This window comes from Perca fluviatilis, chromosome 15 (assembly GCF_010015445.1).
Source record: "Perca fluviatilis chromosome 15, GENO_Pfluv_1.0, whole genome shotgun sequence".
Classification (NCBI taxonomy): Eukaryota; Metazoa; Chordata; class Actinopteri; order Perciformes; family Percidae; genus Perca; species Perca fluviatilis.
In genome coordinates this window covers 249057-321145 of record NC_053126.1, presented here as the reverse complement: position 1 = coordinate 321145, position 72089 = coordinate 249057, and the positions used below count along the sequence as shown (strand labels likewise).

Genomic DNA, 72089 nt, shown 5'->3' with positions numbered 1-72089 from the left:
TGATGGAGGACATGTTAGTGTCTCTGATGGAGGACATGTTAGTGTCTCTGGTGGAGGATATGTTAGTGTCTCTGGTGGAGGATATGTTAGTGTCTCTGATGGAGGACATGTTAGTGTCTCAGATGGAGGATATGTTAGTGTCTCAGATGGAGGATATGTTAGTGTCTCTGGTGGAGGACATGTTAGTGTCTCTGATGGAGGACATGTTAGTGTCTCAGATGAAGGACATGTTAGTGTCTCAGATGAAGGACATGTTAGTGTCTCTGATGGAGGACATGTTAGTGTCTCAGATGGAGGACATGTTAGTGTCTCTGGTGGAGGACATGTTAGTGTCTCTGGTGGAGGACATGCTAGTGTCTCTGGTGGAGGACATGTTAGTGTCTCTGGTGGAGGACATGTTAGTGTCTCTGATGAAGGACATGTTAGTGTCTCTGGTGGAGGACATGCTAGTGTCTCTGATGGAGGACATGTTAGTGTCTCTGATGGAGGACATGTAAGTGTCTCTGATGGAGGACATGCAGCAGTTTTTAGACCAGTGGTGTTTCACCACGGCTCTGTGCTCTGTGCAGGACGATGAGCTCGTCTTTCATTCTGTGTTTTTATGAGATTATTTATTTATTACATGTGGTTTTAATTTGTTTTGTGCATTTAAGAACAATATGATGTTCTAGTAGAGAAAGAAATGTCTTTCTGAAACATAAAGGTTTTGTAAAAATCTCTGTCTCTCTCTCTCTCTCTCTCTCTCTCTCTCTCTCTCTCTCTCTCTCTCTCTCTCTCTGTCTCTCTCTCTCTCTCTCTCTCCCCTCTCTGTCTCTCTCTCTCTCTCTCTCTCTGTCTCTCTCTCTCCTCTCTCTGTCTCTGTCTCTCTCTCTCCCTCTCTGTCTCTCTCTCTCCCTCTCTGTCTCTCTCTCTCCCTCTCTTTCTCTCTCTCTCTCTCTCTCTCTCCGTTCAATAAACTGTCTGTACACTACAAAGAACTACAAAGTTCTTAATGCTTGTGTACATGTAGGGACCCTCATTATCTACTGTTGAAGTGTGGTGATATTTGGAGCCTTTTTAGTGGTACAATAAGTGATCTGTTTTTACTTTCCCTGTGCCCCGAATACTAGTGTTGTAAGCTAATCAGCGGTCCGTGCTAGCTTCAAGCTACAAACCCATTAGATTAGCATGAAAACATGTCCCAGAGAACAACAGAGTGGCTACACATCTGGTATTAACCCCTAAGGTCATTTTTGCGCCGGAATTGTCCTTTAAGAGCAAATATGAGGTTTAACCAGCTAGTTTAAATATCTCACGGTACTGTAATGTGTCAACAGCATCTGTTAGCATGTGTCTTCAATTATCTCTCGTTTTGCTTAACTTGATTTATTATTGCATGACTGTTTACTGATGATACTTACAGATTACATCTCCTCAAGAGATTGAGAAGAGGTTATGCGTCACAGCCACACTGTTAATGACACTGATCGACACAGACATGAACTGCACGTTCAGTTAAGAGAAGAACAGATCAGTCACCAGTGGAACAACATACACAAACAAACATTAGAACTAGAATCAGATTAAACACTATTTCTTCAGGAAGTTTCTTACTGTTGTTGCAGGGTCGACCGCCATCCGTTCCTCCTGCACAACACAGAGAGTGATTGAAAAGGATATTAAAGTAAAATGTTCATGCATTGCATATTTAAACTGTAGTACACAATACATCATCTGCCCACCTGGCTCTGCTCATTACATGAACCCATGAACATATTCAAAACACAATATCACACTTTCTGACTTCATTAGTATATATTTACCCCTTGAGATTCCCAATCCATGACCTCACCATCATCATCATCATCATCAGGAATGCTGATGCTGATTCTGAAGGTGGATACATTTGCAGCAGCAACACTAGAAACCTGCACCAAAACACACACAAATAAAACTATAAGTCAAAAAATATGTTTCAGATTCAAGAAATTATTATTATTATGTAAACTTCAAATAAAGCCTATTATCAAAGACTTCACACATTTACACAGAAACACAGATCAGATCAGAGAGAAGAAATATCAGAAACTAAGTAATAAGAGGAATATCCAGCTGTGTAGTGGAGGGTAGAAAGACAGACACACACACACACACACACACACACACACACACACACACACACACACACACACACACACACACACACACAAACACTCATATCTTCCAGTTTCAATATGTAGAAGTTACACTGACATCCTGCACTAATCCAGACATATTCCTCCTAAGTTATACTTACTCTGCTATAAATTCTCTCTCTCTCTATATATTTTTTTTTTTTTTTTTTTTTTTTTTTTTTTTTTTTTTTTTTTTTTTTTTTTTTTTTTTTTTTTTTTTTTTTTTTTATATATATATATATATATATATATATATATAGAAAAGGGAGAAAGAAAAAAGAGACAGGCTGTCCGGAGGACCCGTTTGAGATCTGTAAGTTTGATCTCAAACGGGCCGTTTGAGAACTGTAAGTCGTATAACTTATGTTGCCAGTTAATTTAAGCCTGCATTAGTCTATAGTTCTTACACATTTTTAGTTTCACCTTCACCTGCTAGCTAAATTGCACGTGGCTGTTGATTCAATACAACGCCCTTGATATCATAGTGTATATATAGTATAGTATCTCTCATATTCATGCCACGTTAGCATGCGAGTAGGCTACACAGAGCAGCACTTAGACGCTAATCATTCAACAGTTCATATAAGTACACGCAGGAACTTCTCCGACTACTGACCAACAAACTGACTCCCTCTACTATTGTACTTGTCTGTTCATTATTGATTAAAACATAAAAAATTGTAATTCCATACCGAGTCGGCCATGTCTACCGTCTTCAGACGAAGAGGAACGCGTCACGTGGTGTCTGGCTTCTCACGGATTTTACAACAGATCCGATCTCATATTCAGTGTTGAAATCAATGGATTACATGACGATACTTCTCTGTTTCACGAGTTTATTCACTCTGGCTAAATTAAGGCAACTCTATGCATTTTCCAGAAGCCCCGATATGAAATCGAAAAAAATAGCTATTTGCGTGATCAGTCACAATGGAGTCGGAACCGGCACGACAGAGCCAGGACAGGAATAAGTTTCTATCTTGGAAATCCAAACAGCATTTCACATTAAAGAACGAACAGGGAGAATGACATATAACTGTGCAGTGCAACCTCTGCTTGCCAGCAACCAACCTGAAGAAGCATCTTAAAGTAAGTTATTTTTTTAATTAGCCAAGGGTCGTCTGCTGTAGTTTTACTGTTCACCTTGCTATTTTAACATTGATGTGTGACTTTACATTCTCCTACGTGCTGATTTACTAGCTCCAGAGCCGTTTAAAGACTGACTAGTCCCGTTTGACATGCTAGCTAACGTTAGCTAAAATTAGCTCGTGGTAGCAAGACTGCGGTTAGATTTTTGTAGTATGCAGTTCGGGACTACCAATACAATAATCTATCTGCTTTTTCAGGTACACATTCAGCTAGTTGGAATAAAAAGAACACACCAGTATAGGCCTGTTTAGCAAGCTGGATGTGATAGCTGCATTCCTACACTTATAAAACGCAATTCAATGTGGAAGTAATCCTGAAGTAATCCAAGTATTCAGAATACGTTACTCAGATTGAGTAACGTAACGGAATACGTTACAAATTACATTTGTGGGCATGTATTCTGTAACGAAATACGTTTTGAAAGTATCCTTCCCAACACTGCTCATATTGTACTAAAATAGTTCACTGAAACGTGTTTCTGAAAACATTTTAACCCCTTAACGCCTACTGTCGCTAATTTGCATCAAACCCTTTCCATTCCGACTGCAGGCGAGACAGCGTGTGTATTCCCCCCAATGCCGGTGTGTTTACATTCGATACATACCTAGGAACCTTTTGCGCGCACTGGTTTCTCGAAGGACCGGTCGGAGTGGGAATTACATCCGGTTCACGCAAAATTAACGTTGACTGGAAAAGTTGCGTAATGAAATGTTGACAAGTAAACGTGTGGCTGAGGGGGCGCCCTAGGATGATCATGTTTAATAAACACGTTTTATTTCGCCTGTCATTCTAATTCTGTTATTAATGGGAAGTAGACCTAAGGGCGACAGGGCTCCCCCAACACATTTGATTGCCCTAGGCAATCGCCTTGGTCGCCTGTAGGAATCGCCGGCCCTGGATAGAGGTATACTCCTCAACGCAGCAGTTGTGGGCTTTACTCCAACCTACGGCCCTTTGTCATTCCTTCTGTTGCAATTTGTCCTACCTTTTTTCATAAAATGACTAAACTATACCCCTCTCTCTTCCATTTCATGTATTCAACTGTCAATAAAGGCCTAAAAATGCCCCAAAAATAATCTTTAAAAAAAAAAAGGTTCTCCCAACAACTTTAGAAACATACCTGTCCTCCTCCTGAGGTTCCTGGTGATCATTCAGTCGGTTCATCGGGTCATGTTAATCCACAATCTCTGAGAGAAAAGACAGAAACCGTCCACTGTCCATCGTATTTGTGCGTGGCTTTATAGATGTTGGACAGTGGAATGAGAGTTTACTGTAATGGAGAGAAAGGAAATCATGAACAATGACCCTTCCTGTTATTTCCCTTAGCCAGACCTTCCGTTACAGACTACACCTAAAATGCCAACCAGTGCTCTCCATTACTTTACATCACTCTCACTCAATCACATACATTCACTCTTTGTTATATTATTTTATAAGTTTGGGCCAAAGACTTCTGTTTCAATAGCTGTTCCTATGTCCTGAGATTAAAAAGACTTACAGGGCCCGTAATCAAACTTCACATTGATACTTGACATTATATTTAGCACCAGTCGACGGCCTTTTTCCAAAGTAATGAACTCTTTAAAGGTGTCTGAAGTAGCAGGGTAACTTAAAGTGAAACTGTGAAGAGTGGTTTTGTCTGCTTGTTTGCTCGTCTTTTCAACTAAGCCAATAGATAAATTATAAAATAAATGTGGATTGTCGTGTGCCACTCCTATTAGACCTACCTAGAAACCAGCTGTTTACCTGTAAGGGGAGGGCATATTGGGTTTGGGTTTGTCTCTTTGCTAGCTCATCTTTTCAATTTAAAAACCTGAAATTATCACAAGCAAAGAACCGGTATCTGTAGGCAACAATCATATATTTATATATGATATACAGTACAGGCCAAACGTTTGGACACACCTTTTCCTTCAATGTCTTTCTTTATTTTCATGACTATTTACATTGTAGATTCTCACTGAAGGCATCAAAACTATGAATGAACACATATGGAATTATGTACTTAACAACAAAGTGTGAAATAACTGAAAACATGTCTTATATTTTAGATTCTTCAAAGTAGCCACCCTTTGCTTTTTTTGATAACTCTGCAAACCCTTGGTGTTCTCTCAATGAGCTTCATGAGGTAGTCACCTGAAATGGTTTTACCTTCACAGGTGTGCTTTGTCAGGGTTCATTAGTGGAATTATTTCCCTTATTAATAAAAAAAGCAAAGGGTGGCTACTTTGAAGAATCTAAAATATAAGACATGTTTTCAGTTATTTCACACTTTTTTGTTAAGTACATAATTCCATATGTGTTCATTCATAGTTTTGATGCCTTCAGTGAGAATCTACAATGTAAATAGTCATGAAAATAAAAAGGAAACGCATTGAATGAGGTGAAGGTGTGTCCAAACTTTTGGCCTGTACTGTACTGTATATTCTGAGTAAGTAGTTGTCCTGAATTGTCTTCAGAGATGAAGATAAAATCTTTACTTCCCCAAACAGGGAGATTCAGGTGATCAAGGGGCAGATAAAATTATTAAAGTCAGATATGCATGGACTATAAATACAAATGCATGAGTATCTGTGTGTGTGTGTGTGTGTGTGTGTGTGTGTGTGTGTGTGTGTGTGTGTGTGTGTGTGTGTGTGTGTATTTTTTGGGTTCAGGGTTGTTTTTTCAGAATGTCAGAAAGCAGCTGGTTGGTTGTTCAACATCTTTTTCAAACAAAGGATTTCCGGCCCACATGTGCTCAGAGACAATGGGCCTGAGACAAAGAAGGGCCTACATGCTAAGTGGAGAGTCTGTTTTAAGGCCCTATTTTAACGATCTGAAATAACATTACGGCACTCAGGGACAGTGTCGATATACCAGACGAATATAATAAGATTTAACAGAAGTATATATTATATCCAAACAACCTTAGTGATAAAGTTGAAGATTATATATAATATTTATTTAAAAAAAAAAAACAACTTATCTGTCTGACATTTCCCTCTGTTTCACCCAGAGTGGCGAGGACCTGTATTTGGACCAGGATGGCACGGTTCCAGCGCGTTGCCCTCTCTACTGGACCCAATTCAGTACATAGATCCAAGAGTTCAGCTTTAGAAAATTGAGGCATCAATACTAGAAAAATTTAATCTTATTCTCATTTACTGAGCATTGTCTCTTTTCTTTAATGACATGAACTACATTACATTACATGTCATTTAGCTGACGCTTTTATCCAAAGCGACTTACAATTGCTATATATGTCAGAGGTCGCACGCCTCTGGAGCAACTAGGGGTTAAGTGCCTTGCTCAGGGACACATTGGTTGATGTATCACAGTGGGAATCAAACCCAAATCTCCCACACCAAAGGCACATGTCATATCCACTGCGTCATATCCACTGCGCCATCACCACCCCTACATTCAGAACTACATTCTGGTGAGGGAGTTTTCGTTAGTAAACAGACTACATTTTAAGAGATATTCTGATGAACTCACACTAAGGTGGAGAAAGACTGCTCCATTAGTGTATCCGGAATAAATCATGTATTTTGTAGGATGGTTGCTTGACATAATCAAATGCTTGTCCTGTCTGACTTGCTTGATCCCGACTTGCTCGGATGTCATGCACACGTGGGCAACGATAACCTCACGAGATCAAGGCGGCCGCAGGTCTGATGCTGCGTTCATGGACATCAGAAAAACATTTTTCCGAGTTAAAACGTCACCATTCACGTCACTTCCTGTGGGAATCAGAGGAGGGAAACTGGGGCTAGATTTAGCTGACAGAGTTCCCCAGTTGGTGACGCGTTGTCGACAGCTGACGTCTGATGGAGGCGACTTTGGTTCACTGGGCATATTTTAATGACAATAAACTGTTTATTGTGGACAAAAGCCTCTGCCAAGAAACATAACACAGACATAACATGTTTCAAATTATTCATAAATAGGACTATATTTATAAACTAACATGTTTTAGATTATTCATAAATAGGCCTATATGTATAAACCAACAGCTTTTCCTGTTGGTTGTCCTGCAGATAACACAAACAAACACCTGTCGATGTGCTGTCTGGATGCTTGTATAAGAGACCAGCAGCAGATCTTTTGTTATTGTGGCCTCCATGTTTTCACCACCTGATGCTCTCGGCTACGGCCAACCGTTGGTGGCAGTCACGCAACAAGTTGTTATGCCAAACGCCCAATATAACAGAAGAAGAAGAACACACATCCCGACCAGGTGAACGCTGCCAGTCAGAAAAACAACATTACCATGGGGGGCGGTCCCTGTTATTCCCAGGTGGCATGAATGCAGCATGAGAGCAGGCAGCACAGTTGCTCTCCACCGACTGCAAGACCCAGTCTCCAAAAAATATATGAGGATTGGAACAAAGAACTTCAAATAAATAACTCCGATATAATCTGGAAAGATTGCCTAAATATAACCAACACCATTACCACCAATGAGAATCTGCGTCTCATACAATATAAGCTCATGACACGGATATACTACACTAAATCAAAAATAAATAAATTTGATGCCTCTATATCCCCTGTTTGTGTAAAATGTGGCACACATAAGGAGACAATAATACATGATTTCTGGGAATGTGAGAAGGTCAGTAAGGGTTGGTTAGAGATCCAAAAATGGATGATCAAGACCTGTAAAATTAAAATTGATTTCACAGTTTTTAGCAGTATCTTCCAAAATACTGACGAGCTAAAATACCCCATAGGATGGATGGTTCTTTTCTCCTCTTTGGTATATAAAAAATTAATTTTACAGTATTGGAAGGATACAGAGGCCCCATCGTTACAACAATGGAAAAGACTAATGAAATACTATTTAAGTATAGAAAAATCAATGTTCAAAGACCGGAACAAAAGGCAACAATTCAACAAGGTGTGGCAGGACAGGATATATATACAGTACAGGCCAAAAGTTTGGACACACCTTCTCATTCAATGTGTTTCTTTATTTTCATGACTATTTACATTGTAGATTCTCACTGAAGGCATCAAAACTATGAATGAACACATATGGAATTATGTACTTAACAAAAAAGTGTGAAATAACTGAAAACATGTCTTATATTTTAGATTTCTCAAAGTAGCCACCCTTTGCTTTTTTTGATAACTCTGCAAACCCTTGGTGTTCTCTCAATGAGCTTCATGAGGTAGTCACCTGAAATGGTTTTACCTTCACAGGTGTGCTTTGTCAGGGTTCATTAGTGGAAGTTTTTCCCTTATTAATAAAAAAAGCAAAGGGTGGCTACTTTGAAGAATCTAAAATATAAGACATGTTTTCAGTTATTTCACACTTTTTTGTTAAGTACATAATTCCATATGTGTTCATTCATAGTTTTGATGCCTTCAGTGAGAATCTACAATGTAAATAGTCATGAAAATAAAAAGGAAACGCATTGAATGAGAAGGTGTGTCCAAACTTTTGGCCTGTACTATATATATATATATATATATATATATATATATATATATATATATATATATATATATATATATATATATATATATATATATATATATAGCCTTGTAAATTTAATTGCTAAGAAATAAGAACTAGGTATGGTGACTGAGAGCTGGAAACCAAGTGGATGTGTGTGTGCGTGTGTGTGGGGGGGAGGATGTGGGTGGATAATGTGGAGTAGAAGAATACTGATACCGGTAGGAAATGTATCCTGTTTGGAGTGTGAAATTACACAGTATGTTAATATACTGTATGTATTGCTTCTTGATGGAAATAATAAAAATAATTATAAAAAAAAAAGAAAAAAAAGACCCAGGCATAGTGCCCTTTATTTAGAGAGTGTGGCCAACTAGGGAATCTAATGCTATCCTATATTCCATGCAGTCAGGCCGATTAAATATCAAGAACACATTTTTATTTAAGATTTGAGTTGGAGGTGTTTATGGAACAGTTATCACTCAGTACAAGATATATGAGTGAAAGAATGTCATATAGCCTACTGAAAAAATGCCCAACTGTTGCGCGTTTGGCTTCAGTGAAAGACAGGGTAGCAGCAAAAGCTTTCACAAGTCTCCCCGTGAAGCAAAAAGGTGAAAATTATGGGAGCTGTTGCAGCGGGCACAGTGCCAGGATTCTAGTTTTGGATGGGCCAGACCAATTGTGGGTGGGCCTTAAATTAAAAACCTTAAATTAAAAATCTCTGTTTAACCTAATACAAATGACTGACTAATATACTGTTATATTATATGTGCTCACATAATAGAGATTTTAATAGCTTGATGCTATTTAAATAGGTTGTTGCATTGTAAAAGTTTTCGGTGCAATGGGCGGACCTATCCGCGATCGCTGTCCATGGTTCTGACCAAAGAAGAGCGCTTTGGAATCTCCATTACGCACAATACCTGGCTGTGCTATAGCGCATCGCATCTCTCTATAGACTGTAAAAGTAGTCAGTGATAGGTTGGATATTTCAGCCTACATGTTTCAAATGTATTTCATATCTTGTATGTAGGGTACCACACAAGAAGGTTAGTCTGGGGACAACCTTCACCCACAGGAACAGCTTAGAATGTGTAGAATCTATTATGAGTTTGGGTACAACTTTCACACAGAGGAATTGGAGCCAGGAATGTGTGACTCTATTAGAATCATCTGCCATAAAAGGTGCAATTTAAGAGTAAACTGTTCCAACTGAAATAGATATCTTAAGCTGTGTGAGCACAAAAAGAGTTTAAAAGGGATCCATTTGGATGTACATTTCGGTCACCCTTGAGCAGACACATGAATGCTCATGGTTGTCTCGTTGTCATGAGAGTTTGTTCACTGTGTAAATAAAGCTGCATTTGATTTGTATTCATTGGAGTGGTCGTCATCTTTGAGGTCTCCCAACATCATTTCTGAGTCATCACCCGATATCATTTGGCGTTACTGAGCACGTGCAGATTCAGCGAAAGGTGAGTAAATATCTATTCTTGTTGAATGGAATTTGCTCCCTTTTGTTGCATATCTGTTAAAGAACCGGGTGCGGGAATTTAAATGAGGGAGACATGATTTGGCTGTGAGATTATTAATTGGGTTACGCTAAAATTAATGAAGAAATTTGAAAATGTTTAAATGGTGTTTGAATTGTTGAAGCTGTTGCTATGATCAAATCTAACCTGTGACAAAGTGTTGCGAAGAAGAATTACGTAATTTAAAAGCTTTATCGACTAGATAGAGCTAAATGTAGCTGACTTTTGAGTAAGGATAATGCGGTTCCTATTAATTACTTTTGTTGGTACAGAGATCATACTGAAGTATTTGGGATACAACCTATCTAAGTAGGGTAAACATTTAGATGAAGAATAGTACAACTGCTATACCACAAGCACTAAAACTTAGATACAAAAAGACAAATTATGTAATTTTCAGGAATAACTCATTTTGATTTCAAAGACAAAAGAGACAGTACCAGAGTTTTTTCAAATGCTTTCCGAGATTATTGTGATCTGACATATCGTTAAAAGACAAATTAAGGATTGTGTAAAACAAATAATCAAAATTGGGTTTTAGTTAGTATATAGGCCTAAAAGTCCAGTTGAAATGATTATCTGCTTAGTTACTTAGTGGGTTGCCTTCTGCATTGTTACTTTTGATACTTTAAGTACAGATTTTTTATGATGCTAACTTTCTTAGGTTATATTTTTGTAGCAACATTTTGAATCAATGTCATAGGTTACAACATAGAAAGAGAATCAATAAAACAAAAATGATGATAAGTAAAGTACAAATAATGCTTCTGGAGGAGTTGTGTTTTGTGTTTATTCAGGGCCTTCGATGTGTCAGAGCGGGCCGTCTCACTTCCCCAAGCTGCAGGACCAGTAAAAAGCTGGACCGGGACCATGAATCCTGGGCTGTGTATTCTATTCCATTCGGTGGGCAACATGGGCCCCCTCCATCAGACACCTGCACCAGAAACACATCTGGTGTTACAAAACGAGCTGAGAGGGAGAGGCCGCAGATTTTCAACTGCCTATGGTTGAAATGGACACCCGGAAGGAAAGTAATGTCACTCATGTTCTAAAAGTACTTTGGTGAAACATTCAACAGATGAACTGGAGTTGCAGTTCAGTACCGAGACTGAAAAGCAAGAATGTGACAATGCAAGGGGCCAGGGTGGAGATGACTGAGGTCTCCATCACGTATCAATAGACTCTGTCTGAAGGGAGAACAGATGAACAGCCTGCAGACGGACTGAGAAAAGGAGGGGGAGACTGGATTTTGCTCTGACCCAGCGACGCTGAGGAGGTACTGCACTGACAAGTACACATTTTGGAAACACCCATACTCTAAAGAAGTAATTATTTTAAAATAAGGTTATTACATAGGTAAACACATAGGTAAACACACCTATATCAAGGGTTAAGAGATGTCTCGTCAAATTTGTATTGAATTTTCCGGTGACAGCTTCGTCCAAGATTAGTGCTACATATGTTAAATGGAAATCAGGTCATCACAGCCAATTGAGTATCAAAATTAGTATCTTTTGTAACATACATAGAGGTTTCGAAATCTGACGTGAAGGTCACTATTCTGCATAAGCTGAAAAGTGGTGTTACTGTAACTGTTAAAAGTTAAAACAACTTACACTAACTCCAGAGCAGAGCTGTGCAATTCATTGAATTTTAATAGTGATTACAATTTTGGCTTATTGATTAAAAGAGGTAAAATCTGAAGAGTTTAAGATAATTTTCACATTTCAAAATGTTTACAATGATAGGTTGGAATGGTTATTTGAGTTGAATAATTGCAATTATTAATAATTTATATCAATATAAATTTGTATGCATTGGGAAATTGGGAAAATGTTGTATTGACTAAAATAGGCATGGGTTTATTTTAGATAATATATTGCTGAGTGTCATGTTACTGTTAAGCATCTGTCTAGTTTATACAGTAATGTTAAACAGATGAGGTTTAAAGAGGGGGGGTGTTGGACATAATGAGGACATCACTCCACTCAATGACAAAAACGCAATGTATATTACTTCCTTTAAGAACGAATGCGACAAGGGCATTTTACATAAATAGTATTAATATTACTTGTATTGATTTCGGAGAAGTAAGAATGACAGTTGAATACAGGTCACCTACTGACGAGGTAATTGTAGGAAAGCCTCAAGTGTTAGTAGAATCAATTCCAACAACAGAGTTTTGTAACTCTGGAAATGTTTTCTTCCAAATGTTAATCATGTGCATTTCCAATCAGCTCATCAACGGAGACACAGGTCTGCATCTTCTTCATTGTATGATACTTCCACATCAAGTTTTAATGAGGGTCCCATTGGACGAGTGGATTAAAAGATGTGAATAAAAAATTCAATGTAACAAGGTTAAGAACATGTAGGAAATGATGGAGGAACTATGCTATCATGACAAAGAATAATGTGATCGCCCCAAAGATTCGGCTGGCAGCAATTTGATGAGGGGATCACAGAGGAATTTTGTCCTGGTAAAGAAACAGCCACCAGGTTTTTTCCTCTGCCATGATTAGCATTGTTTATGTTTCATGTAAGTGATGTATTGGGATAATCATCATTCAAAATGCATTCCAGGGGTTCATATTGTTACATATCACATTGTAGCACTGTATCTCAACTAGGATAAAAAAGGGAGGATTGATAGGTTGGATATTTCAGCCTACATGTTTTAAATGTATTTCATATCTTGTATGTAGGGTACCACACAAGAAGGTTAGTCTGGGGACAACCTTCACCCACAGGAATAGCTTAGAATGTGTAGAATCTATTATGAGTTTGGGTACAACTTTCACACAGAGGAATTGGAGCCAGGAATGTGTGACTCTATTAGAATCATCTGCCATAAAAGGTGCAGTTTAAGAGTAAACTGTTCCAACTGAAATAGATATCTTAAGCTGTGTGAGCACAAAAAGAGTTTAAAAGGGATCCATTTGGATGTACATTTCGGTCACCCTTGAGCAGACACATGAATGCTCATGGTTGTCTCGTCATGAGAGTTTGTTCACTGTAAATAAAGCTGCATTTGATTTGTACTCTTTGGACTGGTCGTCATCTTTGAGGTCTCCCAACATCATTTCTGAGTCATCACCAGATATCAGTCAGGAATCTAATATTTCCCCAAAACATAGTTTAGTTCTGCTCGTATAACATGAGGCCGAATATTTTACAATTCTGTTTAATTGTTTTAAGTTTTCAACTGTCATGTAAAACAACAACACTCAAGTTATTTCCTACCGAGACAAACTGTTACTTTAGTGTGATTCATGTTATTAACATGTTTAAGAAAAGGAAATAAATCACATGAATAAGCCCTAAAGCATCATTGGCCATAACAAGAGAAAAGAACTTAACGTAACAAGCTGTTAGAAATAAAAATGCACCTGGAGCGAGTTATGAATCAATTATTTGTATCCATATATCTCATATAATGACATAATACAATGCAGCCAGAGTAGCCTTTACATACATTACTGTTATCATCCTCGGCTACACAATTAAATTACACCATTAAACACAAAAAAAACACGGAAAGAGTAATTTCTTCTTTTTCTCTCAGACAATTAGCCTACTAAATTTCAACATGTACCGAAATCATCTCTAGTGTTTTTAGGTTGCCTCGCAGTCACACACACACTGACACAACGCATTTCAGAAGCCATTATGGCTAACTTATCAGGCTAAAAAATAACAACTTGAAAACAACTGGGTAGGCTAAATTACATTCATATTACATTATACGCCAAACGTGAAAATAGATAGGCATGGGAGAGAGCATGAGAAGAACATTCATTCATTGCAAATACATTTTTTTTAACAGAGCAGTAGGAAAAGGCATGCTGTGGCCTACCTATCTCTCCAAAATTACAGGAGTAGTCGGCGGGGTTTGCTTTTGAAAATGTCAATGATTTCATCAAAGTCAAGAGTTACTGTAAGCTCTCTCTCAAATGTCAACAGACAGAGGGACATTAGGCGAGAAGTAAGCATGGTGCTCCTATTTGGCGTTTTAATCCGGTTGACACTGGAAAAGACACGTTCAACTGTACAGGATGTCATTGGCAGTGTTATCAGAGCTTTTAAGAAAGCATGGATATTCGGGAAAACGTCCTCATTGCATATGTCCATCACTTCAATAAGACTTTTGAGATGTTCTCCTCTTTTTTTCTTCCTCTCTATGAGTTGCACAAACACTGCGAGCTCCGACTCTGATATGGTTATGTGGAAGTGCTTCCCTGCATCATTGAGAGAGGTCGCTATAGTGGCCAAGGTGGTGTCATTTGTATCAAGGCTATGGGACATCAGGATTGCCGCAGATGCCATGAGGCCATAGGTGTCACTGTGGAATCGAGTGTTCAGTTCATTAAGCTGACAGTCTATTAGCGCGTTGGAAATGTTGCGCAAGTCACTGTCACTCCTCACCTTTGTTGATTTCCCCAACGTGCATGTGACAATACTTCCCTTATATCGGCCTGGGAGCTTCCTTGAGCGGGGGGGCAAACTGGGTACATCCCAGTTCTCGACATCATGATCCTCTATCATCTTATTTGTTGTTGCCAACATCTCTGGGAATGCACAGTCACCGGAGCGAATGTTTGTCAGTTCTTGTTTGACGTTCTCAATCAAATCAACCGTGTCTGTCACTGATGTGGTGATGGACTGGAGGCTTTTAGACGTGAAGTCTGATTTACTGAACAACTGTTTAAAAAGTACAAGGAGGAATATGAACTTTTTTGTTCTGATCTACTGAAGGAGTGACTGTGCCTCAAGCTCACTCTGTCCCCCTTCTTCTGCGTACTGTGCCAGCACCTCCACAATAACATCATACTGAATGAAAACATTTGTCACTGCGCCCGATCTTGAATCCCACCTGGTGTCACACCCTCGCTCCAATTAGGAAACGGGCATGACGTTCGCTGCCACACATGAAGGTGTGCAAGGTGTTGAGAGTGTCAAAAAAAGTTGAGGCATCCAGCGATGTCCGGGCCACAGCTGACAGGACGAGGTTTAACCTATGAGAGTGACAGTGCACATAGACGGCATTTTGAAATGTGCTCTTAAGGATGGCTTGGACACCCCCCTTGTGCCCAGCCATTACCGATACACCATCAAAGCTAAAACCAACGCAAAGGCTAGGGTCTAGTTCAAATGGTGCGACAACTTCCAATATTTTCTGTGCTATCGCATCAGCAGTCATGTTGTCTGTGGCTACGAGGCCAACAGCGCGTTCTCTCACAGTCCCCATGTGTACATACCGTATGTCAGGGAGTGGCACGGGAGGTTGGACCCAAATGAACAGGGAAATCCAGGAAGCACAGAGATAGACACAAACTGACACAGGGAGGACCGACAGGAACAAAGACACACCAACTAGAAACGTAACATAATGATCCCACAACACACCAAGGAAACACAGAAACTAAATACACAGGATAACGAGGACTAACAAGGGACAGGTGGCCACAAGGCAGGGAAACAGGTGAAACACATTAGGGCAATCACAAGGGAGGGAAAACACAGGATGTAAATCAGACAAGACAAGACAGAAACCCAGACCATCAAAATAAAACAGGAAACGGGAAAACCAACAGAAACATGAAACCACCTAAAACAAAAGAAACTTGACACAAGGACTGGTGAACAGGTGAAAGACATCAGACAATAACAAAGGCGGGAAAACCAAAAGACAGGAAGCAACAAAACAAGAAACACTAAGGGGAACAGAAAAACACCTAAATAAAACAGGTCCAAACACACAAAAAACACCACAAGAGCGGGGCAGGCGTGACACCGTAAGCAAACGGCCACCAGCTGATTTTTAGATACATCCTTACACTTGTCTGCATAGAATAGCATAGAAAGACCCCTCATGCAGTTCACTTTTAATCCGTCGCAACAGGAGAGTGCGCGCAGCATCCAACAGGTCATTCTTAATTTCGTGACTGAGCATCTTTGCATTGCTAGGGATCGCATCTAGTCTTGTGTTTCCTCCATATGCCCTGTGTTCGTTCCTGCGTGTGCCCGCTTGCTCCTGCCTGTGTTTTACCCATCAGTTTATTATTTTGTGAGTTTTCCAGTCCTTGTACTGCCGTTTTTTGTTGATATTAAATCCCTGAGTACCACCATCTCCTGCCTGTCTGCCTCCCTCTGCATTTGGGTCCTCATTCTCCCGCTACACACAACAAAGCTACATCCGATCACGTACCGCACTGTCTGCTGAACTTGCGCAGAAACATCAAAATAGACATATTAATTCGTTTTTTTTTAATTGTTTTTGAAAACTAAACATTTAGGGTCCTATCTTGCACTCAGCGCAATTGCCTTTGTACACCTACGCATGTATCATTCCTATTTTGCACCCGACGCACAGCGGACTTTTCCCTCCACAGACGCACGTCGGTGAATTAGGGAATGTATTTGCGCTCCCGGGGGCGGTTCAGCGAAAAGAGGAGGCGTGTTCAGGCGCAAACGTTATTGGTGCTATTTTGCAGTTTCAGAAAACAATTCTGCGACTGACCAGGAAAAACCTGGTCTAAAGTCAGTAGCGCGTTATTCAGATGCTATTTAGGGGCGCATGCTTAAAAAATGTTCTTTGCAGGATATATGAGGTATATTTTGCAGTTTGGGCGTGTGGTTTTGTGAATTGTGTTAAGTATTTTTTATAAAACCAGCCTAGTTTGCAAAATTGTGTTTCCTGAATGAAACTGTTAATGAAAAAACCATAGATGTCAAATATTGTTCTTTATTCATGGAGGTTCAGCATTTTTTAACAATCACTCACTTTGTGTGTGTGTGTGTCAATTGTATTTAATTTTATTTATAATATCAAATCATAACAAGAGTTATCACAGGACACTTTACAGATAGAGTAGGTCTAGACCACACTCTATAATTTACAGAGACCCAACAATTCCCTTAATTCCCCCAAGAGCAAGCATTCAGTGTGACAGTGGCGAGGGGCGTGATGAATAAGCAACGTGAAAATTGCAAAGTAATCAGTTCAATTCAATTTTATTTATAGTATCAAATCATAACAAGAGTTATCTCGAGACACTTCACAGATAGAGTAGGTGTAGACCACACTCTATAATTTACAAAGCCCCAACAATTAGAGTAATTCCCTCAAGAGCAAGCATTAGCAGTGGCTGTAGCGACAGTGGTGAGGAAAAACTCTCTTTTAGGAAGAAACCTCGGCAGACCCAGACTCTTGGTAGGCGGTGTCTGACGGGGCCGGTTGGGGATGTGATGAACAGTAATAATAGTCACAATAAAGATAATGGGACAGTGTCTTCGAAGGTGGTCATGGAAGTTCATGTCATAGCAGGACACATCGTGTCATACTAGTAGTGCAGTCTCCTATCTGCATGTTGTATTATTCGTATCACTGTCATTTGATTAATACAGCTGATTAATTTCAGTGGATGTTTGCAGGTATATGATGATAAAACAATATATATATATATATTAGTATGTTCTGTGTGTCTTTGAAATCTCACATTAATCCATTATGTCATGAACGTTTATGACTTGTTTATAATGTTTATGACAATTTCATGATTTCATGTCATGTTACTCTTCAAGTAAAGTGTAACCAAAGGGGTTAATTTGTTGTCATCGCACATCACAGGGTTGCACAACGAAATGTAGTCGCTTTACAGCTTTCTAGGGTCCTTTAAAGTCACCAGAACAACTTTGAAGGAGCTAGAAGGTTGGATTTAGTTTTGCTCAGATGACACAGAGGACAGGGAGGTGTTAAGCAGATGAGCTGGAGCATCATCAGCTGGATCGTTCATATCCACACCGAGCTTCACACCGTCACACAGGAGATGACAGCCGCGCTGCAGTCAGGTGGGTCTCTTCCTTCATCATTTATACATTACAGGATAATATGAGCTTTATCCAGTCATAGCGAGAGATGAATACAGTTAAGCAGTGTTTCCCCCAGCTATGTGGAAGAGTTAGGTGCAGGGGCGTAGCTGTGATGCCGAAGTGAGGGGGACAGATTGTTCAGGAGGAGGATTTTTATTGATAAGTTGCAGGGTTTTCCACGCCATTTTAAGGTTTAAGTCGAGCACCCAAAGCCGTTTTAAGGGGTTAAAGTGAAAAAAAATGGTGGAGAGAATCTGCACAGACTGACTTATCTTCAAAGACACCATTCATTTTCAAGTATTGCAGCTGTATGTTAAAATTGTAGCTGAAATACGTAAATAATCTAAAATAAATAAATATTGACAATAACAAAAATACAGTAATGAGAGCTTAAAGTGCTTAAAAAACTGGTAAACTGAGACTGAGATGGATCCACTTCTCTTCAGTGACTATGCATTTATTTTAAGTGTTTTAAGTTTGAGTGCACGGGCACCGGCTCTATGACCGCGGGGTGTAACTCACACATAGAGATGGGCAATATATCGATATTATATCGATATCGTGATATGAGACTAGATATCGTCTCAGATTTTGGATATCGTAATATTGTTATATGGCATAATTGTTTTTTCCTGGTTTTAAAGGCTGCATTACAGTAAAGTGATAGAGAGACTGTTGTGACTGTTCTATTATTTGCCTTTACCCACTTAGTCATTATATCCACATTACTGATGATTATTTATCTTAAATCTCATTGTGTTAATATTTTGTGAAAGCACCAATAGTCAACACTACAATATCGTTGCGGTATCGATATCGAGGTATTTGGTCAAAAATATCGTGATATTTGATTTTCTCCATATCGCCCAGCCCTACTCACACACCCTCATAACAATTTAGGTTCATAATAAAGTTTAGCCCAACTACTTTTGTCGCTTTTTCAGAAGTTTTTGTCACTTTTGTCGATGCTTTTGGCACTTTTTTTCACGTTTCTGGGGCGTTTATTCAACTTTTTTCCCCTCGCTTTTTTCTTTGATGGCTAAGTTACATTTTTGGGGCTTTATGTCAACCAAGCTGTAAGTGAGAAGACTATATGAGACATGCAATTATACAGTCAAAGATGTTTGACTTTTTTGATTAAATTAAGACATGTCAATAAACTAAAAATGTCTGGCCCTTTGATGAGATTCTTATTTTCCAGTGTGGCCCTCTGGGATACTGAGTTTGACACCACTGGACTAACTCATGACGAGCAAGCAGCACTTTCTTACCGCTGCTGGCGTATAGTAGGCTAGCTTCCTCGAGCAAAACGTGCAGAAACAAGCACCAGGCTCTCTCAGTCTCTGGCACCAACTGCCAAAAGGCTCGCCGTCTCCACCTACTTCTTCTATCCACGCCCAGCGCCATTTATTTTTGAGTCCTTTACCTATGGGTAGGACATCATCCCCAGGCTTCATGAACTTGCGCTCCATGCTTTCACCCACAGCACTAAACGTGACGTATGGATCTCAGTCAACCTCCTGGTGTTGCCAGGACCCTCGGCTTCTGATAGGCTTATAACGTTAGTTAGAGCTGCGTTCCTCTAATATGATTGGTAGGTGAAATCAATTGACTCGAAAATATTAAACCGCATTTTTTATCTGGCACGGTGCCGGAATACTTTCAGCCCTGTGTTTTGGGCAACACCTAAGCCAAATGAATGTAACTAAATGAGTTTTCTCCCAGATCTAATGATTGTAGTTCGACTTCTTTAGCAAGTTTAGTCTTTGAGCTCTTTAAGCGTTATTTATGTATTATCTGCTCTAGCTTTACCAACGTTTTAGACACAGATATGGAAATAATATCGGTCCAAAATTATGTTAAGAGACGCAAAACTACCACAAAGAGACACAAACCGACTAGAAAGAGACACATGATGACCACAGAGACCCAAAAACACCCCCAAAAGGAAACAAAAAGGACCAAAAAGAGACAAACTCCCACAAAGAGACAGAAAATGTATGAAGAAATTGCAATTATTACTTTTTTTGTTGTTGAAAAACGTCACATTGCATTTGTCTCACTGAATTGCAGATTCCAAATAGCCTACATTTCATTTATGATTGATGGAAACACCGACATTTGGGGGCAGTGTAGGGGGTTCCCTTTGGTAATCTTTAAGAGCTTTCCACATGACACGAGCGTAGAAAATGCTCCTTTAGTCTGACCAGCCAGCCCCACATCCAGATGTTGGGTCTGGGAACTCCCCATTGGTCAGGGCTCAATCCAAGGGGCGGGATAAAAGGTTGTCTTTCAAATTCCCTCTGCACCAATAGAATAGCACTGCAACCAACCAGAACAATAGTTAATTGTTTTTCAGTAGCACGGAATTCACGTGGAACCGTCATAACTCTGCCGTCATTATGTTAAGCCCCGCCCACCGACTCTATACACGATGTGATTGGCCTGACTAGAGTTTGGTTTTTCCAGCTCGCAAGCCAACGGAGAGTTGCTAGACGACCCTGGGGATTACCAACAGATTCTCCCTCCCATCTGGTAAAATACGGACGCTTGGTCAGGTGACCTTTGTCGTTGTTATTGACGCTAAAAGTTTCCTTTAGTGTCATCTAATGCACTTTATCTAAATGCGCTTGGTCGGGACTATTGTTAGGGCCCCGTGGCTACCAGAGGGGCCCCCAAGAGCCCTTGAAATGTCCCACAATAGAGCTCATAACAGAGCCGGTCTATTTAAAGATAGTTTTGCTGCTAATAGGTCTCACATTAGTCTTTAAATGCTTATTTGTACATTATGAGTGCTTAAAGGAACATGCCGACTTATTGGGAATTTAGCTGTAATGCTGTCTGACGACTCCAGCGGCATCAGCCCATCACAGAACAGGCAGGTGAATGGTTCCAGTAATCCTACTGCTCCGAATAAGTGACAAAATAACTCCAACATGTTCCTATTTACATGTTGTGATTTGTAGAGTCACAGTGTGTAAAAAAAACAAGGTCACATGACACACAGCAGTCTTCTAACCGTAAACAAACTGGGAACTATATTCTCAGGTGGAAGAATATAGTGCTTGGGTGGAGTGATATGCTCGCAGCAAGCCTGTCTGAGAATATAGTTCCCGGTTTGTTTATGGTTAGAAGATGGCTGTGTCTCATGTTACGTTGTTTTTTGTACACGCTGTGACTCTACAAATCACAACATGTAAATAAGGAACAGATGTTTGTCATTGTCTTTGTCAATTCGGAGCAGTAGGCTAGTTGGAACCAGTTACTTGCAGGATCTGTGCTGGGCTAAGCTAATGCTGGAGCCGTCAGACAGCTTTACAGTACGCACTGAGATGAGAAGGGTATGTATGGACTTGTCTAACTCTGGGGGTTACGGTGAATAAGATAAATTCCCAATAAGTCGGCGTGTTCCTTTAAACTAATATTTACAATACACAAGTTGGTTTAGTGCCAAGTGCAGTGGCAACATGTTACAGTGTGGAGAGTCCCCCAAACCAGATCCTGCTTAGGGCCCCCAAAAGTCTAGGGCCGGCCCTGCCCGGTACGTTCTACAAACACGCTGAAGGGCGCTTTTTTTCGTCGCTTCAGACGCTGAGAGCCACTGTCCAAACATCTGTATTTTACGAGTTCGGAGTGAGAACGGGTTGGCTGCTAGCGTGCGTCTAGATTTCTAAGCCAATGCTCCTTGAAAGGAGGATGGAATGAACAGGTTAAGCTCATTAATGCTCAGTAAAATGTCCTGTTGCTCGAGCTTTATGTACAGCGCTGCTGCTGCTGGTAATCCTGATATTGTGCCTGGCATTAAGCCCCTGAACACAGGTGTAAATATAGACTCATAGATTTAAAACCTGCAGCTCAGGACACCAGATAATACCTGGATAATCACTGTGTACTGAGGACATATCTTGATAAAGAGCTGCAACGATTAGTCAAACTAATCGATTAGTCGATCAACAGGAAAATCATCGGCAACTATTTAGATAATTGAGTTGGGTGTCCAGCTTGTTAAATGTGGATAGTTTCTAGTTTCTTCGCATTTTAGAGATCAAAACAACTTTTGCTAGTTTCATGGTGGAAAAAAGTGTCTGTGTGCCGGGCGCCTGGTTCTAAAGGGTTGTACTTAGTGTCTTCATTAATCAGAGGTGTGTTTTGGGAGTAACATGCAATCAACCAATCAGAGATCATCTCTGTTTCCCTTTAAAAGCCAGGCGCGTTTGGACCTTGGAGCGTTGCTGTTATGATGGAGGATTTGCACCGTAATATTTTTATTTGTAATCTTCTGCATGTGTGTGTGTGTGTGTGTGCTGCTGTGCGTCCGTCCCTGTGTGTGTAACAAGCATAGTGTGCGCGCGCTGTGCACGAGCCTAGGAGCATTTTACTAATGCTCTGTTAAAATAACAATGAAATGCTGCGTTATTGACTTTAGACCAGGTTTTTGTTGGTCAATGGCGCCATCACTTCCCACTGCCTCAAGATAGCAATACGCCCAGAATGCACCTGAACACACCTCCCTGTAAGACCAGCACGTAACGCGAACGCACCTGAAACCTCAACAAAAACCCCCTCCCTGTAAGACCAGCACGCCCAGAATGCACCTGAACACACCTCCCTGTAAGACCAGCACGCCCAGAATGCACCTGAACACACCTCCCTGTAAGACCAGCACGCCCAGAATGCGTATGTGTTATAGCAGAGCAAATGATGGGAAAACATAATACTCAACAGGCAAACTGGTGAGCTGATAAGAGTCTCTGAGGCCGGTCAGGCTGGCAGATACTGTACACAGTGTGCGTGCCAAAACAGACAGAGCAAAGCCGATTAAGTCTTTCCCTTTGTCAGCAGAATGGGCTGAGCTAGGTCACAGCAGGGGAGAAACGTCACAATACACAGAAGCTGTAAGCCCTGCTGAATGAAAAGAAAAAGTGATCATAGTCATTCCTTACGCTTATTCATGCTAAATTACTTATTTCAAAGAAACTTGTGAGCACATCTCTGTTAAAGACAAGATTTAAAGTGGTGCTTTTGCACGATTCTTTGTGGAGAAACTCAGTTTTACAGAAGCTAAATGGCCTGCTTTTATTTTGCCCTTTTTCAGTGTTTAACAACTCAAAGTGCACAGATCTGTCGATTAAATCATAAGTGTTACGCCACTAAGAATCTCTTTAATCTCACACAGCCCTTCTGTTTTTTAAAAGCAAATTTTACCACCTGTTCAACATAGGAAGCAACTTGTGGCCTTGACCAGCTTGCGGCCACAGTTGTCTCTCTATTTCCTCATTATTTTCCTGTGGGCGGCGGGCAAAGCAGAGAAAGGGGAGGTAACCTTTCCCCTTATGACCTCATAAGGAGAAGATTCCTGATTGGTCCATCTGAGCTTTCATTTTCTCAAAGGCAGAGCAGGATACCCAGGTCTCGGTTTACACCTATCACCATTTCCAGCCACTAGGGGACCATAGGCAGGCTGGGGGAACTCATGTTAATGTTAAAAAACCTCATAAAGTGACATTTTCATTCCATGGGACATTTAACAAGCTGGAATCAAAGTTTTACTTTTTTTCTGATTAAAAAAAATTACTCAAACTGATTAATAGTTCATCAAAATAGTTGGCGATTCATTTAATAGTTGACAACTAATTGATTATTGTTTGCAGCTTTAAAACTATCAATGATATAAAGGATTTTATTCACTCATGTGTCTCATATTTTCCCTTTAAAGGAACCTAACAGGGAATAGAGAAGAAACACCTGAAAATAAACAACCTTAAGTGATTCAAAGGCTTGTAATGATGGAAACCAAAGAGCCCAGAGCCAGCCCTGGAGGTTCGATCTCCCAGGATGAGGGCGGTCTGTGGATGAAGATTAACTCTAACAGCCCAGTGACGGACCACACAGATGAGCCATGTGGTCAGAGGCCTGGAGATGAAACTAAATTCGTCCCCCGTGTGCCTGCAGTGATCACTAGATATGTTGGTGTGATGGATGATGAGGGCGCAGACGATGTTTTCATCCCTCCTCCTCCATCCTACATGGATCCTTTGCTGCCAGGCGAGGGCAGCACAGATGCTACGGCGAATTATTCCGGTTTGACCCTTACAAATGGGGCAGCTGACGCCACAGAGGCTGAGGCTAATCCCAGCGGCTTAGACTGGCATCACGCTGAGAAGCAGTTAATGGCAGAACAGAGCGAGGTGGATAAAGTGATAGCGAGCACACCGCAGACTTCTGAGGAGTGGAAAAACGACTCCAATCTACCCAAAGATCAAGACCAAACATCCATGGAGGAAATATGTTATTTATCTGGAAGACAGCATCAGGAAAACACATCAGGAGATGGAGAATCAAAATTGGAGCATGAGGATATTGCAATGTTGAGCGAGAGGCAGGAAAAGTGGAGGGAAACGGAAGCGGAGAAAGACAAATATCCAAAACAGGTACCTTCAAGCATTGATGAAAAGTCTGAAAATGAGACGCATTTTGACAAAGAGGGAGACCAAACACAATCTGAAGAAATGTGTGATGTCCACTGTGACGATGAGGAGAGTGATGAGGATTTTGAGCCCTATGGGCCACCAGGGCTCAGCAAATGCAACCGAAACACGACTGACGCAGCAACCAATCAGCCACAGGTACCAGAAATCCCACCTCAGGTGTCCAATGGTGATAAAGTGCACGTTGACACCAGTTCTTTGAACTATACAGTCACAAAGCATGACTGGGTGAGGAGAGAGAGTGACACAAGCGAAACTCAAGTGTCCCGACTGTCCGTCTCTGAAGGTGACGAAGAAATGCCAACGATGGAAGAACAGGAGGATGGAAGCAGGAGAATAGCAACAGATATCCAACAAGGAGAGCAACTGCTTCAACGTCTGCAACGCTTGCAGCTGCAACAGGATGGGTGTTCACCAGAGAGTCCTCTTAACTCCCAGAAGGCTGTGCAAGAGACGAGAGGCGAGACGAAAGGTGCTTTTGGGACTAAAGCAGATGATCTGCAAGCAAGAGAAGCCAATCTGACATGTGGAGATGAGAGGGAAGAGAGTAGGTCTCACACTGCAAAGACAAACCTGATGGAAAAGAATGGAAAAAATGAGAGTCAAGATGTTGAAGCAAACGCATGGATGTCTTCGTCCACAACAATGCCCGTAGAGTTGGAGCATCAGGCGATTGCCAGAGACTCTGACGATCATTTCCATCCTTTGATTAAAACTCTGGCCACTGGCAGCTGGGTTCCTGCAGACTTGTCTTTAATTGACACCCATGAAAATGAGATGTCCATGGAGAGGCAGATCCACAAGGAAGTCCAGGGGAAGCAGAACCTGCAGAGAGCCAGTGGTGTCCTCAATCAGGCAGATAATCCAGATGTGCTCGAGATCCCGTTTAAGACCAATATCTTGCTTGAGCCACTACCCACCAAGGATGGCGCCCCTGGCGACTGGCAGTTCTCCGAGCAGAAGATGAAGAAGGAGATAAGTCAGGAGATCCAGAGAGAGCTGGTGCTTGTAAACCAGGGGAAGATCCCAGGCGGATACAGCAAAGGGGAAGTCCGCCAGTTAAAGGAGACAAAATTGCTGTTTGAGGCTTTCCAGCAGGATAACACAGAGGGCCCAAAAAGGCAACGGAAACCTCGTACCGCACTGAAGAAAGGTCGCGTTTACCCTTCTGTGCTAGAGCGCACACATAGCCTGGAGATGCTGTCATTCAAAAGTTGCCATCTTTCCAGAGCACAATCCCTCAGGCAGTATAACGAGACTGAGAAAACCCCTGAAATCTTAAGATCGATGAGCCCAACTGAAGGTTCACGACGAGACAAAACACGCTACACAAAACAAGACAAACTCGTGTACAGAAGCATGGACTCCATAAAGACAGACGTCTCAGCGTCAGCTGGGGAGACCAGGATGAGATCTAGGGACGGAAACGCAACTCAAGAATCTCCCATCCTCCAACGAAACCCTTTTTTCAACTTGCGTCCAGCCCTGGCTCTAAAGCCGGAAGTAGAGAAGGACATCCGGGAGGCCAAGGAGAGAGAAGAGGAGCTGCGCAGACAAAGATGCGATCTGTACGGAGAGAACGCGCAGAGTGGTGAAGACGGAGAGAAGTCACGATTTAAAGCAATGTTCGCACCAGGTTAGTCTGCACAGACTCATACATTTAACATGAGTATAGGTGGAAAACATTATATGAATTTTATGAATTACAGTTAATGAACCCACGCTAAAGTTGATTAAAAAGAGAAATAAAAAAATCACCTTTTGGAAATTGATTTTAATGCCTTAATTAAAAAACATTAGGAAAAATCCAACCTTTAAAGCGCCCATATTATGCTCATTTTCAGGTTCATAACTGTATTTTAAGGTTGTACCAGAATAGGTTTACATGGTTTAATTTTCAAAAAACACCATATTTTTGTTGTACTGCACAGCTCTCTCTCACTGCTGCAGATCCTGTTTTCATCTTCTTCTTCTGTACTATCTTTGATTGCACTTGCACATGCGCAGTAGCTCAGATGTAGAGCATGTCAGCTAGCTAACTCTAGAGACAGTAAAAGAAAGCCTGTTTCTCCAACTTTGGTCAGTTACAAGGCAGCATCAGCTGGGAGACTTCTAAATGAGGGCGCACATGGAAGTAGTTCTTTTGTAGGTAAGTAGTTCTTTTGACAGTTAATGCTAGCGTTAACTAACGCTAACGCTACGAGCTAACGGTTGTGGTTAGCCAGCTCATTTCGGACTGTGACGTCACAGTCCCAGGCCGATTTTGAACAGCTCACCAGGAGACTGAAGGCAGGACACATTCAGAAACCGTATCTCACTCAGAACACCATGGATGGATTTTTTTCAAAGTTTGTATGTGTTTGGAAGCACCAGAGACACAAAAGAACACCCCAAATACCAGAAAAAGTGTTTCTTTCATAATATGGGCACTTTAAGGACACCAATTGTCTTTGTGAATGAGAAATGTATCGTAAAGAAATAAATGTTCTTCCTTAAAATACAGGGCGCATAAGTCAGTCCACCCCTATGTTAGATTCCCATAGAGGCAGGCAGACTTTAATTGTTAAAGGCCAGTTATTTAATGGATCCAGGATACTATGCATCCTGATAAAGTTCCCTTGGCTTTTGGAATTAAAATACCCCCCCCCACATCATCACATACCCTTCACCATACCCCCACATCATCACATACCCTTCACCATACCCCCACATCCTCACATACCCTTCACCATACCCCCACATCATCACATACCCTTCACCATACCCCCACATCATCACATACCCTTCACCATACCCCCACATCATCACATACCCTTCACCATACCCCCACATCATCACATACCCTTCACCATACCCCCACATCATCACATACCCTTCACCATACCCCCACACATCACATACCCTTCACCATACCCCCACATCATCACATACCCTTCACCATACCCCCACATCATCACATACCCTTCACCATACCCCCACATCATCACATACCCTTCACCATACTCCCCACATCATCACATACCCTTCACCATACCCCCACATCATCACATACCCTTCACCATTCCCCCACATCCTCACATACCCTTCACCATACCCCCACATCATCACATACCCTTCACCATACCCCCACATCCTCACATACCCTTCACCATACCCCCACATCATCACATACCCTTCACCATACCCCCACATCCTCACATACCCTTCACCATACCCCCACATCATCACATACCCTTCACCATACCTAGAGATTGGCATGGGGTACTTTTCATAAGATCATCTCTCAATGCAAACCAGCTATTAGGCTAACTGAAATAAAACCATGCCAATGGATGTGTAAACTTATGCAAGGGAGGGTTATCTGAACATGAATATTACGGACCAACAATGGAACCTTGCTCTGGCTATGGTTCACTCATCCTCCATATGTGCTCGTCATGGCCTAATCCAATGCAAGGTCCTTCATAAAGTCCACTACACAAACGCAAAATTGTCTAAAATATACTCCACTGTCCGGGACGCCTGTAACATATGTTAGTCTTGCCCTAAATTAACAACTTTTTGGATTATATATATATATATATATATATATATATATATATATATATATATATATATATATTTTAATTCCAAAGGCCAAGGGAACTTTATCAGGATGCACAGTATCCTGGATCCATGAAATAACTGGCCTTTATAATAACCATCTGCCTGCCTCTATGGGAATTTAACATAGGGGTGGACTGACTTATGCCCCATGCATTTTAAGGAAGAACATTTATTTATTTACGATACATTATTCATTCACAAAGACAATTGGTGTCCTTAAAAGGTTGGACTTTTCCAGATTTAAAAAAAAAAAAAAGGCATTAAAGGCATTAAGATCAATTTCCAAAAGATGATTTTTGTCATTCCTCTTATTAGTCAACTTTAGCATGGGTTCATAAACTTATGTTGAGCACTGTATTTCCATAAGGCTGCTAAGATGAACACAAGTGTGTCTAATCAGAGTCTCTCAGATCTTCATTCTTTGTACATCCCGGCCTCCTGACACTCAGTCTGAGCACTTTAATGAACGTCTCTCTACATTAGCATCACGCTGTTATCTACGTGTCTTATCGACATCTTAGTGTCAGCCCTGTCACAAGCGGTTAAGGGCACAGCGCTCCGGCAGCTGCCTGATCCGCAGACGCCAGCGGGCAGAGGGACGAAGACTACTATCTGCACTCCAGCTTCAGCCACGCAGGGCACTTCTCAGTCCTTCCAGAAAAACGCGAGTGAGTTTTTTTTGGGATTGTTGCGGGAAAAAAATTTTGATTATGCGGCACGTTTTCTTAAACGTTTCTTAATTGATGCGATTCGATGGAATATGCAGGATATTTATGCAATTTTATGCAATGAAATTGCGGGAACTTGCAAAAATTGCGATTTGATGAAAAAGAGGAAAAACAGTGATTTCCCCTCCCCCCCCTAAACTTTATTTAAAAAAAATAGTTTACAGATATTCAGTCATCGCCAGGGCTTGAAGTGGGGAAAAAGAAGGTTCCTTTATCGGCTATGATGACTCAGAAATGATGTTGGGAGACTTCAAAGATGACGACCAGTCCGAAGAGTACAAATCAAGTGCAGCTTTATTTAAACGGTGAACAAACTTTCATGACACTGGGACAACGATGAGCATACAGACATGTCTGCTCAAGGATGACCAACATATACATCGAGATGGATTCCTTTTAAACTCTTTTTGTGCTCACACAGCATGAGATATCTATTTCAGTGCACAAGTTTTACTCTCAAACTACACCATTTATGGCACGTGCTCCTAATACTGTAGATTCCCACACTCCTGGCTCCAATTCGTCTGTGTGACAGTTGTGCCCAAACTCATAATAGATTCACACATTCTAAGCTAGGTTTTTTACTGTGAGACCATATCATCTTAAACTGACTGGTCCCTAGAAACTCCTTAGAATAGATAAGATACATTCAAACATCTGCATGCACACATACCAAACCTATCAGTGCCGGTACTCTCTTGCATTGGCAAGTCATTATGACATTTGAGATTTCTACAGTGAAAGACAAAACATGGAGATATAGATATTGTATTTATTTAAACAAGTCGTGTCTGTGTGTGTGTGTGATTCTCTTGACAGCTGTTGTAAAATGGTGCTGCTGCTCCTTTAAGAGAGCTGAGTGTTTGTGCGTGTGCAGGGGTTAATTTGGGATTTGTTATGTGAGGGGGCTCTCTCTAGGGGTGTCCGTGGGTATGCCCCCCCCCACGATAAAAATTTGCAAATAAACTGTTAAATTGCACTTTTCTTGTGGAGTTTTGTGCAAAGAAATGGAGAAATTGAGTCTTACATGATATGTGCAAAACTGCAAGAGCCTATACTCTGCATTGTTGTAGTATCAACAGGTATTAGGGCATTTAGTATTTACATTACTGTTAATCAGTCATCACTTGATTACACATTGTATTACCTAGTTATGATATAAGAAGTGACCCAGACAATGTGCCAAACATAATGTGCTACATGTCAGTGCAGCATATGACAATAGCAACAGCTGAGAAAATGTGGGTCTGTGGTGACCAGGTCCACCTCACTTGTGTGTGTATGTGTGTATATATATATATATATATATATATATATATATATATATATATATATATATATATATATATATATATATATATATATATATATATGTATGTGTGTGTGTGTATGTATGATAGATATATGTGTGTGTGTATTGTGTGTGTGTGGGCAGAGGAGAAACACAGAGGAAGAGTGCTTACATGTAGATGCACCAGAGAAGAGTTGGTGGAATAAGTTGAAGTGTTGTACTTAGTGTGTGGGTGTCGAAACAAACTCACACACTTCTTTTTAATTTCTAGGTTTTGTGGTGAAACATCTGTTACGGTCAGGCTGAGGCAGCAGACACTTGACTAAGCTTACGTAAAGAGTACGTTAGGGTCTTACATACCTCGTCAGTGGTATACCTACATGCAGTATTACAAGAAAAAGAGTAGCTTAAGGTAAATAAGTGGGTTACTTTACCCCACTCCCTCTATAACAAAAAAAAATTAAATATATAAAATAAAAAAACAATAGTAAACAGAGGAAATAAATAAAAGCGAGACTTCAAAATATTAATAATGTAATAGAGCACTTAAAAAAAAGATAATATATATAAGAATTTAGATACACTTAAGAACTAGTACTGTCAAATTCCCAACACCGTTTGATGATGTTCCAATAAATATGCAACTTTGGGATTATGCGTTGATATGAGATTCATAATCTTTTTCTACCTCTGTTATAGTGTTGTGAAAACACAAATGATGGCAGACAGTTAATAGGTCTGTTGAATGGTCACTTTGTGTTTTTGAGGCCAGACAAAACCAGCCAGAGAGTTTGTCATTATGTAGCATCAGTGGTGGAATGTAACTAAGTACATTTTTTACTTAATAACAAATGTTGAGGTATTTAAATTAATGGTTTTTTTTAAAAAAAAAAATAAAAAAAAAAAAAAAAAAAAAAAAAAAAAAAAAATTTGGTTACTAGTTACTTTAGTTACTCTGCTACATTCATCTGTTACAGCTTTAGTTACTAGTTACTTTAGTTACTCCACTACATTCATCTGTTCCCGCTTTAGTTACTAGTTACTTTAGTTACTCTGCTACATTCATCTGTTCCCGCTTTAGTTACTAGTTACTTTAGTTACTCTGCTACATTCATCTGTTCCCGCTTTAGTTACTAGTTACTTTAGTTACTCCACTACATTCATCTGTTCCCGCTTTAGTTACTAGTTACTTTAGTTACTCTGCTACATTCATCTGTTCCCGCTTTAGTTACTAGTTACTTTAGTTACTCTGCTACATTCATCTGTTCCAGCTTTAGTTACTAGTTACTTTAGTTACTCTGCACTACATTCATCTGTTCCCGCTTTAGTTACTAGTTACTTTAGTTACTCCACTACATTCATCTGTTACAGCTTTAGTTACTAGTTACTTTAGTTACTCCACTACATTCATCTGTTCCAGCTTTAGTTACTAGTTACTTTAGTTACTCCACTACATTCATCTGTTCCAGCTTTAGTTAGTAGTTACTTTAGTTACTAGTTACTTTAGTTACTCCACTACATTCATCTGTTCCAGCTTTAGTTAGTAGTTACTTTAGTTACTAGTTACTTTAGTTACTCCGCTACATTCATCTGTTCCAGCTTTAGTTAGTAGTTACTTTAGTTACTAGTTACTTTAGTTACTCCGCTACATTCATCTGTTACAGCTTTAGTTACTAGTTACTGTAGTTACTCCACTACATTCATCTGTTCCAGCTTTAGTTACTAGTTACTTTAGTTACTCCACTATGTTCATCTGTTCCAGCTTTAGTTACTAGTTACTTTAGTTACTCCACTACATTCATCTGTTCCAGCTTTAGTTACTAGTTACTTTAGTTACTAGTGACTTTAGTTACTCCACTACATTCATCTGTTCCAGCTTTAGTTAGTAGTTACTTTAGTTACTATTTACTTTAGTTACTCCGCTACATTCATCTGTTCCAGCTTTAGTTACTAGTTACTTTAGTTACTCCGCTACATTCATCTGTTCCAGCTTTAGTTTCAGTTACTTAATTAGTTACTCCGACATTCATCTGTTCCAGCTTTGGTTACTAGTTACTTTAGTTACTCCACTACATTCATCTGTTCCAGCTTTAGTTACTAGTTACTTTAGTTACTCCACTATGTTCATCTGTTCCAGCTTTAGTTACTAGTTACTTTAGTTACTAGTGACTTTAGTTACTAGTTACATGTAGTTTATAAAATCTGATGTTTGATTGTAAAGTAAACTAGCCGACAATATAACGGCTACAAGTCAGCTGAGATGATGAGACCATTAAACACACAACTGTGTGTGTGTGTGTGTGTGTGTGTGTTTGTGTGTGTGTGTGTGTGTGTGTTGTGTGTGTGTGTGTGTGTGTGTGTGTGTGTGTGTGTGTGTGTGTGTGTGTGCGTGTGTGTGTGTCTGTGCGTGCGTGCGTGTGCATGTGTGTGTGTGCGCTATATATGTGTGTGTGTGTGTGTGTGTGTGTGTGTTTACACTTTCTAAAATGGGAGGATTCTTCTTTACTTTTAATACTTTAACTACATTTTCCTGATGCTACTTACACACTTTTACTGAAGTAACATTTTCTCTGCAGGACTTTGACTTGTAACAGAGTATTCTAACAGTATGATATCAGTACTTTTACTTAAGTAAAGGATCTGAATACTTCTTCCAGCACCTTGTAAATCTGCTGTTGTTACCTACGTACATGCACAGCAGGAAAACATCAGGACCAGACAAAACCAGCCAGGGAGTGTGTCATTACGTAGCATCGTGTTAGCATTTTGAGCCACAGCAGCTGGATAATGATGCATGGGGTTGGCTCAAGGTGAAGATTAGGAAAGCTACATGTCAAGCAACATAGTATGTCTGGGGGTCAAACTGGGCTAAACTGAAAGAAATGACTCATTCTTAGGGTCAAATAAGCTACCAGCCTTGACACAATACTGTATGAGAATGTATAGATGTCCGAAGGTAGTCATTGGAAGGTTTTTCTGGGGGATAGTCTGTCTTGGCAAATATAAGACGCAGTAGAACAAAGTACTTGCTCGGGTTTCTTGTGTGAAGAATTCCTTTTGAAGCACATTAAACTCTGTTTTTCACATCTGCGTGGATTTTCTGAGACCTCATTTCAGGACTTTTTCATACTTTGAAGAGAACTTAAAGAGAAGTTGACAAAAGGTCAAAGCTGGCGATAAGGTCTGTGCATATAAATCTGGCCTTTGGCGTCCGACCTATATTTTTATTTCAACATACACCACAAATCAACACATTCTCATGAACGAGTTTGCATGATATCGTACGAAATTACAGCTGGTCTTATCATCGGCCGTACTGTACGTACACACCGCGGCCGACTTGAGCTTCTAAAGTTACCGGAAGTCATTCATGTTCAACGGAAGCTTCTCTCAGCTGCAAGGAGCGGCAAATCCGGCAAATTTTGGGCGTTTTGAGTGACCTGAGCGTCAATCAGAAAGTTGAAAGTATGTCAACTTTATGGTAATGAGCTATGACGCGGTTCAGCGGCAAAACGACCAGAGAAACATACGATGTAAACTTTGGTTCCTACCAAAACATGAAAAATGGAAGAAAAGCTCATAATGGCCGTTGCTGGGTCCCCCTATTTTTTGACTTGATATATTTAATTGTAACAAGAATGCCTTACACATGATAAAAAGACATCAAATACAATCCAGGATGAAAACACAATAAAGTCCAGGACTTATGAGAGCAAGCCATTGCTGAGGACAAACTATTTCAAATAGTTGGTCAATTTTAAAAGCCAGCCTTTGTAAGTATCCTCAACACACGTCAGGACAAGACACTCAATGACATAACACAGAGGTGTCAAACTCAACTTCCCAGAGGGCCACACTGGAAAATTAGAATCCCACCAAGGGCCAGACATGTTTAGTTTATTGATAGGCTTTGTGTCATATAGTCTTCTCACTTACAGTTTGGTCGACATAAAGTCCTTAAGAAGTCAGGAGAAAGTTCCTCGGCCAGCATAGAAAAGAAGCGCCCAAAAACGTGGGAAAAAATGACAAAATGGTCAAAAAAATGTCAACAATTTCGGCAAAAGTGACAAAAAGGTAAAAAAAGAATTACGAAAATTTCAGCAAAAGTGACAAAAAGGTCAAAAGAAATAAAAAAATTTTTTGATAAAGTGGCAAAAACGTCAAAAAAATGACTAACATTTCGTCAAAAGTGGCAAAAACGTCAAAGAAATGTACTAACATTTCAGCAAAAGTGGCAAAAACATCAACAAATTTACTAACATTTCGTCAAAAGTGGCAAAAACGTCAAAAAAAATTACTAACATTTCGTCAAAAGTGACCAAAACGTTGTAAAAAGTTACCAAAACACCGGAAAAAGTGGCAAAAAGTAGGTGGGCCTAAATTGATGTGCGGGCCAGATCAGAATCTGCGAGGGGCCGGATTTGGGCCTCGAGTTTGACACATGTGACATAACATAAAAACTTTTTCTTAAATAAATAAATAAAAATAGAAATGGTAACTTGCCCTTTGAGCTATTCTGCAACCCTCTCTAGTAACCAGACCTTGAGTCTCTTTTTGAAAGAGTTCAGGCTGGAAATGACTTTAATATGATGGTCTTACTTGTTCCACTGAACTGCCCCCATATAGGCAAAGGTTTCCCTAACACTGTCTTAAATCTGTAAGAACACAGGTCAGATATGCTGCCATGTGTATAAATATTGTGTAAGAGCCATATGAGTGGTTTTCCTCCAAGCCACAGGGGGCATGATATTGCCTTGTGTTCCCAAGGCCTAGACTGGCTTGATTATTTAAGTTCCTGTATTGATGCAAACAGGTGTTGTTAATTGAAGAAGAGGAGCAAACAGTTTTTTTTAACTGTGCTCGGCTTACGTTGTTTATGGTACTTTATATGATTTATTATTCATTATAACTCAACGCTGTGGACGTGCAAAATAAACGACGCAAAATGCAACCTAAATGAAAAGGACTGGATATCATTTCTCTGAGTACACGTTAGAAAAACTAATCGCAATTAGCAACCAGTAGCGGCTAAGTATAGGACTTAGTCACTACATATTGTGTGAGTCCTTTACCTTAGTTATAAGACACGACAAAAAAATTGGGACACTACCAAACAATATTTTATGGATCATGGTCAGTCTTACCATAGTAACACGAGACTCCACAGGGAGCAAGTTGAGCTCAACAAATTGTGACCTACCTATATGAGACCTATGGCCCAAGTTCAGAATTATCATTTATTTATTTATGCTATGATGTTGTTTGCGTATAGGGACCAGTTAACGTTACCTGCCGGTCACATGGTCTCTAAACAGTCACATGGTCTCTAAACAGTCACATGGTCTCTAAACAGTCCGCTCACGGTGAAGTCCTGCATGGATTGACAGCTGGCGGCTAACGAGCGAGCTAACTGCTAACAGACACCGCTGCGACCAACAAACAATACACATTGTCATTATATATGTAATTTATAAAAGGTTTCTGGTGTCAGTGTATTGGCCGTGCAGTGGCTGCTTGTGCTGTTTCTTTTTCACACAGATTACTACTGTAAGTAGTAATCTAGTTACGGTCGAGTTTGCTTGCTTACGTTAGAGCAGACAAACAAAAAAGGATTAGTCTGGTTAAATTAGTAAACTCCTTAATGGTTTAATGGAAAGCTGCAGCCTGAACTCAAATCCCTTCTTACTATCCTGACCTTTCTATTCTGTCTTCTTTAGGTGCCACGAAACAGTCCAGCGGGAAACTGGAGCGTGTTTGGCCGCCTCCACCCTCCATGAAAGACCAGATGAAATCTGAGCAGACCCAGGTGATGATCCAGGTCTAATCGCTGTAAAAAGCTTCTTTCTGGTTTTCCCCAGCGTTCGGTGAGATCTCTTGCATGTCTCGGTACACGATCGGTGCTGCCTGCACGATCTGTTCCACGCTTCCGGTCGTAGTTGTAGCCGGCTGCCATTAGCCTCCCCGGAAAGCTAACGTTAGTTTAGCTAACAGCTAATTCGGCTAACCGCTAGCTGAGACAGCATGTAAAACACCCTCAAACCTGAAAATAACAGTTAAAATATATAACAGCTGTTACGTTAGCTCTGCTTTACTTGTGCTCATTTAAAATACAATCACTCAATACTTCTCTTTATTGGTATTACTGTAAAGTCTTAATGTAGCTGTAGCCTGCTTTTCCCCCAGTGTTTAGTTTGAGTTAACGTTATTTTAGACTGAATCAAGCTGTCAGCTAGCGGTTAGCCGAATATTGCTGTTAGCTAAACTAGCGTTAGCTTCCCGGTGGAGGCTAACAATTCTCGTAATACATCCATGAGGCTAAAGGCACACCGCTACAACTATGACAGATCGTGCAGTGTGGTAAATCACACAGAGGTATTAAGAGAACTCGTAAAACAGGCTCGTGTACCGACACCATGTGTTCAGTGTAGAACACATTCTCACTTCGAAAATACGGACAGTGTTTGGACAGTGGCGGTCAGCGTCTGAAGCGACGAAAAAAGGCGCCTTTCAGCGTTTGTAGAACGTAGCGGGGAGAGCAGCAGCTCCATGGGCTTTAGAGAGTAGTATGTAAGGGGGGAATACCTTGTAGGGAGGTGGGTTGTGGGGGTGGATGGGCCAGACAACAGGACTTTCACCCAGGAGACCGGAGTTCAACACATTTTGGTAGCTTTTTTCCTCATTTTTGTTGTTTTTGTTCCGACTTTTTTGTGCCTTTGTCACTACCCAAAGTGAGTAGAGTGCAGATGTGAGTAGCGCATGCTCAGATTTAAACTGTTTACGGCATAACGTGTCTTACTGAAATGTATGAAATCTGTAAAATAATAAACTTTTCTCTTTACATACAATAACAGAAGATGGAAATCATTTCAAAAACGTTGTAGCTACCTATGATTGTTTGGTTGCTAACGTTAGCTCAAAACGCCATTCAAGTGACAGCCTTTGTTGTGTTTGATTGCTAACTTGTAGCTAGCAGTCATTTCAAAAACGTTTTAGCTCTCTATGATTGTTAGATTGCTAACGTTAGCTCAAAACGCCATTCAAGTGACAGCCTTTGTTGTGTTTGATTGCTAACTTGTAGCTAGCAGTCATTTCAAAACCGTTTTAGCTCTCTATGATTGTTTGATTGCAAACGTTAGCTAAAAACTCCATTAGCATCTAGTAGGCTACTTGATTGCTAACGTTAGCTCAAAACGCCGTTAGCATCTAGTAGGCTACTTGATTGCTAACGTTAGCTCAAACCGCCGTTAGCATCTTGTAGGTTACTTGTCGCAAAGTGATGCATGCGCAACTCACATCTGCACTCTACTCACTTTGGGTAGTGACAGCCTTTCTCAGACATTTGTCACCTTTTTGTAAATTAGTTGCTTTATCCGACATTGTTGTACGCTTTCTGTCACATATTTTGTTGACATGAATCCCCACAAAAGTCATCAAAAGAGTTCCTTAGGCGTCGTAGAATTTAGCTAATCAAGAAAAACAATGAAAAATATTTTTTTAACAACAACTTGTTCACAGCCTGAATATTTAAACTCTCTCTGCTGCTTTTGGGGGAATTTCTGAGTCTCAGAGTCGGCAAATCTGCCAAATTCTGCTTTGAATGTCAGGTAACTACAGTTTAAAAACACTTTCCTGTGTTTTTGGTTTGGCGCACAACTAGGCGAGCCAAAATTTATTGTGAACCCGAATTGATATACGGGCCAGATCTAACTATCGTTCAATGAACGCTTTCAGGCACAACACTGGTCCCGTTATTGCCGCAAGTCACGGAAACGTAAGGCCACCCGGTCTCGGGAGACAACACAGGGCTCATAAACATCAAACAGACACTAGGGGCACAGACTGTTGCTTTAAAAGCACCCCCTCCCCAAACCATCTTGCCAGTGATTGGCTGGAACGTGGGTTGTTGTATTTCGGTGCACAGCCTGTGCCCCTAGTGTCTGTTTGATGTTTACGAGCCCTGTGGTGTCTCCTGAGACCGGGCTTTTTCACGGTGTGTTCAGGGGCCAGGCAGCTAGCGGATCAAGGAGAGATGACTACCATTTGAGACGAAAATTAAATCACGCTGAAACCATGCAGGAACTCATAGTGCACCTTTAAAAGATTGAGCTTGGTGTGGTGATAGCCAGACTAATAAATGTGGCTTTCTGGATCTTATCAAACCTGAAAGAAGACATTAGATTGGAAGTATTGCCAATATATAGTTTTACAAATGCCTAGATTAGTCCAAGTGGTTCTGAAATTGATCTCAAACTCAAATGGGATAAAAGGCAGCTAATCTGCCATTTTAAATCCTGTTCTGTTTAACTCTCAGCAGGAGTCAAAGGTTCAGCGAGCTGCAGGACAGAAGTCTCCTCTGTGGCAACGCTGGGAGGCCGGTCTGATCAACGGAGAAGGAAAGGAGAAGAACTGATGTTGGCAATTTTGATGTCTTCAACACCACAAATAGAATATAAATGATGCTATGCTAGAGCTGCACAAGTCCAAGAGTAATCAGTATAACCAAAAATCCTGAAAGTAGTTCCGGCTTGATTGCTTTCTGTCTCTTCTAACTCTGCTTCTGTGTCAAATACATATTTTTGATATATTTAAAGACTAGTTTTATTAAGCACACACAAGTAAAGCAAAAGCATCACTTCAATCATTCCTTTAGAGTGCGTTTACGTGCACAGCAGTAGCCGAGGTCACCGGTTAAGTGCCGGTTCTCCCCTTATACTAACCTGACTCCGCCAGATGGATCGCTTCGCATTTTCTCCGCATATCCATCTGGGAACTTTCCGTTGGAGAACTTTTGGGAAGGGGCGAAAATCCTGGTTAGCTGATTGAATAAACCATCTGTCTACCACCTATAGTTGGTGATAGACGGGCCAAATCAACCAATCAGATCAACGAAGCATATGCAACTACAACCACAAGCCAGGCTACCCCTGCTGCTGCAGCAGGCAAAGCATAGCTCGTTAGCTCAGCAACATGTCGGTAAAGGAGATTTACCGTTTGTCTAACAATAATTTACGAATAAAAGGCACCATTTCAGGTTCCTGGTCCTTATTCCTAAAGAAGGATCCAAGAGAAAAAAGCATTAGTGAGCGGATAACAGAATTAGGGCTACCGCTGTCTGAAAATCCTGGTTAGCTGATTGGATAAACTATCACCACCTAAACCCGCCTCAGAACCAACGCTGATTGGCCGGTCGTTTGGCAAACGGCTCCAAATTTTCTCTATCTCAAGATGCCAGACTGATCTGCGAGTGGAAAACTGGAGCTCGCCAGATCAGGACGCTCTCACCAGGCCAACTCGTAAAATACGAACGTTTGGACAGTGGCTGTCAGCGTCTAAAACAACGAAAAAAAGGCATCCTTCAGCGTGTTTGTAGAACGTACCGAGGAGAGCAGCAGCTCCACGGGATTTAGAGAGTAGGCCTTGTATGTAAGGGGGAAATACCACATAGGGAGGTTATGGGTCAAACACAGGACTTTCACCCAGGAGATCAGAGATTGTGTCCCGCATGTAGCTTTAACCATCCTGTTATTCCAGCGTGTTACGGAAACCTAAGCCCAGTGGTGTAGTCTACGTGATACGCAGGTGTACACAGTATACCCACTAAGAAAGCTCCAGGATTTCCATTACCCACTTCAAAATGCCCAATGACCCACATCAACATACTTTCTATTATATTTTTGATATATTTTGAATTGCCATCTGTGTTTTTCTTCTTCACGTAGGCTAAATAAAGGGATTTCTACCATAAATTGGTGCATAAAAGTGTATCTGAATACAGGAAATTAAGTGGTTGATGCTAAAACCCCCCACACCCCCATTAACCCACAGTGTAGTGGGTATACTTGCAGTGTAGTGGGTATACTGCAAGTGTCACTACAATACATTAGACTACATCACTGCGTAAGCACACCCATAACCTTTTCCTTAACATGCCTGTGTCAAAAGTGACGACAATAGTCCCGACTAAGCAAGTTTAGATAAAGAGCGTTATATGACGCTAAAGGAGACTTTTAGCGTCAATAACAACGACAAAGGTCACCTGACCAAGCGTCCGTATTTTACCAGATGGGAGGGAGAATCTGTTGCGTATACATGAGCGGGGAAGAATGGGAAGAATGACGGGAGTAGGCTAACTCAACCACAGGTAAAGTTAGTGGCGCTCTGCCAACGAACAACTGGTAGGAATAAGGCTTTTTCTTCTGGGTTGACCTTTGTCAAATATTATAAAAGTAGTTGTGTGCACATCCCACCTTCTGGCAGGTGCAGGACAAATGAAAGTCCTTAAAATGAAGAAAATGTAATGTCCGCAACACTGCTTAAACTCCCATATTTACTACAAATGCAACGTTTCGACCCTACTGGGTCTTCTTCAGGCAAATCAATCATTGACCTTTGTCAAAATCATAACAATTTGGCAAGCGTCCGTCCAGAAATGGCTCTTCTTGATAGTACTTGCAGAAGGGTGTACCCGATCCTACTCCAATTAAAGGCCCTGACACACCAACCCGATTATTGGCCATCGGACAGTGTGGCGAGGTCGGTGACTCGAGTCTGTTCGGTGTGTTCTGTGCTGTCAATTTGACTTGTTGAATCAGCCTGTGAGCAGTCGGAATCAATGACCAATCTGATTGGTGGAGTGTTAGCCCTTGACTAGAGAATCGGTGCACGAGAAAGCCGGAGCTGCCAACACCAGTATCTTCTTATTACTAGCCATGGCATTTTCTTCCGTTCAGCGAGTAATGACAACAACGATCCTTCTTGACTACTATCACCTCTCTCTGATGAAAACACTGACTACGTTTACATGCAGCCAATAACCCGTTCAAAACCGGAATATTAGCAATAACCCGGTCGCGCACGGCCATGTAAACACCGGCAAAAACACGAATATGCTCATATTCCTGTTTTTAAAAACCCGAAAATGATCCCTGGGTTACCCCTTTTCTAACCCGAAATTTTGGTCGTAAACGCATATCGGCATATCCCCATCACAAGGAACATTGATTTGTGTTCTGTGCATGTTCTATTCACAAGGAATCTTGGTCTTTTGAGTAGAGGAACTTCTTGTATGCGCCAGAAAACCTAGTTATAATATTAATTATATACTATAATAATATATATATATATATATATATATGTCAATGCAGAAAACCTGCGCGCAGTATACCGGAAGTAAACAGGAAGTAGAGGTAAACATGGTGAGACGCAGCACAGCACCACACTTTTGGAGCGAGGAGGAAACCAATGTCTTTATTAGTGTGGTGAAAACCATGAATATAATGTCTTTTGTTGACGGCAGAAAGTACCGAGATAGTGAGATTTATAAGAAGGTGATATATGATATATGATATTGCACAGCTAACATATTGCCCAACCCCAGTAGCCTACATATCGCACAAATTACACAATACACTGACAGTGCCTAACCTTGATTAACTACGTATTGGACAAATGACATAACGCACAACCGAATAGCCTACGTATTGCACAACTAACCTATTGCACAATCCCCAATAGCCTAATGTATTGCACAATTTCCGGTTTTCCTTCTTTAGGCGACAACACAGATTAGCGCCGCCTGCTGTTATGGAGATGTATTACGTTTCGTGTATGCGAGAAACGTACGCTCAAGTCGGCGTCGCTTCGATGTGTTCTGAGGAACTTTTTGGACCAACTCCAAAGTCCGACTGACTTTTCTAGCGATGCTCGGCTGTCGGGTTGGTGTGTCTGGGCCTTAAGATGTATACGTGCACGAAACGCCCGTTAGTAAAGGAGTTATCTATGTCTGTCAACCGGGGTATGAGAACTTCCATTTTAGCCGAAGTAAAGTGTTAACATGGCGTTTAAGGAACCGGGGTATTGCCTTAACCCGAATATAATCTGGTTTTTAAACTTCATGTAAACACACTTATTATGTTGTGTGAACAACACCAGTCCTTTAACTGTTAATGCAATTGAAATGCAATGCAAATTTCCATGTACAGTTCAACAAATTGGCATACACTGTTGTGATGATGATGTCATTTTGTATGTCTTTTCCTCCATGAGTTCCTACTGTAAATTTCCAATTGAGTTTTGGGGTTTTGAATAAATTAAGAAAATAATTCCTGTAGTAAAAAGTGGAAGTCCAATTTTCCCACATTTGTTCCTTTTTGTTTTAATTACTTCCACAATCCAACACACGTTCTTTATGATTTTTGTACCACGCACACGATGGTGACGTTCAGAATTCACACACCAAAGATTTTTTTGTACCTTAAAATAACGTTTCCGAAATAGTTTCGTTGGTTCATCAACTCGTAACAGGGTAAACAGCACTTCTGCTTTTGCTTTGTGGCCCTCTATCGGCCTCCAACTGCCACTTTGCTCGTTTGAAAGCCATGATGTCTCTCTCTTTCTCATGGGTGGGCCAAATTCTCTGGGCGGGCAAAGCAGAGAAAGGGGAGGTAACCTTGCTCCTTATGACATCATAAGGAGAAGATTCCTGATTGGTCCATCTGAGCTTTCATTTTCTCAAAGACAGAGCAGGATACCCAGGGCTCGGTTTACACCTATCACCATTTCTAGCCTCTGGGGGACCATAGGCAGGCTGGGGGAACTCATATTAATGTTAAAAAACCTCATAAAGTGAAATGTTCATGCCATGGGACCTTTAATATCAAAAAGGTACGCACTATAAAGCTATAAAAAGGTACCCTCTTCACTTACTCCCACTGTACAAAGAGTGAAGCCAAAATCTCCCGTATACGGGCGCTGCCCTCTTGAAATTCTGGAGCCAGAGTCTGTACAGCAGTGATTGGGCATTAAAGCTCCGCCCCTACACCCACCCGACCAATCACAAGTCAATCCCAGCTGTCTTTCATGATGTTTCAGCCCGTTTTTTATAGCATCAAATATAAACTTGAACATACATCAGCGTGATCATAACTACCTAAAATGACAGAAACCATCTTTAGTATGAATGTATTTGATGTGTACATTGATTTTTTAGTGTTTGCTTTTAGAGCAGAGAGGGTCTAATACAAGACACTTTCCAGTTGCATTATGGTAAATGTAGGATCCAGTGATTTTAGGCTTAAAAATTTAGGCTTAAAAATGCATGCAAGACAAACTGCCAAATGTAGATTTGTGATTGGTAGAAATAATTTACAACACTACAGAAAACTATAATCTTTGTTTTGGTGCCCACATCATTAAGTTAATTGTTCATTCAAGAGGCAGCTGATATCTTTTGAATGATTGTGTCATGCCTTAAATTAAAAAAGAAGTCCATGGTGAATGAAGCCATCAGAAAAGGTTTAGGAAAACGTTCCCGCTTGTTGACCTGATCACATTTACTACTGCAGAGGGAGCTTGGTTTCCAATCTGCACAGACAGAAACACACAGCTTAGCCCTTCTAAGTACCATCTGTCTGGCCAAGTGACTCTGCCAAGGAAGGACTTTCACTCTGCCCCCTTTCTGGCTCCGATATCCCAGCGTTAATTAGCCACAGTTCTCACCAACCTACAAGCAGCAGGCACGAAGGCCAGGGTAGAGCTGTAATGGGGCCTTAAAAGTTAGGACCAACAAGGCCCAAGCCTGACAGAATTCTGGCTGAGCCTGACAAGTACATTTTCAGTAACAGCTTTTTAAAAGCCCGAACCCGGTTACAGCCCGACATTATTCAAATGTGCACACACACATGTGCACACACACACACACACACACACACACACACATGTACACACACACACGCACACACACACACACACACACACACACTTTGCCGGTGCAATCAAAACATAATCGCCAGAGGCCAGCCTTCGTTTCACCTCCTCAGCATCCATTTTCGCGCTAATCAAAACCCGCAGCGCAAGCCCGAGCCCGTGTAAAATGATAGAAATTAAGATCTTCAGCTCTAGGCCAGGGCCTAGGTTTCAACTCAACAATGTATATAATCCCACAAGGGGCAATTAGTTAAGAGCAGCTACAGACAATACACACTTACATACATTCGGCACAAGAATCTGGATTCGGTGCATCCCTAATTAGAATAGAGTCATCAGATGGCATGATGTATCATGTCATTGTGATTTGTAATCTTGATAATATTATTAATCTTATCAAATAGGCTTAATTCGTCATATCCTTATATTTTTATGTGCATACTAAACATATTATCCATCTAGAATGCATGTGAAGAAGTTGTATCATCTACCAGCAGAGGGCAGTATAGTCTCAATAGTCAGAAGACAACAAGGCCACATCAAGACAACATGGAAACTGTAAACAGCTGGATATATTAGTATTTCCATGGGGATTTTAAGATAGCATGTGAATGATATTTTAACAGGACCATAAAACCCCAGATCCTTCGACCCAAACCTGTAACATCACATTTTATACACATAAATATATTCAAGTTTGTTCCTATTCATGTTTAGGATTGCTAAAACAATACCAGGAAGTCATATAATAAGAAGGGTAAACATATGCTGAGAAAGTACAGTATTTATGTAATCCAACGATGACTCACTTAACTCTCAGAACTCAGAGTCATCAGCTAAATTAACAAGATTAAGAAAGAAAGTTGCACAAGAGTGCGTCATTTTCTGCAATTATCATGTGGGTGGTAAGTTCTTCAGATGTTTGGCTAACACACTGAGTCATTGATGAGGGTTCACGGTGCATTATGGGCTGTTATGCAAAAGAAAATAACTCTTCTCAAGTGAAAACACAAACAACGTCAATGAGATGAATCTCACAGTAATGGTATCGCTGTCAAACCACCAGAGAAAAACTCTGGCTGTTTCTCTGAGTATTACGGAGAAGAGATATATATATAGTGTGCTATGGAGACACTCCAATATGTCAATTGTTCAAGCAGCAATTACGACCTATATTTACAATTATAGTGGCGGCGCACTGGAGTGGCCATGGTAGTTATGACAAGAGTCAACATGACATCATGACTTTGCGTCAACATACACGCCACTTTCCTAAAGCCACGTGGCGTGTTATTTGGACGTATTTTGAGCTATTTGCGTGTATCTCCACGCTGTATACAGCGGACGCCAGTCTGCAACATCACCGCGTTAACATACACGCCACTTTCTAAAGCCACGTGGCGTGTTATAGCGAGGCTACGGTTGGGTTTAAGAAACGTGACATGCAGGACCTGATCCCCGGTCTACTGGGTGAAAGTCCTGTGTTGTTTGACCCATCCTCCCCCCCGAACAACCTCCCTATGCAGATTTTCGCCCTTTCATACTACTCTCTAACATACTACTCTGAATTCACACTCAATCACAAGGTAATGTAAGTCAATGGAGGCCAAACAGCGTTGATAAACACGCTAAAAAGGTCAAGGTCAGGGTCAAGGAAATTCATGTGGTCACCATTACACGCTCCAACGTTATACAGCCCACTACATAACATTAAAAAACATAAATACAAAACATTTAACAAAACAGACAAGACAATAAAAGCATTAAGAAAACATGACAAGCATGTATTTAAGAGTTAAAATACCTAAGAGTTTTTAAGTCTATTGTTGTGCAGTCTAATTGCTGTAGGCACAAAAGACTTGCTGTACCTTGTAGTCCTAATTTTCCTTTGCAGGAGTCTGCCACTTGACCTGTTACTTCTTAAAAACATCTGATGAAGAGGATGGGTTAAATCATTTAGAATTTGTTCTGTCTTTTTTAAACTAAGGTCATTGTACAGTTGAGCTACAGATACCTGATCAACTCCAATGATCTTACTCGCTGTTTTAACTATTCGTTGCAGTTTCTTTTGGTCCTTGATATACATGTTACCAAAGGCACAGATAAGGCCAAAAGATAAAACACGCTGCAAGAGAGCTTTGTAAAACATCTGAAGAATACAGCTATCTATTCTAAAATTATTAAGTTTCCTTAGAAAAAACATCCTCTTCTGTAACTTTTTGCACTTGTTTTGTGCACATTCATTAAATGTCAGTTTGTTATCTATTTCAACACCCAAATATGTATATGTTGTAACCCGCTCTACCCCTACACCATTTATATTTGAGGAAGGAACTATAATTCCCTTTTTATTAAAATCTATGGTCATCTCCTTTGTTTTTTTTGCATTAACCACAAGGAAATTATCTGTACACCATTTAGAAAAACCCTGCACCTCCCTCTCAAAACCCTCTAGGGATACAGTATTAGACCTTAAAAAACCCACTAATGCTGTATCATCAGCATATTTAAAATAAGTGTGGTCTGAGGAGGTTGCTTGGCAGTAATTGGTGTATAAGGTATATAAAATAGGGGACAGGACGCACCCTTGTGGTGCCCCTGTATTTACGACTTTTAACGATGAGACACATGAGTTGAATTTGACTTGTTGACTACGGTTCTTTAAAAAGTTAAAAATCCACCGAAGTAATCTTGGATTAACACCCAGCTGTACCAGTTTTTTTACCATCAGATGTGGTTGGATTGTATTGAAGGCACTGCTGAAATCTATGAACACAATCTTGACAAGACTCTTTGCCTGTTCAAGGTGCTCATATATATTGTTTGTCAAAGTCAGCAGTGCATCTTCTACGCCTCTATCTGCACGGTACGCAAATTGATTTGGGTCTAAAGATGGTGTGACTTCACATAAAAGCGGTTTCAGGATTATTTTTTCAAAACATTACTGTGGAGGTTAGGGCAACAGGGCGCAGGTCATTAAGTTCCCTAGGTTTATTATTTTTGGGTACGGGCACGATCAAAGATTTTTTCCATACACAAGGAACTACACCAGTGTCTACTGACAGCTGGAACAACCTTTGAAAGGGCTGTGCCAACTGATCTGCACACATCCTTAATGTCCTGCTGCTAATACCATCAGGCCCACTAGCTTTCCGGGGATTCACATGTCTGAAGTAGGACTTGACATCATCTATAGAAATGTCAAAGTCCCCACATTTCATGCTACTAATTTCTTTATAAACCAATTCCTGTTCGGCTATAAAATCATGGGTATCAAATCTACAATAAAAGTCATTCAAATCATTGGCCATAACAAGTTCGTTTTCAACTGTCATGAGATGTCTCTTAGGTTTGTATCCTGTAATGGCCTGAACCTCCTGCCATGCTCTCCTAGCATCATTTCTAAAAGAATTCTCAAGTTTACGTTTATATGCCGCTTTACAGTCCCTGATCATACTTTTTATGTTTTTCTGCACAGTCCTTTTCTCTTCTCTATTTCCTCCCAATTGAAACAGTCGCTTTTTTTGATTAAGAAGATGTTTTAGTTCTGGGGTTACCCAGGGCTTGTTATTGGGAAACAGCTTAACAATCTTTTTGGGAATGATTGTGTCCTCGCAGAATGTTATATACCCCGAGATAGCAAGCGCTGCATCATTAATGTTTTCAGTCCCATCGGTCACTACGTTCCAGTCCGTGCGCTCTAGACAGTCTTGCAGTGCCTCAGAGGTGGCAGCAGTCCAGCACTTAACTTCCACCTTTCTGGCCTTCTCACGCCGCAGCCTGGACACGTAGGCAGGCATCAACTTGATCATATTGTGATCCGAGTTCCCTAAACCGGGCAGTGCTTTAGAATGGAAGGCATCCTGTATGTTTCCATAGCACTGATCAAGACAGGCTGTGTCACGGGTGGGACAGGTGACATATTGCTGATATGTGGGTAAGTGCTCCTTTAAGTTACATGAGTTGAAGTCTCCCATCACAAAGTTAGCTGAATCTGGAGCCTCTGACTCTGCCTGGGACACAAGTTCATGAATTGTAGAAGCAGCAGCTTGTGTATCGGCAGAGGGTGCGATATATACAACAAAAAGTCTAATTTGGTGTATTTCTCTGGGCAGGTGATAGGGCCTTAAACTGAGCGCTAATAGTTCTATATCCTTTGTGCATAATTGATGTTTCATTGTAATATGATCAGGGTAGCAGTACTTATTAATGTATACACACACACCTCCACCCTTGCTTTTTCCGGAGTTTTGGTTGCGGTCCATCCTCACCAGCGTAAAACCCTCCAGGTCGGCCCCTGTGAGCCAACTCTCTGTCAGGCAGATAAGGCAAGATTGCCGGTAGTCCGAAAGGTACTGAGTGCAGGCCCGCAACTCGTCCACTTTGTTCCGTAGGCTTTGGACATTACCAAGCATGACAGATGGAAGAGATTGTCTATAAGGTTGCTTTTTAATCCGCTCCCGGATTCCTCCTTTCCTCCCGCGTTTCGTTATTTTGGCGTTATTGCTTCTGACACATTCGGGTGGTAACAACGACGTGTCTTTGAAGCAAAGACGGGTTGGAGGGAGTCCGATATTTAACAGAAAGTCCCGGGTGTAGGTGATCCGAGCCGTCTGGCCGGTGTGTATCTTGGTGTTGTGGCCAGCAGCATGTTGGATAAGGTCGGCCAACAAAGTGATCAGGATCAACAGGAAAATTACTTGGTTCAGCCCCATGGTAAAGGCCAAAACGTTATTAGTTTATAGCTTAATTAATCCGCGGTACTACAGTGTATAAAAACACACATTAAAAACAAACAAATACACAACAGGAGACGTGCATGGACCGTGTCGCCGCTCGCGCATGCGCCACCAAGCCAGTATGCGTCTTGAGAACACGCCAATAATGGCATACGAGTTGGCATGTCATACATACACCACTTCATGAGATCAGTCTGCAAGAGTAGTAGTTAGTTACAAGTGCCAAATGTCAAATGTCCACTTAGGGAGGAAGGTTGGGCTGGTTGATGCGTCAAACAAACACATGACATTCACCAAGAAGAAAAATATAAGTTAAGTTTTATTGAGTTTATGGACGCCACTTGTAGCATAACGTATGTAACCGGAAGTTACATTTTTTATATCAGAAATATGGGTTTCTTTGAACCAAAATGCCGAAATATAACATGGATGCATGGATGTGTGTTGTATGGAACCCATAGAAACGATCTTTGCAGGTAAAATTAATGATTACTTTCATTGAATTTTGGGTGTTTTATTACATTTTTATAACAATTGAAAAACATGTTTTAAATCCGTCTCCTGAATAATCTTTGACATTAACCAGTCTGTGATCCATTCAACATCCTTTGATCTTAACGATTTTGTCAAAATAAATCACAATTTCTGCCTTTTGATCTCAAAAATTATGTATACTGTCATATAAATTAAGTTTATTGACCATTAATTTAAAACAAAACGTTGAAAAAAGTGACAAAAACGTTTTAAAAAGTGTCAAAAGCATTTAAAAAAAGAGCCAAAAATGCTGAGAAAAAGCACAAAAAAATCCAATTTCACTTTTGACCTGGATGGACAACAAGTTCATGGTTGAACGGAAGACAACACAAGGGTTAAGTAACGTCTGAAGGTAGTTTTGGGTGCCTAAACATACCCAAACTGCTGGGCGGCCTCTAGCTCACCCAGTCGGAAGGTTTGCCCCATGTAGGCTGAGTCCTTTGCAGCGACGCAGGTTCGAATCCGACCTGCTGCCCTTTGCTGCGCGTCATCCCCCCATCTCTCTCCCACCTTTCATGTCCATAATCGGTGACTCGAGTCTGTTCGGTGTGTTCTGTGCCGTTGTCAGTCGGCTTTAATTTGGGCCGATTTGACTTGTTGAATCAGCCAGTGGGCAGTCTGACTCAATGCCCAATCTGATTGGTGGAGTGCTAGCCCTTGACCAGCGAATCAGTGCACTCATGTTACAACAATTACCGGAAATGAAATGAGGAGCGGGATGAGAGAGACTAGAGCCTCTCAAAATCTGACGAAAATCTTTTAAACTGAACTTTGTTGATCTGAAATGAAGACAGATTCAGACACTGATACACACACACACACACACACAGACTCTCACACACACACACACACACACACACACACACACACACACACAGCCTATTTCTCTCTTCAACTGTTTTCAGAAACACGTTTCGGTGAACTATTTTAGTCCAATATGAGATCGGATTCTGAACGAGCCGCCCATTATGGTCGGGGAGCAGCCAGACCCACGTGATGCGTTCGTCCAATCAGCTGCCGGTTTTAATTTTTTGGGTGACAATACAGATTAGCGCCGCCTGCTGTTACGGAGACGTATTACGTCTCGCGCACGTGCAGAACGTACGCTCAAGTCGGCGTCTCTTCGTTGTGTTCTGAGGAACTTTTTGGACCAAGGGGACCAGGGCCTTCAGCTGCTCTGCACCGAGACTCTGGGATGCCCTCCCCTCCTACATTCAACAGGCAGACCCAGTCAATTCATATAGAGAAAATGTTAAAGACCTACCTTTTTAAGAAAGCTTTAAATCTTTAAATCTTCATAGTACTACATCGCCATAGATTTGTAAAATGTATTACTATGAAGCTAAATGTATTTTAATCTATTTCCTTCTTTTATGCCCTTTTAAACCTTGCCCTTAAAAAGATGTCCTTGTGTATTTGTGTAAAAATTATTATTATTATTATTATTATTATTATTATTATTATTATTATTATTATTATTATTATTATTATTATTATTAAAACGGCTAACTTTACATTCTCTAGTTCAGATATGATGATGGAAAACGCTCCTGTGGGTTGTATAAGAAGGGAGGAATTAACAACTTCTATATCATCGCATGGTTTGGGGGACTTGCTGGTGATATGCAAGCATCCAGCCAGCAAACAGCTAAAACAAACAGGGCTAACATTACAGAGGCAGGGGGGCTAAATTGAGACAGTACACGCCACTCAGTGCCATTATTGAACCCTCCCCCACCCACCACCTGCCCCCCTGAGAGCACAAATACCCAGAGCATTGTGATGGTGCTGATGAGAGGGGAGAACAGTGACAGCTCTGACATCACCGCTGTGAGATACTGTATGGCTCGACTCGGCTCTGCACCAGCGGCAGAAACCTAACGCAACGGACAGATGATGGATGACTCATTCTTTCTATCCACCCACACGACTTCCCATCGTCAGGATCTCTCACTTGGCTCCAAATTAAACCCTTCCACATATACGCCAGAGGACTAGAGTGTCACTCAACCAAGGCTAAACAAGCAGTTTGGCTGCTGCAGGAAAAGGGATTATTGGCAGTGTTGGGAAAGTTCACTTTCTACATGAACTAGGTCAGTTCATAGTTCATACTTTAACATTTTGAACTAAGTTCACAGTTCCAAAAATGAACTTAGTTCAAAGTTCTTTTTTTCCATTATGTTGCTGTGAGCTATTATTTTTCTAAATTATTGCCACAGCCCAAATATAGAAGCACAGACAGCAATTATTTTATCAGTTTTAACACTGAAACTATGCATCAGATTCCATCTTCATATCCAACCAGTTCAATGTGCCGTTTCAGGTCTGCTGTGGATGGGACTGAAGTGCAGATTTTCTTTTTGAAAGTTTGACCAGAAATGTCAGATGTTTCCATCCTCACCGACCTCGTCATCAAACTGGTTTAAATGATCATACGAAGCCTCCACGCTGCTCTCTGATTGGATGACCCATGTGGCGGTGAGACACTGGTGGCTGGTGTTGCCAGATTGGGTGTTTTTTCCGCTACATATGAAGGCCTGTTTACGGTGTGTTTTAGCCCTGGTTTTGGCCTGGAAGGCTCTATAGAAATCTGGCGCCCTATTGGACAAAGTTAAACTGAGAGAGCGTGGCGTTCACAGACACCAGAATGAAGGAGTTCACAGTAACTTTCATCAGGCAGTAATACAGTACGTTCAGTTCACGTTCACCCAAAATATGAACTAGTTCATGAACTATCGTTCAATGAACGTATTCAGGCACAACACTGGTTATAGGCAGTTATTTCCAACTGCTGAAACATCCGAGTCCTTGCTTAAGACCCACTGCTATTCGTTGGCTTTCAATTCAAGTTGAGAATTTGACACCTTGTGCTTTTTTCATGGTTATTTTGTATTGTGTATTGTTTGTGTATATTATCATTTGGGGGTTTTTTTGGAGCTTGTTAAGCCCTGTGTTGTCTTCCCATGAAAGTTTTTGTTTTTCTGGGTCAAAATTTTAACTTTTTCAACATTTTGGTCGTCTTTTTCGACACTTTTGTTGCTTTTTCACTGATGTTTTTGTCACTTTTTCAATGTTTTTGTTCTTTTTTCCCACGTTTTCCAAGCTTTTTCCAACATTTGTCATTTTTTTCAACATTCTTTTATCATTTATTTTTATTCAAATGCTATAAAATTGAATAAAACATCCAAATTCAATGAAAGTAGTAGACTGATCATTTATTTTACAGTGTACAGAGTACAAACTTCTTTTAAATTGGTCAAATTTGTCCCGAGGACAACAGGAAGGTTAAGCACCTTGGTCATCTATGGTTGTTTTTAAACGTGCTATATGGTTAAAACTGAACTTGAACTTGAACCAGCTCCACATACTGTAAATAGTCAGCTATTACGACTTAACATGTTATAATTGAGAGTGTATAGTTAGCAAGTGACACTGACCTAACAATGTGTGCAGCAAGCATTTTGCTACCAAGTCAAATACAAAAAACAGCTTTAGGCTAACTTTATTTCTGTTATCCCATTTACAAAAACTTTATATCAGAACTATGACAAAAGAATATTGAAAAAAGTGACAAATGTTGGAAAAAGAAATCAACCAAAAAAAAATTTTAAATGCAAAAAAAAGACCAAAAACATTGCCACAGGTGACAAAAACTTGTTAAAAAAACGTTAAAAAAAAAAATCACATAAATTTGGAAAAAAGTGACAAAAAAATTCACAAAAACTTTGAGAAAAGTGGAGAAAAAGAACAACAAAATGTTGAAATTTCCACCCAGAAAAACTAAGTTGCACGGTGAACTGGAAGACAACACGAGGGTTAAAGCTACGGTGCGTAGTTTCTGTCGCCCCCATGAGGAATTATAGGTAATGACAACAACACTGGCCACGCAACTGGCCACGCAACTGGCCACGCAACTGGCCACGCAACTGGCCACGCAACTGGCCACGCAACTGGCCACGCAACTGGCGTCAGGATGTTTTTTGGGCATTGACAGAGGGTGGGGGAGACTGGGAGCAACACACTTTCTGTTGACCGCCACACTAACGCTTATTTCTACTTCCAAAGTAACTTTACATTTGGTAACTGCAGTACTAGTTGTATATAATAATAATAAATTGTAATAAATAATTGTAATAAATCATTGCAATCATTTGATTATATTTCTCTTTTTCTCAAACAGCAACGCGTTTTTGCAAGTTCCTGCAATTTCATCGCCAAAAAATTGCATAAATATCATATATAGCATATTCCATCGCATTTTTTAAGAAACGTACGCGACAATCAAGGATTTTTGCCGGCAACAATCACAAAAAACCCCCCCGCGCCCCCCCGCGTTGGCACTGCTACGACGCTTTACACCTGCCGAGTAATCGACAATTAAAATTACATAATTGTAAGTTGAAGTCCTATTTTAAAGCTACAGTGTGTAGTTTGTAACCCCCATGAGGAACTCTAAGTAATGACAACAACACTGTCGGCGCGTCCACATGATACAAGCCTTCTGTGATCGCATACCGCCAGTCCCCTCCTCCACACAGTTGCTAGTAGCCAAGGAGGACATTATAAAAACATGATGGACTCCTCAGAAGAGGTCATTATCTTCACTCAAGTTTCTGCAAAGGAAAGTCACCGGACGCCACAATCTTCTGAACATACGGAGAAATCCAGAGAGAGTTGTGTGGAGCTGAGAGTCTTAATTAGCTTTGTAGCAACTCATTATATAGATAAATAGTTGAAAAAGCTAAAACAGCCAACAGTAAAAAGGATGGTTGAAACCCAGTATCTGCCTGTCCCGAGCAGAAGCAGAATGAATGCTTCTTATGAACGACTGAAGGGAAATGAAGGAATGAACGTTGGGTAGCAGGAGCAGGAGGTAACAAGACAACCAATCTGATGGCCCGGCTTAGTCGAGCCAGTGTCCTCAACAAACCTGTTCTCTCTCGCTTTCCCCTCATCCTCTCCTCCTCCTCTCCCATCCAGTGCCTTCTTTTCACACAATGAAAAGCTCATTGTGTAATTCCATGATCCCACATTACAACAGTCAACAATGACCTAACAAGTGGTGCAAGATGAGATGAGTGTGTTTGTTGAACGGCCTCTTTGTCTCCCAGCCTTGGGTTTGTTATTTTTTTTAAAGGCATCTGGTTAAAACTGACTCCATCTCTTATTCTCTGGAAAGCAGAAATATTTTCTCTTGAAATAAATTTTTGAGGAAGTAAATGAGCAATTTCCTTTCCTTCTTGCAGTTGAAATGTATATTCAGCCAAACATGTCAGTTCCACAGAAGCATTGCATTGTAGGGGAGTAGTTGTGAAAGAGTCAAAGTGAAATGGTTACAATCAGATTCCTCAAATTACTATATATATATATAGAGAGAGAGATTGGCATGGTTTTATGTCAGTTAGCCTAATAGCTGGTTTGATTTGCATTGAGAGATGATTTTATGGAAAGTACCCCATGCCATATCTCAAATGTCTATATTGACAATGGGACATTTTGACGTGCAATTTCAGTTTTGTGTAATGTCATCGTGGATTATTATGTGTAAAGCAAAAATATCCTTCACTCATTCACTCCTGTTTAGTACATGTTAACTCAAGGATTCGTTTTAGGGTTCAGGGCGGTCTAAGAGACTTCGCCGATCATTCTGGGACAAAGCCTTTCCCTGAACAACTTTCTGATCGTTTACATTTTTCCTCCGTTCCTTGGCCGCTGGCCTGGGTGGTTGGCCTTATACCTGCTGTTGCCCCATTGTTAAATTGGTCTTCAAATGCCTAAATAGCGCTGCTCCTCCACCCCTTTGCTAAAACAATATCAAGACAGCAAAGTGGTCCCAGATCCACCACCCGAGCAGCATTAAAAGGCAATGGTAGCATCCCTTGCTGTAGAACATAATTTGCCCAATCTGCTTTTTTAGTAAAATTATGGAATTCTCTTAGACTGGGTAACCCCAGCCCGATCTGCCGGGGGTTTGAGTCCTCCCTGCAGCTCAGGCTGGAAACCTGTACGTTTATCTATCCTGCTTCCGTTACAAATGCACTCTTGTGCAGTAGGAAATACAGAGCAGACTCCCCAGACCCCCAGACTGGTGAGAGCCAGACTAGAACTCTCTGCCAGACCACTTGAAATGTGTCCCAACATTAGCCACCTTCAAAAAACAAATACCAAATTGTGTCTAATTCAGGAACAATTTTGCTCTCATATTTAGTTTTTAACACTGTGCTCTCTCTGTATACTTTCTTTCCTTTTTCATTTCATGTCATTGTATGTCCTCTCTCTCTTATTGTTAATAATGTGAATCTGTATTTTTATTTTTAACCAAAAGCCCGACTAGAGGGCAAGTTTTTGAATTAGCTTCAGCTAAAAACACTATGGCTGTGTCTCAAAGCGCCTACTTGCACACTTCAAACACTTAGTTTGAAGTATATCGTGTAGATAACGAAAGGAAAGTACCAGGATGAGCCCCTAAAAACGGTCAAAAAGTTCAGTGTGGAACGATGGACCCTACTCGCACTAAACCGGCGTCATCTTGACTACGAAGTGGAAAGGGGCGGGACCAGGGATGTCGACCGGCTGCTGATTGGACATGGGTCACATGGGTCTGGCTTCTCCCGAATTTCACAACAGACCATAATGGCAGCTCGTTCAGAATCTGATCTCATATCGTACTAAAATAGTTCACCGAAACGTGTTTCTGAAAACATTTGAAGAGAGAAATAGGCCGTGCAGTGTCTGAATCTGTCTTCATTTCAGATCAACAAAGGTCAGTTTAAAAGATTTTACTCAGATTTTCAGAGGCGCTGAGCTGAGCCGACTGCTCGACATTTCCAGTTAAGTGTTTTAACATTAAGTGTTCATTTTGGGACAACGCTAACCATCGAAAGTGGGCACTAAGGCAGCAAGTGGTCAGAGATCATTAGCAGTATACTGACAGAAAGTATGCAGAATGAGACACAGCCTATGATACATACATCAAATGACTGTTGAAGCTTATCTATCTAGCTTTTTTTGTATCTGTCCCTATCTAAATAAACCTTTCATAATAATAATACATTTAAAAAAATGTTTCTATATCATAATTTTGGGTTTCTTTCGAACAAATTGTCAAAAAAAAAAAAAGGAACGTGGATGGTTCCCTACAACCATTACTCTTCAAAGTAAAGATGAGTTCACTACTTTCACTTTCACTACTTGAATTTGCATGTTTTATTCAATTTTATAACATTTGGAAATAAAATTATAAAAGAACGTTGAAAAAAAAGGGGGAAAAATGTCAATTATTTTTTTTTTTTTTGTCCGAAAAAGTGACAAAAACGCCAGAGAAAGTGTTGAAAAAGATGACCTAAACCTTAAAAATTTTTTATTTTGTTTTAAATTTTGACCCAGAAAAACTAAAAGTTGCAGTTCGACAGGCGGCAACACAAGAGTTAAACATGAGGGGAGCAGTTCATTTTGGGGTTAAGCTCTTCCAACTGTCCAAAGCCCCTTTCTGCCTGGGCTGCCTCTCTTGTGCCTCCCAGTCTATTTTGGGGATTTTAAAGGAATGACTGTATTCTCGCTCGGCTCTCCAGAAAATCCTTTCAATCCACTGTGAGGAACGCCGCTGGGATTAGGCTGCAGTCTGCGCTACTTAAAAGTGAAGATCACATCCTCGGTGAATGTTAAACCAAAAAAGGAAACGTCCCATGTGAACGACAATAACCGCTCTCAGAGCTTCCAGCGTGCCGTGGGGCAGCGCTGGGAATTAGGGCTCGAGCTAAAATACTTGATTTTGAAAGAGGCATTCTCAATAGGGATGCACAGAATTCAGATTTTTGGGGGTTCGGTCGGATACCGAATCCACTGAACACATTAATTAAGTACACAAATGGTTGTTCTGATGACTCTATTCTAATTAGAATCAAGATTTTTGTGCCGAATACCGAATCTGAATACTGACTCCTCCTCCCATCCTCAGTCCATGAACCCAGTAAACACATGAATGAAGTAAACAGGGACTGTCCTTCCTTTGCCGTAGCTGAAGTTGCTGCATTCTGGCTGCTGTCTGGAGATTCCTTCATTCACAACTCGTATTATTTCGGATGTTTCAGACCACATGTTGTAACAGCGGCCATGTTGTGTATAGTTTAGGGTCCTCGCCACCACCAGACCAATCAGCATTGAACAGATTGGCAGTACTTTCAGTCAAAAGAAGGCCAAACAACACTTGTTCTGCTCACCAGTTCCATTTTCACTTTATTTTATTTCTATTTATTTTCTATTATTAGTTTATTTGTCAGGGACCATGCACAGTTCAGGCCCTGTACCAGAGTTAGCTATACAGCTAATTTACATCTGTGGTCACTGGGCAAGAGAGATAAAAAGACAATATAGACAATACAATCAAAACAGATAGAAACTTAACATATAACAAGCATTACATCACGTATAAACCAGTATACAAAATATACATTCCATGCTATAAAAAGATCAATGATCACATAGTTGTCTGCCTTCAGCCAAGTCTTTTCAGGACGTTTTAAAACTGCCGAGACTTGCACAATCTCTAATGTGAGTGGAATTAAGTTTCACTTTTCTACAGTAAAGGAAAAGCTGATTGACCAAAATGTAGTCTTCCTAAATTGAGTGTAAAGATCAACTCTTACACTTTCTGCGCCCTGCTGCATTGAACGCTCCACCTCGTAAACACCTTCCCATAACTAGCGTACCGTATGGATTGGTGCATCCCTGATTATTTGGGTTTAGCTTTTTGAAATGTGGGTTTCTTCACAAATTGTCAAAAAAAAAATAACGTGGATGGTTCTATACAACACTCTTCACAATTAAAATAAATTATCAGTTCACTACTTTCATTGAATTTGCGGGTTTCATTTATTTTATAGCATTTGAGAAAAGTTTTTTTTTTTTTATAAAAGAACATTAAAGTGATGGTTCGGAGTAATTTACCCTAGGGTCCTTTGCACCATGACCTCGAGCCAAATACCCCCCCAGAAGCTTTGTTCACCTGGGGTGGACACTGGCGGCGATTAGAGTAAGCGTTATCAGCTGAAAAGCTTAGCGCCAGGGCTAATGGACGACGGGTTGTATCTCGTAAGTTACCCCCACTAATAATGCCCGAAATGATACCAAAGGTCTACACTAGTATATATAGGTTATGCTCCCTCCTAAAACGATGGATTGGAAAGTTTGTAAGTACACCAGAAGTTTATGAACACTTGCCTGCTCTCTTTCGCTCTCTGTTGCGGCTGCTGCTGCTACCTGCAGTTAGACGAGTGCTTAGGGGCGACCTACAAATTACTACACGAAAAGAGATACAACAAAAATATGTTTTTAATTTAATGATTAAATAAGGTAATGTCTCCAAACTTACCTCAATTAGTACTTGTCTCCTGCTAGTTATATTACAGCACTTACTATTTAAAAATAAGTTCAATTAATAAATATTTTTTGTTGCATCTCGTTTGTGTTGTAATTTGTAGATGTCCCTAAGCCACTCGTCACACAGCAACAACAGCAGAGAGCGAAACGAGCAGCCGCAGCAAGTGTTATTTACATAAACTTCTGTTGTACCTACAAACTTTACATCATCGTGAGAACCTATATGACCAGTGTAGAACCTGTATTATCCTTTCGGGCGTATCGATAGTGGGTCATTTGCGCTAAACGTGCCAGTAGCTTAACCATGCTATTCAGCGCCAACGCTACCCCTACCTAACTCAAAGTGATACTCATCAAACCATCACTTTAAAAAAGCGACAAATGTCAAAAAAGTGCAGAAAAAAACTGACAAAAAAGTCAGGAAAAGCGACAAAAGTATTGAAAAATATGATCAAAACTTAGAAAAAAAAAGTTAACATTTAACATTTTGACCCAATACTCAATACTGCACGCGTAGTGCAAGGTGCAAGGTTCAGCAGAAACCCCAACCACATCAAAAAGCCCAATATTCAGCCGATCTGAAGGGGAATCCTGGATTCGGTGCATCCCTGGTTGTCAACAGAACAGAATGATAGTCATAGATACAGAAAAACTGTAGACTATACAGCGGCATATAAGGTTCTTCATTTCAGAGGTGTAATTTACAGGGTGGGTCCCTCCGGAGCTTTTTCCAAAGTTTTTGTCGGTTTTAAGGACGTTTTTGTCACGTTTTCACACGTTTTCAACACTAAAGTTAGGGAGGTTATGGAGGAAGTCAGCATTCTTTCGCTTTTATTTCAAAATGTTTAAGTAATGGCAGCCGTGACATTAATGAGCAAGGTTCTGAGGAGGAGAAGAATTAAGAGAAAGAGAGACACATTGGCTATTTTGGCCTTTTGTGGAGTTATGGCTGCAAAATCCACTCCAGAGGTCTGTGTGACTGGACGATGGGCCTCCACCAGGTATAGTTCACCATCTTTTGGGGTTATTGAGGTGATTAAATCCGCCTTTGTTGTTCACACTGCGGCCGCATTAAAAGAAAACAGACCTGGGTCTGATTCAGGACCACATATGGAAGTGGTCTATATCGGATTTGAAATAATCAGATCTAGGCAAGATTTGAGTGTTCACACTACTTCTGAAGAAGTCTGACCTGGTCACTTGACCAAAATCGGATTTGGGCCACTTTTACCTGCAGTCTTAATGTAGCCTAAGTGTCTTCATTAATCATAGGTGTGTTTTGGGCATAACATACAATCAACCAATCAGAGATCATCTCCCATTCCCTTTAAAAGCCAGGTGCGTTTTGACCTTGGAGCATTGCTGTTATGATGGAGGATTTACACTGTAATATTTTTATTTGTAATCTTCTGCGTGTGTGTGTGTGTGTGTGTGTGTGTGTGTGTTGGGCTGGTGTAAACATAGTATAGCGGTGCGCGGTGTGCCACGAGCCTAGGAAGCATTTTACTAATGCTCTGTTAAAATAACAATGAAATGCTGCGTTATTGACTTTAGACCAGGTTTTTGTTGGTCAATGGAGCGATCACTTCCCGCTGCCTCAAGACAGCAATATGCCCAGAATGCACCTGAACACACCTCCCTGTAAGACCAGCACGCCCAGAATGCACCTGAACACACCTCCCTGTAAGACCAGCACACCCAGAATGCACCTGAACACACCTCCCTGTAAGACCAGCATGCCCAGAATGCACCTGAACACACCTCCCTGGAAGACCAGCACGCCCAGAATGCACCTGAACACACCTCCCTGTAAGACCAGCACGCCCAGAATGCACCTGAACACACCTCCCTGTAAGACCAGCACACCCAGAATGCACCTGAACACACCTCCCTGGAAGACCAGCACGCCCAGAATGCACCTGAACACACCTCCCTGGAAGACCAGCACGCCCAGAATGCACCTGAACACACCTCCCTGGAAGACCAGCACGCCCATGGGTGCACAGATGGGTGCAGGTGCATTTGCTATTGAAACGACGTGGGTGCTGGACGGGAAACTGACAACTGATAGCTTAAAACTTAAACTAACCAAGATACATGGGTCGGGCTTTGCGCTGCACTGAGCCGGGTGCAAGATAGGAGCCATAAAGATCTATTTTATTCTAAAAAAAGCAAACATCCATAGTTGCTGTATCTGGATTAAGTTAAGACTTATTAAAGATTTAAAAAATGCAAGGTCCGGAAAAGTACTCAGTGTTCCTTATTAAGTTCAACCTGTGGTTAACCTCACATCATGGACACAAGTTGAGGCTCCATATTGCTTTCATTTAAGACCTCTTCGTTAATGTTTCATGATCATGGCTGTGACAAAATGTTAATATTTTAGACATAAGATCACTCCTCAGAGTCTGCCAGACATATATGCACTTCCCTCACCTCTCTATCATTTGTTATGCTGTGTTCTACTGTGGATTTAAAGGAGATACTGTAAGCTTTTGAGCAAAAGGGATTTCAGGAAACCTGACCTTAGTTGGTCATAGGAGCATGAGACTCAACCGTGACCTACTTCATGTTACGAAAGTCTTACCTCGTATGATATACTTCTGCTTCTTCTTTTAAAAACACCGTGGCAGCATGGTGTAGCAGCTGACAAGACCGAAACAAGATTTTATGAAGAACATAAAAAATAAAGTAACAACCAGTGTTGGTCATCTTACTTTATAAAAAAAAAAAAGTAATTAGTTACAGTTACAAATTACTTCTCCCAAAGAGTAATTGAGTTAGTATCTCAGTTACCACATTGTAAAAGTAATTAGTTACTCAGCAAAGTAACTGTGATGTTATTTTTTATGTTCTATAACATCTTTAATGTCAAAGATGTTTATATTAACTGATTGATGTGTTCAGCTCGGCCTTGGTCACCTGTTGCTGACCCGAAAAATCGAGCGTTTGCTTGTTTTAACAGAGTGGCTCCATCTCCTTGATTTCATGATTTCAGACCTAGAACAATATTTCAGCGAATTTAAGACTTTTCTAAAGCGTAAAATTAAAATTTTGAAATCTATGACTTTTTGAGACCCCGCGGAAGCCTTGCAAACATAAAAGCTCTACATACAAGATTAAGAAAAACAGTCACAGAAACCAAGCCGAGCATTTCCTGTGAGAGTATCCCTATGTGAAGCACAGTTCCAGCGTTTTAGGCTTTTTAAAGAGGCGCAATGCAGTTTTGGCCATTTCCTCGCTGTTTTCTTTCTTTTTGCTGGGAGGTTTCTCTATAGAGCCCCCTACAGGTTTCTCTATAGAGCCCCCCCCTACAGGTTTCTCTATAGAGCTCCCCTACAGGTTTCTCTATAGAGCCCCCTACAGGTTTCTCTATAGAGCTCCCCCTACAGGTTTCTCTATAGAGCCCCCTACAGGTTTCTCTATAGAGCTCCCCCTACAGGTTTCTCTATAGAGGCCCCCTACAGGTTTCTCTATAGAGCTCCCCCTACAGGTTTCTCTATAGAGCCCCCTACAGGTTTCTCTATAGAGCTCCCCTACGGGTTTCTCTCTATAGAGCCCCCTACAGGTTTCTCTATAGAGTTCCCCCTACAGGTTTCTCTATAGAGCCCCCCTACAGGTTTCTCTATAGAGCTCCCCCTACAGGTTTCTCTATAGAGCCCCCCTACAGGTTTCTCTATAGAGCCCCCCTACGGGTTTCTCTATAGAGCCCCCTACAGGTTTCTCTTTAGAGGCCCCCTACAGGTTTCTCTTTAGGGGCCCCCTACAGGTTTCTCTATAGAGCCCCCCTACAGGTTTCTCTTTAGAGCCCCCTACAGGTTTCTCTTTAGAGCCCCCTACAGGTTTCTCTATAGAGCCCCCTACAGGTTTCTCTTTAGAGCCCCCTACAGGTTTCTCTATAGAGCCCCCTACAGGTTTCTCTATAGAGCCCCCTACAGGTTTCTCTATAGAGCCCCCTACAGGTTTCTCTATAGAGCCCCCTACAGGTTTCTCTATAGAGCCCCCTACAGGTTTCTCTTTAGAGCTCCCCCTACAGGTTCCTCTATAGAGTCCCCCTACAGGTTTCTCTATAGAGCCCCCCTACAAGTTTCTCTATAGAGCCCCCTACAGGTTCCTATATAGAGCTCCCCTACAGGTTTCTCTATAGAGCCCCCCCTACAGGTTTCTCTATAGAGTCCCCCTACAGGTTCCTATATAGAGCTCCCCCTACAGGTTTCTCTATAGAGCTCCCCTACAGGTTTCTCTATATAATTGCCCCCCTACAGGTTTCTCTATAGAGCTCCCCTACAGGTTTCTCTATAGAGCCCCCTACAGGTTTCTCTTTAGAGCTCCCCCTACAGGTTTCTCTATAGAGCTCCCCCTACAGGTTTCTCTATAGAGCTCCCCCTACAGGTTTCTCTATAGAGCTCCCCCTACAGGTTTCTCTATAGAGCCCCCCTACAGGTTTCTCTATAGAGCTCCCCCTACAGGTTTCTCTATAGAGCTCCCCTACAGGTTTCTCTATAGAGCCCCCTACAGGTTTCTCTATAGAGCCCCCCCTACAGGTTTCTCTATAGAGCCCCCCTACAGGTTTCTCTATAGAGCCCCCCTACAGGTTTCTCTATAGAGCCCCCCTACAGGTTTCTCTATAGAGCCCCTACAGGTTCTCAAGACGCCCCCTACAGGTTTCTCTATAGAGCCCCCCTATAGCTTCAGAATAGATATTTGGCAGCTCCTATGTTTAGGCTACCGTAGCTGTAATCAGTCCCTTCAGAAACACGTGATTATGCGATCGCATAATTCAACGCATAATCAGCCAAAGTCCGCATATTTATGTGGGGGGGGCCGCACTTTCGCCGCATAAATTGCCGATTTCAACGTAAAATATGTGGGGCTTGCATGATGTCATAAACCCCGCATTTTCGTTGCAAAAAAAGTCCCATAATCTACAGTACAGGCCAAAAGTTTGGACACACCTTCTCATTCAATGGGTTTCTTTATTTTCATGACTATTTACATTGTAGATTCTCACTGAAGGCATCAAAACTATGAATGAACACATATGGAATTATGTACTTAACAAAAAAGTGTGAAATAACTGAAAACATGTCTTATATTTTAGATTCCTCAAAGTAGCCACCCTTTGCTTTTTTTGATAACTCTGCAAACCCTTGGTGTTCTCTCAATGAGCTTCATGAGGTAGTCACCTGAAATGGTTTTACCTTCACAGGTGTGCTTTGTGAGGGTTCATTAGTGGAAGCGTTTCCCTTATTAATAAAAAAAGCATATGTGTTCATTCATAGTTTTGATGCTTTCAGTGAGAATCTACAATGTAAATAGTCATGAAAATAAAAAGGAAACGCATTTGAATGACAAGGTGTGTCCAAACTTTTGGCCTGTACTGTATCTTAGCAGAAAGTTGAAAAATGTTGTTTACTTCACACGAGAGCAGCCATTTTCCCCTGGGGGGGGTGGGAAATCACAGTTTTTTCTCTTTTTCATCAAACAGCAGTTTTTGCAAGTTCCCGCAATTTCATCGCATAAAATTGCATAAATATCATATATAGCATATTCCATCGCATCTTTTAAGAAAACGTGCCGCATAATCAAGGATTTTTGCCCGCAACAATCACAAAAAAAACTCTGCAAGGACTGTGCAATACCTACTTTGAACTGCTTGGTGCGAGAGAGTTGATTGAGATATATGATCTCAACGCTAGATGGGAGAAATTCCTCCACATTGGGCCTTTAAGACAATCTGCACCTTTCTTTGTTGTTGTTTGTATATACCATTTGTTTACATTTTTCTTTTGCTCCATGGATCACTTTTGAAACTAAAGACAACTTCTGAATCTTATGATTATCAGCCCAGATCCAAAGGTATGAGAATGACCTATTTTTGCCGATATTGGAAAAAAGAAATGGATGGATAATACTGAAAGAATTTGGCTTCTGCTGATCTGTTCAGAGCGCATTATCTGTTCGTCATATCCGCATAATGTATTCATATTTGTTTACATGCCTGCAGCCCAGCAAATCTGTATCTGCTCCAAAAACAAGGATCACAAAAGGAAGGAACACAAAAAGGGGAACACAAATGTCCCGTGTGAAGCGCAGGTGGCACTCACAGAGATTATAGCCACACAGAGTATGACATGCAACAGCATTGTTTTCTAATGTTGCATGTCTATTTTGGATGTAATCTGTGTGACACGTGGCTTATACGGCTTGTACTATTGTCAGTGTGTTGTGGAGCGTCACGGCAAAAGGGTTTCAGAGAGCGGAAAGATTATCGAACAAACAAATTATGACTCACGCCAGAAACTGCTTCAACATCTGTCCATCTTCATGCAGTAACACAAGATTTCAAAAAAAGCATGCAGCATTAAATGATAACTTCAACCTGGAACCTGTTTTCCTATGTTTTTGTGTCTAAGTGACTGATGGGAACAACAATCTTTGATCCAGTATTTAGCTAGAACCAATCAAGCTGCAATGTAATCCTTTAAGGCAAATGCACACTGTCAGTTCCCCTCCACAAAAAGTTCAGTTTTTGCCGCTGACAGATTCAGATTATTATTCTAAGTGTGTGACAACATTATGGAAAGGATCCCTACAGAGATAGACCTTTTAGTTAAAGAGTAAGATCCTTTTAGTTTAACATGAAACAGCCCCAAAATCACAATCACCAAACTCCACCAGACTCCATGTAAATAATCAGGACTTTTATCATCATAAAACACACTTCATTCAAAGTGGACAGAAACTAAATTAAACTATCAAAAGCCGTCTTGGTTCATCTTTCCACTGTTCCAACAATCACCACTCTGGTTTGGTTGAAATAAACCCTTAATTCAGCCATTTACATGTGGAGTTATGCTGGCTCTATACACGCTAAAAGTCCTGATTATTTACATGGAGTCTGGTGGAGATATGCTGGCTCTATACACGCTAAAAGTCCTGATTATTTACATGGAGTCTGGTGGAGATATGCTGGCTCTATACACGCTAAAAGTCCTGATTATTTACATGGAGTCTGGTGGAGATATGCTGGCTCTATACACGCTAAAAGTCCTGATTATTTACATGGAGTCTGGTGGAGATATGCTGGCTCTATACACGCTAAAAGTCCTGATTATTTACATGGAGTCTGGTGGAGATATGCTGGCTCTATACACGCTAAAAGTCCTGATTATTTACATGGTGTCTGGTGGAGATATGCTGGCTCTATACACGCTAAAAGTCCTGATTATTTACATGGAGTCTGGTGGAGATATGCTGGCTCTATACACGCTAAAAGTCCTGATTATTTACATGGAGTCTGGTGGAAATATGCTGGCTCTATACACGCTAAAAGTCCTGATTATTTACATGGAGTCTGGTGGAGTTTGGTGATGGTGATTTCGGGGCTGTTTCATATTAAACTAAAAGGATCTTACTCTTTAACTAAAAGGTCTATCTCCGTAGGGATCCTTTCCATAATGTTGTCAGAATAATAATCCGAGTCTGTCAGCGGCAAAAACTGAACTTTAAGTGGATGCTAACTGACGCTGAACATATAGGGTTACCTTGCAGCCCAGTTCACGGCTCCGGCTCAGTACTGCACTGAATTTCAAAGATTCTTCTTCACATTATTCACTTAGACACCAATGCATGGGAAAATAGGGTCCAGATTGAAACAAATAAAACGTAATTGCTTTTCATGGGAAACCACTATCAAACACTGTTTGGTTGGCTGAAGTTCAACAGTGTCAAACCCTCAGCCAAAGCTGCCCCGGGTGAACCTGAGCTCTCAGGACACTGTGCCACTGTCACGCTGCAATGAACAAGCTGGAAACTGGGCCATCTATATCTGTATTACCCTCTGATTATGAACAGATTATGCAACCGTACAGCAGGCTTTACATAACCAGCAGTGGCCGTGCTCTGCTCCTCTATACACCCTTTGTTTTCCAATTGAATAACTCAACAGCCACAACCCACTTTCTATCCAAGCGTCTGCTTTCCTGACACCTAATCCGATATGTCAGTGTTTCTCAAATGTTTCTCAAATGTACCCATATGGGTACTTAGGAGCATTGTAATGCTATATATAAAGAAATGGAACTGTCCTTTAATTATAATTTAAACTTTATTAAAATTCCCTGTAGGTTGTGTCATTCTTTCTCTAAAAAACTCATTCATTCCCATGGCAATAACCCAATTAAATAAGATGTGCAGTACTACTGTGCAGTAGTTTTATTTGGTAACACTTTACTTGAAGGTCTCGACATAATCGTGACATGACACTGTCATAACTATGACACGACACTGTCATGAACATGTCATAAATGTTATAAACAAGTCATGAACATTTATAACTTAGGTCATTAAGTGTCATTCAGTTTTTGTCATGACAAGTTGACATTGTTTTGGGTTGTCTTGATTAGGACAACTTGACATTATTCAAAGTGACATTACCAGAAGTTGTCTTGATTATGACAAGTTGACATAATGTCATCCTATTTACTGTCAAGTTGTCTTAATAAGAACACTCCAAAGAAATGTAATGTCAAGTTGTCATGAAAAAGACAACTTCTGGTAATGTCACTTTGATTAATGTCAACTTGTCATAATCAAGACATCCCAAACAATGTCAATTTGTTTACTTACACTTAATGACAGAAGTCCTAAAATGTATGACTTGTTTATAAGGTTTATGACACGTTCATGACAGTGTCATGTCACGATTATGTCGATACCTTCAAGTGAATTCTTACCTTTTATTTACTTATGACATATTAGGCCTTTTAGGGAAGTGCAATATACTTCTTTTTATACTGTATTCTATGTATTGATGTGTGTATGTCATTTGTTAGATAAATAGTGCTGTAGTGGTCTTGTTCAATGTTTGTGTTGTGCATTACTGTATGTGTCAATCGACCTTTTACACAGCAGACGTGTTGACTTGTCATAGTAGGAAAAGCACAGCTGAAGTTGATAACCTTAACGATGGCTGAATTCCATCAAGTGTCCCAGTAAGATATTTCATTGAGTCAGCATGCTCAATACCAGGACCTCTCCTAAGTGGAATGCAGCCATCAGTAATGGTTTAATACCAGGGCCTCTCCTAAGTGGAATGCAGCCATCATTAATGGTTTAATACCAGGGTCTCTCCTAAGTGGAATGCAGCCATCATTAATGGTTTAATACCAGGGTCTCTCCTAAGTGGAATGCAGCCATCATTAATGGTTTAATACCAGGGTCTCTCCTAAGTGGAATGCAGCCATCATTAATGGTTTAATACCAGGGTCTCTCCTAAGTGGAATGCAGCCATCAGTAATGGTTTAATACCAGGGCCTCTCCTAAGTGGAATGCAGCCATCAGTAATGGTTTAATACCAGGGTCTCTCCTAAGTGGAATGCAGCCATCAGTAATGGTTTAATACCAGGGTCTCTCCTAAGTGGAATGCAGCCATCATTAATGGTTTAATACCAGGACCTCTCCTAAGTGGAATGCAGCCATCATTAATGGTTTAATACCAGGGTCTCTCCTAAGTGGAATGCAGCCATCATTAATGGTTTAATACCAGGGCCTCTCCTAAGTGGAATGCGGCCATCAGTAATGGTTTAATACCAGGACCTCTCCTAAGTGGAATGCAGCCATCAGTAATGGTTTAATACCAGGACCTCTCCTAAGTGGAATGCAGCCATCAGTAATGGGTTTTGAGTACACCTGTGCTGTTCCTACTATGACATGTCAACATGTCTGCTGTGAAAAAGCTCTATATGCCTGTACAACAAAATGCATCTCGGGGACATTAATGTTTTCTAAGTCTAAGTCTAAGTCTAAAGCTGTGTGCATGTTTACAGATTTCTCCCCTCAGGTCACATCTCCTCCTATATACGTAAAATTGTTTCATGAGCCTTTCATAAGCCACCTCCCACCCCCAAAAGTGGTTGCTTTGGAAACAGCGTGACGTATTTCAGAACCTAAGAATAGCAGCGTGAGGAAAGTGGGGTCTGAGGATCTTGGCTTCTGCTTCCCAATCGTCTGAGTGCTTTTCCAAATGTTGTCCCTCTGATGTGTGTCAGAGGCCAGCGCTCAAATGACGCTGACTTTTTTTGGTGTGGTTATAAGACGGACAGCCGAGTCTGAGATGGCAAAGTGTTTGGGAGGTTTCCTGCGTGTGTTTTTTTTTTTTTAGATAAAGGATAACGAAAACATCACGTGGGAAATGACTGAAACATTTGATACGGGCAGTAAGTTAAAGTCCTGTATTGGAAATGTTATTTCAGTAACAGTGTGTAAGTATTATCAGGAAAATTTACTAAAAGTATTAAAAGTAAAGCACAATCCTCCCATTTTAGAAAGTGTAAAGGATCCAAACAGTTGTGTGTTTAATGGTCTAATCATTTCAGCTGGACTGCCTTGCACTACATTTATATTTAAAAAGGTCCCATGGCATGAAAATGTCACTTTATGAGGTTTTTTAACATTAATATGTGTTCCCCCAGTCTGCCTATGGTCCCCCAGTGGCTAGAAATGGTGATAGGTGTAAACCGAGCCCTGGGTATCCTGCTCTGCCTTTGAGAAAATGGAAGCTCAGATGGACCAATCTGGAATCTTCCCTTTATGATAATAAAGGGAAGACAGTCTGTAGCTGTCTGTATGTATGTTACTGTCTGTCTGTCTGTTAGTCACTGTCCGTCTGTCTTTTATTTTGATATACATCCAGGTCACATGTCTGTCTTTAGTTCAAAACATACATGACCCTTTAAACTTAAGTTTCAGACAACAAAACCGGCAAAAACTGCTCAAGCCAAAGCCAACAATCAAAAAGTACACAGAGGGCAGCCGAATGTGACTGTTTTCATGGTTTATTTTTTGCCTGGCCAGTGACTAAGAAAAATGCAGTCAAAAAGTGAGTTATGATGCTCATGTCATGACTCACCACACCCCCCTTTCCCCCCTCCCTCCCTCCGCTGGGACATGTATGCAAGAAGACATTTATGTAACAGCCTGTCTATACTGCAGACACACAATGCATCTCCATCCAAGGCTCGTGCACATGAGAAATGTGTTGCTGGAGCTATAAATAGGCCATGACTCACTTTGCTGGACTTGGGGGGGCTGTTTCATAACAGTGTGTCTCTCGGTATGCGGCTATATGTTTATTGATAATTTCTTAGTGTCAGTCGGTGGTGTAAACTCCAATATCCTGTATCCAGCGGTGGAAAGTAACTAAGTACATGTACTCCAGTACTGTACTAAAGTCCATATGTTGTGGTACTTGTACTTTACTTCAGTCTTTTCTTTTGTACAATATTGTACTTTTTACTCCACTACATTCATCTGTTACAGCTTTAGTTACTAGTTACTTTAGTTACTCCACTACATTCATCTGTTACAGCTTTAGTTACTAGTTACTTTAGTTACTCCGCTACATTCATCTGTTCCAGCTTTAGTTACTAGTTACTTTACAAATTAAGATTCCTACACACAAAACACAAACACACACACACGCACACACATAGTGCGTCTCACTATCTTTGTGAGGACCTGTCATTGACATAATGCATTCCCTAGCACCTTACCTTAACCATCCCAACTAAATGCCTAACCTTAACCCTTACCCTTACCTTAACCATCACCACTAAATGCCTAACCTTAACCCTTACCCTCACCATAACCTAATTCTATCCCTAATCCTAAAACCAAGTCTTAACCCTCAAACAGCCCTTTTTAACTTTTGGGGTCCAGCATTTTGGCCCCACAAAGCTGTCGGGACCCCACGAGTATACCGGACTCCTGGTTTTTAGACCCCATGAATACACACACACACACACACACACACACACACACACACACACACACACACACACACACACACACACACACACACACACACACACACACACACACACACACACACACACACACACACACACACACACACACACACACACACACACACACACACACACACACACACACACACACACACACACACACACACACACACACACACACACACACACACACACACACACACACACACACACACACACACACACACACACACACACACACACACACACACACACACACACACACACACACACACACACACTAAAATCTGATGTTTTATTCTAAAAGAAAACTAGCCAACAATATAACGGCCTACAAGTCCAGCTGAATCAGAATCAGCTTTATTGGCCAGGTTTGCGTAAACAAACAAGGAACTTGACTCTGGTTAATCTTTGCTCTCAAAGTAGAACACTCACTTCACATATAAACAATAAAAACAGAAATGACAGTAAGAAATATACAAAAATACTGTTAAATACACAGTATAACAATACAAACGGATTTACAAATTTACCAAAAATATACAATAACAGTTGAAGAGAGGGAAGGAATAGTGCAATATCAGTATAGTCTGAGATTTAGGATGTAAAGGTCCTATGACATGCTGCTTTTTGGATGCTTTTATATAGGCCTTAGTGGTCCGCTAATACTAAAGGTCCTATGACATGCTGCTTTTTGGATGCTTTTATATAGGCCTTAGTGGTCCCCTAATACTGTATCTGAAGTCTCTTTTATATAGACCTTAGTGGTCCCCTAATACTGTATCTGAAGTCTCTTTTATATAGACCTTAGTGGTCCCCTAAAACTGTATCTGAAGTCTCTTTTATATAGACCTTAGTGGTCCCTAAAACTGTATCTCAAGTCTCTTTTATATAGACCTTAGTGGTCCCCCTAATACTGTATCTGAAGTCTCTTTTTATATAGACCTTAGTGGTCCCCTAATACTGTATCTGAAGTCTCTTTTATATAGACCTTAGTGGTCCCCTAATACTGTATCTGAAGTCTCTTTATATAGACCTTAGTGGTCCCCTAATACTGTATCTGAAGTCTCTTTTATATAGGCCTTAGTGGTCCCCTAATACTGTATCTGAAGTCTCTTTTATATAGACCTTAGTGGTCCCCTAATACTGTATCTGAAGTCTCTTTTATATAGACCTTAGTGGTCCCCTAATACTGTATCTGAAGTCTCTTTTATATAGGCCTTAGTGGTCGCCTAATACTGTATCTGAAGTCTCTTTCCCGAAATTCAGCCTTGGTGCAGATTTACAGCCACTAGAGCAAGTCCCACAATGAGCTTTCCTTAGTATGTGCCATTTCTTTGTCTGTAGCTATTGAGGAGGAGAGAGGGGGGGGCAAGATGGAGGGTTGGGGTGTGGCCTTCACCAACTGCCACTTTGCTCGTTTGAAAGCCATGATGTCTCTCTCTCTCTCATGGGTGGGCCAAATTCTCTGGGCGGTCAAAGCAGAGAAAGAGGAGGTAACCTTGCTCCTTATGACCTCATAAGGAGAAGATTCCAGATCGGCCCATCTGAGCTTTCATTTCCTCAAAGGCAGAGCAGGATACCCAGGGCTCGGTTTACACCTATCACCATTTCTAGCCACTGGGGGGCCATAGGCAGACTGGGGGAACTCATATTAAT

The 72089-nt window shown here is 40.8% G+C and overlaps 1 protein-coding gene across 2 annotated transcripts; it reads left to right on the top strand.

Moving 5' to 3' along the window:
- Positions 1-18029: 18029 nt before the first annotated feature.
- On the top strand, positions 18030-38855 carry LOC120574215. 2 transcript variants are annotated; one of them, XM_039824445.1, is made up of 4 exons: positions 18030-18131; positions 23869-26276; positions 35983-36071; positions 38580-38855. In XM_039824445.1, the coding sequence occupies exons 2-4, from the start codon at positions 23936-23938 to the stop codon at positions 38673-38675; spliced, it is 2526 nt and encodes an 841-aa protein (XP_039680379.1). In that variant the 5' UTR covers positions 18030-18131; positions 23869-23935; the 3' UTR covers positions 38676-38855. The 2 variants fall into 2 exon arrangements, with proteins under 2 accessions (XP_039680379.1, XP_039680378.1); XM_039824444.1 differs by having other exon boundaries at positions 38577-38855.
- Positions 38856-72089: the final 33234 nt, after the last annotated feature.

What these genes read in the sequence shown, in the direction of transcription:
- LOC120574215 (XM_039824444.1), top strand. Translation starts at nt 23,936, where the DNA reads ATGATGGAAACCAAAGAGCCCAGAGCCAGCCCTGGAGGTTCGATCTCC. An exon ending in TAAAGCAATGTTCGCACCAG is followed by an intron (nt 26,277 to 35,982) that starts GTTAGTCTGCAC and finishes TGTCTTCTTTAG; the next exon opens with GTGCCACGAAACAGTCCAGC. An exon ending in TGAAATCTGAGCAGACCCAG is followed by an intron (nt 36,072 to 38,576) that starts GTGATGATCCAG and finishes TTTAACTCTCAG; the next exon opens with CAGGAGTCAAAGGTTCAGCG.